This window comes from Nuphar pumila, chromosome 3 (assembly GCF_984573655.1).
Source record: "Nuphar pumila chromosome 3, dmNupPumi1.hap1.1, whole genome shotgun sequence".
NCBI classification, from domain to species: Eukaryota; Viridiplantae; Streptophyta; class Magnoliopsida; order Nymphaeales; family Nymphaeaceae; genus Nuphar; species Nuphar pumila.
The window spans coordinates 76,338,429-76,410,517 of NC_143251.1; the positions used below are offsets into that span (position 1 = coordinate 76,338,429).

At 36.4% G+C, this 72,089-nt stretch overlaps 2 protein-coding genes across 2 annotated transcripts; one reads left to right on the top strand and one right to left on the bottom strand.

The window, feature by feature from the left end:
- Nucleotides 1-25,855: 25,855 nt before the first annotated feature.
- LOC149843042 (uncharacterized) lies at nt 25,856-39,564 on the top strand. Its single transcript, XM_089999559.1, has 2 exons — nt 25,856-26,705; nt 38,590-39,564. The coding sequence occupies exons 1-2, from the start codon at nt 25,957-25,959 to the stop codon at nt 39,230-39,232; spliced, it is 1,392 nt and encodes a 463-aa protein (XP_089855685.1). The 5' UTR covers nt 25,856-25,956; the 3' UTR covers nt 39,233-39,564.
- A 1,659-nt stretch (nt 39,565-41,223) lies between these two features.
- On the bottom strand, nt 41,224-46,033 carry LOC149843043 (trihelix transcription factor GT-4-like). The gene is made up of 5 exons (XM_090001675.1): nt 45,189-46,033; nt 42,707-42,745; nt 42,303-42,431; nt 41,825-42,052; nt 41,224-41,620 (listed from the first exon to the last, which is right to left on the bottom strand). The coding sequence occupies exons 1-5, from the start codon at nt 45,829-45,831 to the stop codon at nt 41,406-41,408; spliced, it is 1,254 nt and encodes a 417-aa protein (XP_089857801.1). The 5' UTR covers nt 45,832-46,033; the 3' UTR covers nt 41,224-41,405.
- Nucleotides 46,034-72,089: the final 26,056 nt, after the last annotated feature.

Sequence of the window (72,089 nt, forward strand, 5' to 3'; positions counted from 1 at the left end):
GTCTCTTTCATTCTTTAAGTTCTTGTTTCATATTTGATTTCATGTCTCTTTAATTCTTTAAGTTCTTGTTTTTATATTACATTCATTTCCTGTTTGTTTTTACATTCTGAATTTCTTGCTTTTCATTACATGAATCTCCTATTTTGTTCATCCCTTGTTTTTACTAAATAGTCATTTTCTAATTGCATATTCATTCTCTAATTTCCTGTTTTGATTTCATATGCTTTCGTAATTAGATTACTTTACTGTTAGATATTAGTTAATTGAGTATTAGTTAGTTGTTAGTTAAGTAAGATAATTAGCATTTGTAATTAGTTTATAATTAGTAATTAGTTAGTTAGATTTAATTAGAAATCAATTTCATTTTGTCATTTAGATTTCTTGCATAATTTTCTTCGTATTTTTAGCATCTAGTTAGTATATTTTGTTTAGTATAATTTCTACTTCTCTCTCTTGTATTGCTCGTGTTCTTTTGATTTGTGCAGGATCACACAGGAGTGGAGCGGAAGTGATCACACAGAAGCACAAGAGTAGAAGATTTTTGCTTTTATTTTAGAATTAGGAATTTAATTCTGGGTTTGTAAATAAAGTCTTTTAAGCCCTCTGTGTAGGGTATTCCTTCATTGTAATAGCTAAGTAGTTTACTTTTCTTCGTACTTTTCATTTTTTGCAATAAAGAATAGTTTAGTTGTTTGTTTGAATACGAAGTTTTCTCGTTCTCTGAGTTCGACCCAGTCTCTACCACTAGTGAGAACCGGTTTTTATTATTTGATGTCTGGTTTTCACATACTTTTCATTTAAAACTCTTTTCAAAACTACAATTTCATCAAAAGGACATCAATAACCCTAATCTCCAAAACCCTACGAGTGAGTAAAGACAAGTGGGACACTTCGCTCTAAAAAATCAGAACAGGATCACTTGTGGTTGTACCATTTACCTTCTTCAAAGTAACAAAACAGAATGAGTCTAAAGTTTTCTTTATTATTGAGATTATTTTATGTGGCTTACATTGTGTGGGCTAGAAAGGGGTTTAGTAACTCAAGTACTCATTTTTAGGGTAATGAACGTATTCGTGTGTACCCAACCCAATCAGTAGTTTCCCTATATATATATATATATATATATATATGAGCACTTCGCATGTGAGGAAGATCCAGATCTTAGGTTTGTGTGTCTACATATTTTATTTATCAGATAGTACCTTATTCTGCACTACAAGGGTGTATGTTATTTTGGGCTCGTACCTGAGCCAATCCCAATATGAAAATATGCCCTACACACTAGTGTGCTTGTAACACCAGAACTGTTTCTTCAAACCTTGTTCTCTTTTAGGCCATAAGCTATCTCTTGTATTCAGTGGTAGACTATTTTATTTAAAGTTTAATGCATGCATAGATATGTATATTAATTTATTCAAAGTATGATGCATGCAAAACCATCCTTTCATTTGAAGTACAATGCATATATATTATTTTACATGGAGAATGAGGCATGCAAAACTATTATTTTTATTCAAAGTACAAATTATGAATATATATTATTTCATTTGATGTATGTGAAACTATTATATTTAAAGTACAATTCATGCATAAATATATATTATTGGATACATGTAAAATTATTTTATTTGAAGTACAATGCATGTATAATATATATATATATATATATATATATTATTAGATGCATGCAAACAATATTTTATTTGAAGTACAATACACAAATATATATATTATTGGATAAGTACAAAACTATTATATCCGAAGTATAATGCATTCATAAACATATATATTATTTTTATTCAAAGTACAACACATGCATATATAATATTCATTTAATGCATATGAAACTATTTTATTTGAAGTACAATGCATGCATAAATATATATTATTTTATTTGTGAGATAAATACAATATCATTTCATGTGTAATGAATCCAACATAAGCGAATAAGTGCATCGACACAAAACATATTTAAACATTTAGAATCTACATGCATTTGGTGTGAGGAACCTACCTTGTAAAGCGTGTTGATAAGAGAGAAAAAATTCAAAAGCCCTGGGGGAATTTTTCCTTCAAATAAATCTTTGACATGTGAAGATTAAGTGAGCCACATTGTGGACAAAGGTGGAACCAGGTCGTATTGAGGTGGTGTTGATAGCGACCGAACCAAACAGAGTTACTTGAAGGCTGGTGTGTATTGTGGAGATCCAAGGAGAGTAGTGAATGTTGCTGGGGAGTACTCAGGGATGCTGATGTTTAGATGGGTATGTCCGATCCCACTTTCCAAATCATTGGATTTAGATCCTCTACCACTAGAGGTACTGACACTAGACTGACTTGGGATATCACATCCTCATGTATACCTGCATTTTCTTGCCACCTTTCATGTTCAGTATTCAATTGGAATTTATCTATTATGTGTTCTCTGATACCATAATAGATATATTCGCTCAATTCATGCCGACAGATTTGTCCCACATGGTTCATATGGCGCCTTCTACAGGATTGTGCTTCCTATGGGAGCATCTGGATGCTGTATGAAATCGTTTGGATGACCTAATTTAAATGTTCAACACCTTAAGCTAGGTCTTGCAATGCCTCTAACATAATGTTGCATCGCTCTTCTCAAGACATCTAAACACAAGTCAATGTACTAAGTTCATCATAAGTAAATCACAATCATTTAACATATAACAAAGTAATAAACCCAAAGTTTGTGATACTTACAGTGTGATTGCCGATGTTTGACGAGCCTTGAGCCATTTTTTTTCTAATCTTGTTATGATACCAAAGTTATAACACACCAACTTAGAAAATGTAAAATTTTAACCATTTTTTTAAAAATAAAGATAGCACAAGGTATATAATTGTGTTTGAAAAAGTCAGACAATTTTGGTGGGTTACAGAAATAAAATAATGGAATGTAGCTAGACATGATTCTTATTAGAATCAAATCCATCCCTAACTCACAAAATGAAATAAACCAAATTCATTCCATTATCATAACATAGTTCTCATATGACAATAAAAGATTTGCAATAAAAGTTAAAATGTCACAATTGGATTGAGACACCCAAGAGTCATCCTAAGATCGCCAAAACTATTAAGAAATGATGATTCTTGGCCTCGCTGCCACATCGTGCTTTCATACTGTTTCCTCATTCATCACTTGCACCCCATGAAACAGGGTAAAAACTCTTACGAGCTGATACACAAATCCACATAATATGCATAATGATAAATATCAAGCATCTATCATGGATATCATAACATGCTTTCTAACAATCATATAAAAGCAAATAATTCAACATGTGAGCTTAAACATCATAACATGAAATCTCAAGTAAATAAGCATCATGGATAACATGAATAAGCAATAACCAAGTTAGACAGTTAGCAATGTTAGTAACTTTTGTTTCTTTATGATTACACATTCGGCTATGCAGAGGTAATTGTCATCGTACCTGCTAGAGTATACTATGGTATTCATTATGTCAATTGTATTTCTATTATAGTACCTACAGACTAAAAAAATACACTCAAGCGAGTGGTCTGTGATCGAAAGACTTTCTGCATAAGGGCAAACTGAATTGTAATTCCTACTACTGCAGTAGCTGAGGTATACCACTTTTGAGCAACTCCGACCTTCCTAAATCAGAGTAAATAGAGGTTCAAGGACATCTTTGCTCCTTAATTCAAGTCGGTATAACATGTAGCTCAAACCTACATGTGAAATCATCACTTGGGGCTGTATTGTTCCACCCTCTCTAAGGTAGACAACATTGTGAATGGGTTACATTGACGATATCATCTTTATTAGGGTAGTTAGTACTTCATGCCCTTGTTTCATGAGGCAAATAGGCTCAATGGCCATCATACTCTCAGGGCAGTATACATGTCATGACATAATTTTTGCCCAACCCAATTCACGCGCTCTAGTGCCTTTAGTCCATATGAGAACCTCACCGGTGAAGGCGATGACAAGGATTTTTAATGTGTAGATGTATTCATGTGAAGTGAGACTTTCTCTCACAATTGTGGGTTCACAACCCATCAAAACTCACAAGAGAGCATTATCATTTATGCATTTCAACATTTAGTTTATGTTTCAAAAAATATCCACACACAAGTCCATGATGTTCACTTATGTCTCAATATTTCATATCATAGTACAAAGAAACATAACTTTTAGATGCATATAGATGTATTTCTACAACATGTTATGTACTTCATTCATATGTGGGCTTCATGGCCAATTCATGAGGCAACACATTACATGAACAATTCATGTTAGTAATAAGGAACATCATTATCATATGCTTTTATGCATCATATGCCATTTATGCAAGTTTTTCAAGGAAAACTTAGCCTTATTTTCTATGCACATTCTCTTATTGCATTTTAGCACAAACATACACATTTCACATAAAAATTCCTCATGTTGCATTTGGCATAAACATAGTCATTTTATGTCATATTGCATTCATCATAAGCATAAGCATTCCATAAGCAATTGTCATAGTTGTATTTGGCATAGACAATTTATAAGCAATTGTCATAAATGCATTTGGCATAACATATTTCATAAGCATAGACTATTCATAAGAATTTGTCATAATTGCATTTGGCATATCATAATTCATAAGCAATTGCATAAGCATAGACAATTCATAAGCAATTATCATAATTGCATTTGGCATAAGCATAAATAATTCATATGCAATTATCATATTTTCGTTTGGCATAAGCAAAATTCATGTGCATCAGCATTCATTCACATAGCTCACTATATGTCCGATATGAGAATGTATTTATGCACAACTTATTTCTATGTGGTTCACGCAGGTCAGGCTCAATAGTTCACATATGCATCATAATTTTGCACCCATGCATAAATTTACAAGTATTTTCAGAAATTGGCCTTATTGAGATACTTGAGCATATTACGTATATACTTACGTATGATTGTAAACACCCCACATTTTCCTCATTCATTTTCAAACACCCCATTCAAGCGGATGCCAATCTCCTTAGCACAGTGTAGGAGTCTAACCCTAAGTCTGTTCTAGTTTAGGTGTCATTTCATCCCTTTTGTTAGAAAAAATATTACTTTACCCTTAGATCTCTGTCAGTCAGAGTTAACTAAGCTCATTTTGAGTTCAAATTAGTTAGAATGTCAATCATTTCTAGCTCCTCTGAGCTCATGATGAGCGAATCCTGTTCATGTTTAACCATTTCAGCTAAAATTAGTTTATTTCCCAAGAAATGAGCTCATTTCTATCTTGAATCCTAGCCAATTATTCCTGAGTCTGTCAATTCTAGTTGATCCTGTCCCCTTGAGTCTAACTTGAGCTCACCTGAAGTCAAGTGATCCAATTTCAGTTCAAATCCATTTCCCATACTGTGGGAGTTCACTTTAGTCCATTCTAGCCCATTTTAGCTTATTTTAGCTAAAATTGAGCTAATCCCAGTCAGTCTAGCTAATGTTTGAGCTCTAGATTTAGTTTATCTCAGTATAACTGATCTTCATTTCAGCTCAAACACAGTACAATCTTGTTACCCACTTCATTTCGATGTTTATTTCACACCATTTGTAAGACCCACAATTTTTCAGTTCAAACTCTGAATAAATTTTTGAGGCATTTTCCAGTGAAAAATAGCATTTTTATCGTAAAGCGAATCAAACTGATTCCTAGGACCCAAATATACTTAGGATATTTGTATCTTCACGAATATATGCTCAAACACTCTGGAAGCCATAACTTCCTACCTGAACAAAATCAAGAGATTTGTACGAGCCAACTTTCTTAGTTACGTCAATACGAAGATAATGGCCTACTCAGAATTTTTCAGAAAAAATTGTCAAAAACTCGACTTTTTTGTGAGACCCGCGAAAATATTTGTGGGACCTACAGAAATATTTCTCAGAAAATATTCTAGAATATTCTAGAATATTCTAGAATATTTCAGAGCCTTCCAGCACCTTCCAGAGAATATTTCATGGAATATTCTTTCTGGATAAGATCAAACAGTCAGATGGATAAGATCAGTGACTCATCTGGATAAAATCAAAGAGAATTTTTGAAAAAGCTATGGACTAAAATGGAAATTCTGAAACTTGGGGCTCAAGTTTCAGAATCTATAAATAGAGGAGCCCCCCTCCTTTGAAAAATCGTTTAGCCCTCTTTCTCTCCTCCTTTTCCAAACCTCCTCTACCTAGCCTAGCCCACCTGAGCCTGCCTGACTGTGATCATCACAAAATTTTTCCTCTCTAGGTATTATTCTTTCTCTTCCTTTCTCTTTTCCTTTCTAACCTCTATTTCCTCCTTTTTGAAGGGAGAAAACAAAAGATAGAAAAGAAGAGAGAAGAGAAAAGGAAGAAGAGAGAGAGGAGCTCTTTTGCAAAGGTCTCACATGACCTTGATTTAAAAATATTTAGCAAATAACTCGCCTCCATTTTGAAAATATTTGTGGGAAAATGGGAGACGAGATTCGCTCGTCGGTACGAGGTTCGACCGTTCCTGGCGCCTTTACTAGGGGTAATCGAACCAAGGATCAAATTTATGCCTCTTGGCTTTGCTAAAATATCATCTAAGGATTTATCCTAAATCTAAATGCACAAAGAATCAAGCTTGTGCAATACAAGGATGTATGCTCTTTTTGAAAAATGATTTTGAAATCTCCAAGTGTTTCTGAGATGAATTTGATAATAGAGTGAAGAAATGGTTGAATCTAACCTAGAACTTGAGATAGATCAGGGAAAAGATATTTGAAGTTCTAAGTCTTGGAAATAATCCAAGTTGGGAAAATAAATCTTGACTTTTGAAAGGAATGATTTTGAAGCTGAGATAAAAGGGAAAGAAGGGAAGTTTCAAAATTAGAAATGGATTTTGAATTAGGATTTTGAACCCGAATTTTAGGAGAGAGAATGAAATTTAAAGGGAAATTGAATTCCGATATTTAAAGTTTTGAAATCAGGATGGATTTTGGATCTAAGAAATTAAAAAATGGAATTTAAAAATGGAAATGGATGTAAGAAGTCCATATGGGATCTGAAAATGGATTTGGTTTTGAAATCTGGAAATCCAGAATTGGATTTGAAATCTGGAATTGGGAATGGAATTGGATCCAAAGTGAAGTTGAATTCTGGAACTTAAATGGAATTGGATCCAAGATCTGGAATCAAAGATATAATTTGGATCTAAAGTCTGTGATCCAAGATGGAATTGGATTTTGGATCTTCAATGGAATTGGATCCAAGATCTGGAATCCAAGATGGAATTGAATTCTAGATCCTAAATGGATTTTGGATCTGAAGTCTGGGATCCAAAAAAAATGAAGTTGAATTCTAGGATCCTAAATGAGATTTGGATCTGAAGTCTGAGATCCCTAAGTGGAGATTGCCTTTGGAAATTTGGATCCAAGTTGGGATTGGGTTCTAACTTAGGATTTAGATTTTTGAAAGTCCAAAATGGGACTTTTGAAGATGGGTCTGGGTTTTGAAAACCCAGATTGAATTTAAATTTAGGAAGAGTCAAATTTTGAGATTCAGAATCGATCTCAAACTTTGATTTCGAAGATAAGAAAATAAACTTTGATTTTGAATCAGAAGATGAATGAGAAAACTTCAAAGTTAAATTGAACTTTCGAAGTTTGAATTTTGATTAAGAAATTGAAATTTTGAATATAAGATGATTTTGAAATTTCAAAGTCAAATTGGACTTTGAAATTGAATTTTTGAATCTTGAAATAAGATAAAATTGAATTTGAATCTATGAATAAGATTTGATCTGAGAAATAAAGAAAATATTTAAAATCACTTAGAGTTTTTAAAAGAGAATTTTGAAAATATGATGCAATTCTATCCTAAATGATGAATGAAAAGTATTTTGAAATTGGATTTGGAAAACCTATTTCATTCTTTACATGAATTAGAAATAAGATTAAAGATATAATACATCCCTGACTATGGTCATTGAATGTATTATATAATAATCACATTTAAATTCAAGTGAAGAATAAAATACATTTTGGTGCTTTTATAGAGTTTAAAATGAAATGAACTCTCAATATATCATGACTACGACCATTGATATATATGTTGAATTAATTTTAAACTAAACTCTGATAAAAGAGAAAAAAGAAAAACATTATTTAAAGAAAATATGATGAATTTTGAAAAGGATCCAGTGTGGATCCAGTGTTATTTCATAAAAGATAAAAATCCTAAGTTTTGTTTACATCCTGACTATGACCATTGATGCAAATCATCAACTTAGGACTTAATCACCTCTTATTAAAATGGTGCATGTGCCATTCATGTTCCCATTCGTGAGGATTTGAAATAAAGAGAAGAATGATATAACAATGGATAATGATATTTACATGCTCATTCATTCTAATCTAATACAGGAAAGATAAAATTCTCATTAATATTTGATTATTACAACCTTGAAATTGAATTTAAAATCCTAATCTGAGAAGGAAATCAATATTTTTGGAGATTCCTGCAAGAAAGAAGAATTAGCACAAAGCCAAGGTAAAAGGAAATGGAAGAAATTAATTCTATCTTAAGATGCCACATCATGCTAAAAGGGGCATATGGCATATTCTGTATTTATGAGAAAATGTGCATACATACCTGTACATATTTACATGTATGTATATGTATGTGTGTGTATATAAATATATATGTATATATGTACACACACATATATATATATAAGCAATACCATAGCCAAACGAAAATCCACATGCAAGAAGGCATATACAAGGTTTTTAGATTTAATGAAGGATATATACAATGGATGGTGGACTGTACATTTTGTACAAAAATTTACTAAAAGAGTGACTGTTAGTCACAACTATAACTTAGAGCATTACTTGGGATACTCACCATTAAGACCAACTGCCGATATACAGGGAAGTATTATGAGGTGAATATATGAGGGGACCTGCAATGCATCGGCATTGCTGTAGGTATGCAGGAAGATGCTGCTAATATGAGTGATGTGGTTGTGTAATGTCACGAAGAAGGTGCTGGGGTGCAACATTCAGTGACAGGGTGGGTAGAGGTAATTGTGTGTGTACACAATGCATGTGCATCCTAGCCACTGGGTGAGATGATTGCTGCCGGTGAGGTTGCAATAATGGGCTGCTGGAAGGTAGGTGCTGCTGAAGTAGCAATGCAGTAGTGGATGTCAAGGTTGGTGACGCATGTGGGTATTGTAATGAATGGTAATGGTGGTTTGATAGAGACTGGTTCAGCAGTGAACCGTCTCCTGCTAATGGGAGGTGGTGTTGGTTTGTAGCAACGGATACAGTGAGATGCTGCTGGGAAAAGTGAATTTGCTGTAATAGTTGTAAGTAGCACATGGTGGAAATGGACATGGTGAATGCATTGATTATGCAGCAAGATGAAGGGTGTTGTGCTAATATGATGACAACACTGTGTGTCGCTGCCAGTGCAGTGGTAGTGAAAGGGGGTACACCAAACGATGTTGGTGGGGGTAGGTCTATGACAGTAGGTAGCGGGGACTGATTGGAGCTACAGTAAGGTGGTAGGTATGATGCCGCATCAGAAATGATGAGGTCCTAATAACATTGATTTTAACAGTAAATTTTTACCAACAGACCTAACAACAAGCAAATCCATTAAGCATATTAACAATTAAAACAGGTGAATGGGTTGGCAACCTGTTGGGAATTAGCTACTAACAATGAATATTTCTAATGATCAACAACATTTCTATTGTTATTCTCTAAGGTGATGTTTAAAAGGACATGAAACTCAGTGAAAGGGCATAACAACATTTATTTGAAGGAACTCAATAAAACTCACAGATTAAGCTTTAGATATGAAATCCAGTAGACCACAACCAACCGAAAAACAAAACTTGATGGATTAGCCTGGAGCTTTGTCACTGATGAAAATACCTTAGTGATTGTTCCATCAACATCTGAGATGACTATGCTTGTGTTCCATTTCCACCAATAAATTATGGCATCAACTTGCTCAATAGAAAACTATATGCAGACATACCAGGACACAGAAACTCAACAGACTAGTTAAAGAGATATTCTTAAGTAAAACAGAGACCTACTGCCTCCCAATCATCACAGTTGAAAAGGTAAAAGTTACTATGTTTTGTTCTTCTTTTAGATTCAGTGATGCCAACTGTTCAAACATTTTTTCATTTCCGAATGAAACCATGCCCAGAACAATAGGTGTTGCAACATTTTTGCTCACGAAGGTGGGATGCTTGAGAATGGAATACAGAGAAAGATGCATGAACAATATCAGGGAATACACCTGTGAAAGCCTTCAACAGTATCCTGTGCAAATGATTTGATATGCCATTATATGCTATATGCAGGAAAACGAGATTTAACAACATTCATGATCCTGAAGTTGCATGGATCAAAGAAATGATATTCAATCATCTTACATCAAATGATGGTGAATTTATATTCAATCATCTCACCTCAGGTGGGTGCTGATAAGTTCATTGCCTTGAAGTATATCCAGTTGGAGTACGACATCACCAAAAATTAGGTAAAAGTATAAAAAAAATGCACCTCAACATGGCTTACCTTTTATCACTGTCCATGAATCTGACTGTTACACCTCAGCAACAAGGTGAATCTTGTATTTGCATCCTAACCTGCAAACAACATCCCATCATTTTGCTGAACATCTACACTTGCAAATTATTTTTGGCAGCTTCAATGGGTGAGCTATGCTGCAGTCAAAAAGTTCTCGGAGAATCCAGCAAGAAATCTAATTTTGGATCTTACGGTACATGCTGGGCTTAAACCTGGGCCATTTGGAGCATGACCACTGATCATGACAGTCCATATAACCATGAACCTGTCCAACGAAGAGCTAGAAATCCCTGTTGAGGCGAACAAAATTTCTGCATACCCCATATGCTATACATGTTGATAAGAGCATTGTTCAACATGTCATTTCTTGGTTGGCTACCATTAATTGGATAACATTTGACACTATGACCGTGCACTTCCTTCCCTTGAACCAATACTCCAACAAAAGCACATGCTGAAAGAAGTGGTATGAGTGTGATATTATTGGCTTTTGCACCTGAAACCTCTTTTATTATTCTTCTGCAGCCTTGAGAACATTAACATACCAGTCTCTGGATTGCCAACTTTTGAACATAAGGTGCTACAATCGGGTTCCATGAGACAATATCCCTCTGATTAGCTGGTATTTTACTGAACACATCATAAACATCCTTGATGCCTCCCCATTTTGTGCACATGACAATCAGAGCATTATAGACAACTGTATTTGCTATGAAGTCATCACCAGGAATGCAACGGTGAATATCTTTTCCATCATCTAAGGCAGATAATTTACCACACAACATCCAGAATGCTACTCAATTAAAGAAAACAGGAGGATTGTTGTAGATTAGAAATCAGTATAAGCATGAGAAATCAAGAAGGGAAGATGAGAAATTACATAGAAACAAATAAAGACGACAAAGACGGGGGATGACAATATAAAAGCTGGAACTATAGGTTAGAGAATGAAATATATATGACGAGAATGAATATCATTAGCATATATAACAGACTTATGAAAGGAAAGGAGGCAATTCATGACATACTCACCCCAGAACAAGAAAAAAAAATGAATTCAATAAAACTCTAAATGAATTTATTCCCATCTAATGCTAAAACATAAATCAAAACTTAGTGAAAGTATTACCTTCCCCTTTTCCCTTTCCTTAACAAACGGTGCGGCTTCACCTATTTTTCTTTTTTATTTTATATTTTTTTACAGGGTTCATTATTCTAGCTGGTGACGATATAGCAATTTTAGATCCACACAGCAAGGTAATTATAGGCGGAGAATCTTTGGATCGCTATCACCAGTGTCCTCAAAGATGCCCTCATTGATCATCAACGAGATAGATCCTACGCTGGGCTCCAAGATACACAGGGGATATAAAATGAAACAGGATATGGTAGACGTATACCAATGATAGAGCAAAGTTCTCATAAGCTACAAAACATTGTTAGCAGGACACTAAAGATAAAATGATTCACAAAAAAAAACTACCGGAAACATGAACAACGGCTAAATGATCCAAAGAGGTGAAACACGCACACTCATGCTACCAGAAAGGCATGTTCACATATTGTAATCGAGAAGTTAGGGTAAATTTAAAGAAAACAAGATCGAGATGACGATGCTCAATGAAAATAAGAAATCAGAAACTAACGAGAATTTATATATATAAAAAAAAGGTGTTGGAATCCGAGGATTCCTATGGATATTGCATAGGGGAAGATCGAGGTTACTATAAGTAATACGATGCTACCAACAGTGCTCTAATGGGCCACGAACAAGAAAATTAATGAAATCAGAAACAATCGAGAAGACAAGAAAATGGGAATGGAATAGACATGCCAGATCAATTAATCCTCCAAATTGCTTGAACTAAGGAGAATTTTAAAGGAAGTTAAAACAAATGTGGAAATCGGAGATTCCATCCTTGTAGCAACAGGTGGGTCGACGCTGCTATATGCAGGTCGGCCCTACCTTCTATGACTTATAAAACATAAAAAAAAGAATGAAGAATCAAATTTAAAGTGAATAAGCATTGTAAAGAAAGGAAGAATTCACAGAGAATCAGAAAAGGGAGAAAGACTTACCTCTGTAGAGTAGGGTCGACTTACCTCAGTTGATGGAGGAAAACCAGGAGAAGAAACAAGAAGAGGACGATGAAGAAAAAAAAGAATCGTGAAAAGGGGGAAGGGTGAAGACGGATGGAAGAAATCCTTGAAGGAAAGAGAGGGGTGCGGGGGTGAAGAGGCAGTGGATTGAGAGGAGAAGGTAATGGATGGGTGATAACGGTTGGGCGAGAGTGAAGTAAGGTGCGGGGGTGAAGAGGCGATCCGTAAAGGAGGAAATGGGGAGGTGAAACGCGATGCTGGAGGTTTCCCCTTCGTGCCCCTCTTAAAGAGGGGGACAAAGGTTCGGAAAGGGGAGGAGTCGTTGAAGATGAGTGGCTAATGGAGAGGAAGAGGATCGGAGGGCTGATGAGGGGAATCAAGGTTTCCAGATGGTTCGGTGATGGCGGGATGAAGGGGGAAGGTGCAATGGATGGTCTGCAAGAGGGAGAAGGTCCTGGCCATTCAACCTCTTGCGAAGGGTCCTCAAAGAGAAACCCTAAAAAAGTTTTTAACGAGGTCCTTTAGGCTTTTCACGCATTTTTCAAAAAGGAGGCTCCTTTACCAGGTTTTCTAAAAAAGGGGTTTTTCTTAAAAAGGATATTTTCAGAAAGAGGTTTTCAAAAACCGTTTTTTGTTATATATATATATTTTTCTTTTTCTTTGCATTTTCCATTTTTTTGGTATTTTTGAAATAAAACTATGAAACTAAGAAAAATAAGGGATTTAAAACCATTTTATAATTTTTTGAGAAATATTTATAAAAGAAGGTTTTTTTAGGATTCAAGGTTATTTTTGGGAAATTTCTTTAGAAAATGGGTTTGGATCCAGTTTTTGAGAAAATATTCAAGTTTTGAACCTCGAATCGAGGAATATAACATGATGGATCCAAACGGATACCGGATGAACTGTCTGAGCCTTTTAAAAGGTTATTTTTGATAATTTTGAGAATTTGATTTAAAATTGGATAACGAAGCTCAGATTTTAGATTTTGACAATGGATCCGGATCCAAAATTGAGTCAGATATATAAAATGGATTTAATTTCAGTAAAACCTGAGAAATAAACTGGTATTTAGATTTAAAACTGACTCAATTACCCAGAAAATAGGGGCAAAGGGTAAAAAGAGAATATTTACAAACTTTTGAAAAATTTGGGGTGTTCACAAATGCCCCTCTTTGCTACTAAGCTGGTTAAAGGCCGAGCTTAGAGGCAAAGAAAACACTCCAAATTTTGAAAAATGCCCTAGTTAGTCAACCTAAACTGGGTGTGGAAGAATTATTTTGAAAACATGGCTTCTCAGGCTTAATACCTTATCCTGAATGGTTCTTGAGGGACAAAATCCTCAAAATGATATAACTGAATAATAAAAAATGAGGAAATCGCGATGGGACTTTGGGTAAAGATCCTAAAATGGTGAAAGATAAGAATTTTGATCAAGTCTCGTGGGTGAGACAAGATCAGCCTTTTGAAATGACTTAGGTTTAGCCCTTAACCTGGATGGGACGAAGATAGATCAAGATAATTTGGATGGGGAAAGGAATATAAGCGGACCTCGACGGGACATTTTTGAGAGAAATGCCTCGTGAGATGAAACTCAAGTATGATCCTTTTCTGGATAGATGTACAGAGCATGGATTCCTTTGTGGGAAGAAACCATGACGGGACTGAGAGGATTACCTCGTCGAAATGAGGCTCAGATTTAACCCAAACCTGAAAAAGGAAGATGCCTCGATGGGCGAGGTTCAGGCTTAACCCTTAACCTGAAGGGGACAACCATACATAATCCTCGAACGAAGAAACCATGATGGGACCTTCGAAATTTGGCCGAACAAATCCGAAAGAGGTTTGCGAAAGGAGAAAAATGGGGTTCCCTAAAGCTTGGAAAAAATGATGATATGGGCGTCTCATTGCTGAGACTGAAATAGCTTTTAAAATGGATGGCCTTTCACAGAAAGTACAGGTTTGACCCTTAATCTGAGTGGGTACGACCATACAAATTTCTTGAATGAAGAAACTGTGATGGGACAAGAAGGGATATCTCGCCTGAATGAGGCAATTCTTTCGACAAGATGAACGATGAATAAGGTAACATGAGGTGAATCTTTCGATGGTGTGAAAGATGAATAAGGCAATCCTTTTAACAAGAGCAAGGTGATCTTTCGACAAAGCGAAATGTGAGTAAGGCGACCATTTAACAAGGAGAAGGAGAATCTTTTAGGAGAAGACAAATCTTTCGATCAAAGCAAAGATGAGGAGGGCAATCCTTTCAGAAAAGAGAAGGTGAATCTCTGACAAATTGAAAAAGGAATAAGGTGATCCTTTTAGTAAGGAGAAAGCAAGTCTTTCAATCGAAGCGAAAGATGAGGAGGGCAATTCTTTTTAGAAAGGAGAAGGTGAATCTCTCGATAAATCGAAAGAGGAAGAGGGCAATCCTTTTGACAGGAGAAGGCGAATCTTTTGATCAAAGCGAAAGATGAGGAGGGTGATCCTTTTGACAGGAGAAGGCGAATCTTTCGATCAAAGCGAAAGATAAAGAGAGCAATTCTTTTAGAAAGGAGAAGGCAAATCTCTCGACGATGCGAAAGATGAGGAGGGCGATCCTTTTGACAGAAGAAGGCGAATCTTTCGATCAAAGCGAAAGATAAAAAGGGCAATCCTTTTAGAAAAGGAGAAGGCAAATTTTTCGATCAAAGTGAAAGATGAGGAAAGCAATCCTTTTAGAAAGGAGAAGGAAAATCTTTCGATCAAAGTGAGAGATGAGGAGGGCAATCCTTTTAGAAAGGAGAAGGTGAATCTCTTGACAAAGCGAAAGAGGAATAATGCGATTCTTTTAGTAAGGAGAAGGCAAGTCTTTCGATCAAAGCGAAAGATGAGGAGGGCAATCCTTTTGGAAAGGAGAAGGCGAATCTCTCGACGATGTGAAAGATGAAGAGGGCAATCCTTTGGACAGAAGAAGGCGAATCTTTCGATCAAAGTGAAAAATGAAGAGGGCAATCCTTTTGACAGGAGAAGGCGAATCTTTCAATCAAAGTGAAAGATGAAGAGGGCAATCCTTTTAGCAAGGAGAAGGCAAATTTTTCGATTAAAGCGAAAGATGAATAAGGCAATCCTTTTAGCAATGAGAAGGTGAATCTTTCGATCAAAGCGAAAGACAAAGAAGGCAACACCAAGATGTATCAAAACAAACACCAAGTTATTATTTATTATCAGGAAAGCTGGAAAATATTACCAAAATGATAAAAATTGTAGTTGATTCAAGGTAATTGAAAGCAAGCACTTTTGAAAGACGTTCCTTTTCTCACCTAGAGTATTACCTCCAACTAGGTTAACTCTATAGAATCCAGAATCAAAGTCAAATTATTGTTGTTGATTTTCTTCAAGGAAGCTATCAATTTTCTTGATATGAAAATAGAGGAAATATTTTTAGCCTCATAAAAGCATTTGAATAAAAAGATATTGATAGAAGACTTTTACATAGATAAAGAAGATTCTTAACAGTTTGGGCAGTTTGATATCCTGGGCATTTTCCCATGATGATCTTTTCGCACTCTTTTGAGTCATGGAGTTTTCTTGGGCTTTTACATCATCCTTCATTTTGGAGATGTCTTGATTTTTCTCTCTTTTTAGGGGAAGGGTATGTCACAAACTCCTTCATCTCAGAGATGTCCCGATCCTTTCTTTTCTTTCTCTGGAATTAGACTTGATGATATTGGTTCATTGGTCAAAACTCTCTATATGATAGCAGGAATCAAATATCTTTTAGGGTTTGTCGGAAAGTTCATCGCAATCGCCTTTATCTTGACGGCGCTCAAAACGTTCCTTGGAAGGATCCATCACAAACTCCTTAATCTCGGAGATGATCCAAATCTTCTTTGTCCCCAGAGATCTAACTCGCATATTCGCCTTCATCTTGACGACAATTGAGAGATCCCTTTTGCGGATATTTGAATGCAGCTCAAATGACTGATGAGATATGGATTGGGTAGGTTCTTTTTTTACTGCCCAGGATATTTCCATTGCCTTACTGCCAGAAGAATGGTCTTTAAGAATGTGCCATAGCTATGATCAATATCAGCTCACTTATGGCTTTTCAATGTCATTGAATTTTCCTTCGCCAGTCATATCGAAGATTTTTCTTCATCCTCTTGGTTGACCAACAGAAAATTTGAGGTTTGAGTCTTTCTTCATGAAAGCTTCACCCTTTTGGAAGGAATACTAAGGAGATTTGAGGAATTTCTTTATGTAATAAAAGTTTGAGATCAACAACTATTTTATGGCAATTTGGCAAGATATTCTTGAAATCCTTGATGACGAAAACTTTGCTTAACATCAAGTTTTGCCACATCAGTGGGATTCTGTAAAAAAATCCAACACGAGGCTGAATTCTGAAGGTAAATACAAATTCAGAGTTCTGAAGGCAAGCTTGGCATAAAACTGGATTTTGAAGGTAAGCCCTTGAAAGAACATCTGTATTAGGACTCGCATTCTATAAGGAAAACAGGGAAAATTCAAGTCGAAACTCGAGCCTTTGAAGGAAAGCTAGGAAGTTTGGTTGTTAAGGAGAGGAAATTCAGGTCGAAACCCAGATCTTCAAAGGAGAATTCGAGTCGAAACTCAAATCTTCAAAGGAAAACTAGAAGGTTTAGATTTTTTGAAGGAAAAAAAGACTTGAGTTAAAACTCAAATCTTCAAAGGAAAGCTGAAAAATTTGAGTCAGGGCTCGAATCTCAAAGGAAAACTAGAAAGTTCAGATTTTTAAGGAAAAGAAAACTCGAGTTAAAAACTCAAATTTTCGAAAGAAAGCTGGAAAGTTCGAGCCAGGGCTCGAATCTCAAAGGAAAATTGAAAGGTTTTATTGAAGGAAAGAAAACTCGAGTTAAAACTCAAATCTTCAAAGGGGAGCCGGAAGGTTCGAGTCGGGGTGCGAATCTCAAAGGAAAATGGAAATTTCAGATTTTTAAGGAAAAGAAAACTCGAGTTAAAAACTCAAATTTTCGAAGAAAAGCTGGAAAGTTCGAGTTAGGGCTCAAATCTCAAAGGAAAATTGAAAGGTTTAGTTTATTGAAGGAAAGAAAACTCGAGATGAAACTTAAATCTTCAAATGGGAGCCGGAAGGTTCGAGTCAGAGCTCGAATCTCAAAGGAAAACTTGAAAGTTCAGATTTTTAAGGAAAAGAAAATTTGAGTTAAAAACTCAAATTTTCGAAGAAAAGCTGGAAAGTTCGAGCCAGGGTTCGAATATGGAAAGTTTGGATCAAAAATTTGAATCTCAAAGGAGAATCAGAAGTTCGAGTCGAAACTCGAATCTCAAAGGAAAATCTTCAATCAGAAGATTGAATTTTGAAAATCGCTAGTACAAGGACTGGGATTGAAAGCTTTGGGAATGACCAGTTCGAGGACTGGATTATCTGTCTTGCAATGAGGAAGACCATCATGGTTGATTGTGTGTGGTCTGATTTCAGGATTATTCCCTTATCCTGAATAGGGAACAAATAAAATTAAGGTGAATTGATGAAAGATTAACAGAAATTGAGGAAAATTGAGGAAAATTGAGGAAAGATTGATGAAGATTGTAACCTGAAGGCTTGAAATTGAGATTTGAATAACTTGAAGGTCAAAATTGGATTTAGAGCTTTGATTTTTGATGAATGGTTAGTGCAAAGACTGAAACTGAGAGGCTAACTGATCAGTCAGCCAGACACTAGCACGAGCGCTAGATGTACCAGTGCGAGCACTGGGTTTTTGCAAACATTCTAGTATGAGCCCTGGATTTTTGATGATGCATCAGTACGAGTACTAGTTTTTTTGAAAAAAAAAATGCCCCAGTATGAGCACTGGATTGTGAAAAATGCACCCGCACGAGCTCTGACTTTTCTGACCGAGAGTCGGAAGAGGAGACCGGCATCTTCAAGACACTTGGAAATTGAAATGAGAATGATTGCCGGAGTTTTCAGGATTATCCCTTGTTCTGAAGAGGAAGAAGGAAATAAATTTGACAAAAGTGATAAGAGTTGGTGAAGAATAAAATTGATAAAAAATTAATAAAGAAAAGATTGATAAAGATTGACAAAGCATCAATAAAATTGATAAAAATTGATAACGAATCAATAAAATTGACAAAAATTGACAAAGAATAAAAATTGATAAAGACTGACGAAAGTCTGGTAAAAATTTGGTAAAAATTGGTGGAAAATTTGATGATAAAAGACTTCAGGATTATCCCTTATCCTGAAGGAAGAAGGAGAAATGCCTCGATAAACGAGGTTCAGGTTTATCTTAACCTGAAAGGGAAAAAGAAGATACCTCGAGGGCCGAGGTTCAGGTTTCCTTAAAGGAAGAAAGAAAATACCTCGAAGGCCGAGGTTCAGGTTTATCCCTTAACCTGAAAGAGAAAAAAAAAGGAGGAAAGGAAATACCTCATGGAAAAGAGGCATCAGGTTTATCCCTTAACCTGAAAGGGTAAAAGATAAAGGAATACCTCATTGAAAAGAGGCATCAAGTTTATTCCTTAACCTGAAAGGGTATAAGATTTGATAAAATTTAATAGAATTTGAGGAGAAATGGATAAAACTTGATAAAATCTGATAAAATTGATGTAAACTTGATAAAAATATGAATGAACTGAATGATATTAATAAAAATAACAAGGTTAATTGAAAATTTACAAGGTTTGAGAAAAATGAGTTTGGTTGATCTTGCCTGCATATGGGATCTTTAAAGTGAGAGAGAGAATGTTTATTTGAAAAGACAGGTGAAAATTTATTTTTTGGAAGGAAATCAATCGCAAGGTGAAATTGGGAGAATGATTGACGTGGGAGCTGATCTTCGAAGAAGAATCAACACGAGGGTCGATTTCTAAAGAGAGATCATCATGAGGGTCGATTTTTGAAAATGGTTTGAACCTATTTTGAAGAAGGAGATCAATAGCAAGGTTGATTTTTGAAAACAATTATCCGAAACTAGCTTTGTAAAATAAGATCAACACAAGGGTTGATCCTATTGAAGATAATGGTTCGAATAACCAAATTTGAAAATAGAAGATCAACACGAGGGTTGATCTTTGAAGACAATGGTTTAAAACCAATTTTAGAAAAGAAAATCAACATAAGAGTTGATTTTTTGGAGATGATGACTCAAAAACCAGTTTTGGAAAAGAAAATCAACACAAGGGTTGATTTTTGAAGATAATGATTTGAAACCAAATTTGAAAAGAAAATCCACACAAGGGTTGATTTTTGAAGATAATGGTTCGAAACCAATTTTGGAAAAGAAAATCAACACAAGGGTTGATTTTTGAAGATAATGGTTCAAAACCAATTTTGGAAAAGAAAATCAACACAAGGGTTGATTTTTGAAGATAATGATTTGAAACCAATTTTGAAAAAGAAAATCAACACAAGGGTTGATTTTTGAAGATAATGATTCGAAACCAATTTTGGAAAAGAAAATCAATACAAGGGTTGGTTTTCTAAAAAGATTGGACCAAAATTTTGAACCCTTGGCAATCGTAACGAAGACTTTGCAGAAAATTTTCAAAATTTCATGATTTTGAAAAACCCTCATAGGTAATATCATTTCTCTCATGAAGGAGAAAAATGAATTTTGAAAATAGATGACAAGGATTTAAAATTTTGAAAAATAGCAGGCATGATCAAAAGAATTGAATAAATCAGAAAAAGAAAAGGAAAAAAATACCCCTGGGTTCTTGAAAACAAATAAGAAATTTTGAATAATATATACCCAGGGTTTTGGAAAATATAAGGAAGATATAAAATATCACACAATCACAGATGTACAAACAAAGATGCACAAACAACATCCCCTAAAGGTTGACTCTAAATGCAATATTTGAAATAGCTTGTAGGACCTTAAATCCTAACTCTATGGTTCATATCATCTGATTCCAATCAAGGTATGCCGATATACTCAAGCCGAAGCTCGAAGTGCGTGGCATAAAAATATCTCTCCGGTTCTAAAAGGGAGGATGATCTTAGAACTGGTTGCAAGGCAATCAGAATCAAGCAAATTGCGATAGTATGTAGTTTTTATACATATAAATCATTTCAACCTTTTATCAATGTTTGTGTCAATCACGATATGAAGACAACTTGTAAAAGCAAATCATAATTTGCACAGTACACAATGCTAAACGCTTCTTCAATTTTTTTTATGAAGGTTGAACATTACAAAGATTTATTCAGTGGCACTTGTGCGTTACGCTTATTAAAAAAAAATGATACATTTATATAATGTCACAATAAAAAAAAGAATTATAGAATTACAATAAATAATTATCGGGATAAAAAAATCACATAATGTTTATTCAGTGGCACTTGACTACTCAGATGGATTATGACATACAAATCGTCTCTTTCTTTTTCTTGGTGGACTCTCTTTCCTCGGTGGCCTCTTGGTTCCCTCGATCTTATTATAAACACTAGTCATCATCTTTACCAATGTATCATATTGTGACTGCATTTATCTCTCCAAATTTCTCACATGCTTTTGTAACTCTTTATTCTCCTTCTCTAACATCTCTAACATTTTTTTTGTGAGTTGTGTTTGCTCCTCATCGTGTACTGTAATTGAGGGAATCATTATTGTAGCCGGAGGGACACGATGAACGTGTTTTCTATGCTGGGAGACGACATGATGGGGGACAGGAGAGACACATGGGTTCCCAACATTTCCATATTGCTTATTCTCAATCTTCAGATTTCGACGCATGAGTTTCAAATATTTTTTGAAATAGTTGGGGGTCATATTGTCATTCTTTATAATTATATGCTATGGCATAAACACCTACTTTGTTCCAGCTATCCAATTAGTCCCTGAAGCATTCATGCCAATTCACGTTTCTAGCCCCACCACTATTCATCTTCCTTCTCACTTCTACAGGTTGCTTTGGGGTAGACTGTCCTAAGTCAGCTTGTAGGAGAATTCGACTACCATGCTGCAACTCGGCTTCATAATTGCTAAACAACCAATTATTCTAGCCAGACAGTTTCATAGCCTAAGCAACAACCTCTTTGTCCCCTCCTCCCCATCTCCATACGATCTCCACACAACCTGTATATTGGAGATTATGGTTTAGGTATAGACATAATTATTTATGCTAATGAATGATAAATATTAAAATAGTTTATAATAACGAGTGCTAATATTACAATGATTGTTACTAATGAGAGATTTATATTAAAATGATTTACACTAGAAATACATTGACTTATCCTTGACATTTATTTAATACCTCTAGAAAGAGCTTTGTATTAAATACCTCTTTGTCCTTTCCTCCCCATCTAAAATAAACTTAGCATTATCTTCCTTGACATTTATTCTAGCCCACCGGCTGATCTTTGAAAAACCACAAATCGCAGGGCCATACTGAGGACGCAAGGCGACAATATACTCCCACAACCAGGCCTACAAAATTCATATATTAGTAAGACTATAACCTTCAACGGTCTTATTCTACATCTACAAAATATGTAATAAACAATTACCTGGACAAATGGCTAAAACCCTGCGATAGTTTTTATACCTTTACTCGCATGGTAAAGTTGACTATACAAGTGTGCAAGCATAACAGTATCTCATGCATAGTTGTTGACTTTATCTAAGTCTTCCAAGAATTGCAGCTACAGGTAACTTATTCTTGAACCAGACAAATCAAAAAATAAAGTAAGTGCAAAAAAATAAAGAAGGAAGTCGCGCAACTCTTGGTCAACTCTTTCAGATGCACATGTAGCGCATTGGCCTTCCCATTTATTATGGAAAGAAAAATCTTTCATCGATGTGGAATTGCTTCCACCAGAAATACATTGACTTCATTCCTCCATCGACATTCCTAGAAGGGTCGTGCACTTGTCCCTTGCATTATAGTTTGAATCCCGTAATAAGACAACACTTTCATGACACTTAAGGACCGTAATTCATGCCACATCTTCTAGGGTTATGGTGATCTCAAAAGAATCAAACTGGAATATGTTCATCTTATGATTCTACTTATTTACTAGATGGGTCATGGTGTTCCAGTACGTTTCAAAGTAATGCTGGTCTAGAAGGCCGCCGAAGTGCATATTTCGTAATCGATCCTTTTAATATTCACTCAGTTGTTCATACCATGATAGAACTACAGACCACTGACATCGCCCTCTGAGCTTTTCACCTAGTGCTCTACTTCTCTTCTGACCTCCCTGTAACACACAATAACATATTATTCATATCAAATCAATATTAGTCTCATTTATACTTCTACACGTCATTATACACAGTAATCGCTATAAATAATAATTGTTTCATACTCGTTATCATAGTAATCGCTATTACATTAATCGTTATACATAATAATACCTATAACAATAAATTGTTCACAGTAATCACTATCATAGTAATCACTATACATAGTAATCACTATCACAGTAATCGTTATACATAATAATACCTATAACAGTAAATCGTTCACAGTAATCACTATCACAATAATCACTATCATATTAATTGCTACACATAGTAATCACTATCACAGTAATCGTTATACATAATAATACCTATCATAGTAAATCGTGACAGACATGATCGATTTATGTACCTTGGTCACACTTTTCTCTTCTTCATCCCCTCCCTCCATCCTCTGCCTTTCTTTTTCCTTCCTTGGCTCCTTCGCCTCCATCCTCTACTTTTCAATTTCTTCCTTCATTTCCCTTTCCTTCTCTTCCTCCTCTTGCTTTTTCCTTTTTTTCTCTTCCTCCTCCTGCTTCTTCTTTTCACTTTTCTTATCTTCCCCGTCCTCCTTCTCCTTCATTTGCCTTTCCTTCTCTTTCTCGTCCCCATTCTCCTTCCTTTGCCTTTCACTCTCTTCCTCGTCCTCCTTCTCATTCCTTGTCTTTCCTTCTCTTCCTCGTCCTTATTCTCCTTCCTCTGCCTTTCCTTCTCTTCCTCGTCCTCCTTTTCCTTCATTTGCCTTTCCTTCTCTTTCTCGTCCTCCTTCTTCATCATTTGCCTTTCCTTCTCTTCCTCCTCCTCCTTATTCTTTCTTTGTCTTTCCCTCTCCTCCTCCTCTTTCTTCTTCTTCAATTGCCTTTTCTTCTCTTCCTCCTTCTCCTTATTCTTTATTTACCTTTCCCTCTCCTCCTCCTTCATCTTCATTTGCTTTTCCTTCTCTTCATCATCCTTCTTCTTCTTCGACATCTTTAGTTCTTCCTCATGCTTCCTTTGCTCTTCACCTCAATATCTAATGGATAATGCTCTGCATTATACAATTTCAACTCTTTGTCCTTGTCTTTATCATTCTCAGTCTTCATTAAATTTTGGAATATTTCATAATGCTCATATAGATGAGACTGACGAATAATTTCTCTAATAGTCATCCCATCGAATGATGATGAATTTCTTGTCTGACGAGCTTTAGACATTGCTAACCTGCACAACACATAAATTTAACTACATCACTATTTGTTATAACCGCCTCCCCAAGTATATAATATACAAATTATCCAATTCGTTAAACAATCACTAACATTACAAATCGTTGTAATATTTGGCTTTATAAGTAAACATCGTTGTAAGATTTAGTAAACTTAAGTACAAATCAAGGTAACTTCATAAATACACATTGCTACTGCTTTAAATGTATAAATCGTTGCTGCTTTAAACTTACGAATCATTGTAGAAATCACAACTTTCATAAGTACATATCGTTGTAACGTTTGAGCTTCATACATAAACATTGGTGTACAATTTATCAAACTTAAGTACAAATCATGGTAATTTCATTAAATCGTTACTACTTCAAACGTATAAATCGTTGCTACATCGAATGTACAAATCACTACTGCATTAAATGTATAAATCATTGTTGCATTCCAACGTACAAATCGTTATAGAAATTTAACCTTCATAAGTACATATCGTTGAAATGTTTGGCCTTCATAAGAACAAATCGTGATAACTATTTTTCGACGCCCAGAAGGTGGATGAATACAAATCGATTTATTTCAATATGAAAATAGGTGTTATTTAACATGAATAGTACAATCAATTGTAAGATTTAACATTCTGATTTATAAATCTATTTGTTTGCATAACAAAACCTTACACGAAATTCATCGAAATGATACGAGTTTTGGTAATCCGACAGTGGAGGAGAAACACCCAGAAGGTAGACGCAGTCGATGGTGCCAACGATGTTGTCACTGCGTAGACGACGGTAAAAGATGCTCTGACGGTTGCAGACGATGACAAAGGGTGCTCTGACGGTAGCAGACGATGACAAATGATGCTTCAGTGACAACAAATGACGATAAAGGGTGCTCTGGTGGCAGCAAACGACGATAAATGGTGCGTAGTCAAAATGAACTTCTGTTATAGCAGATGGTGCAAAAAGAACGTTTGTACTTTGAAGAGTCAACATCATCCTCCACTTTCTAGATGAAGGACATTTTTATCCTTTTCTCGAACTGTCATTTTCCTTTTTTGGATAAAAGACATTTTTATCCTTTTCTCGAACCATCATTTTATAACAAGAATGACAAGAAATGATACTTAAGTCTTTACAATCACACCAAACTCCGAAGCTAAGTGATGCTAACACACGGGGATACGAGCTCCACGTGCTTATATACCTAGGACCCGTAAACACACACAATGCGTCTTCAGGAGAAACATATGACCAGCTTCGGATGAATAGAGCCTAAATTTTTACTTGAATCTAATCTAACACATGCTTTCAATTAGGCAAAGTAAAAAAACTACATTTATAGGGTTTGCTTATAATATAACATGTAATAGCTAATCCAAATGCAATGACCTTCCATTCTACTTGATATAATCCTTTCCCAAACCCTTATGCAGGGATAGTGCAAACAAATGTTCTCTGGTTTTTCCCTCCTAAAGAAAAAAACGGTTTTCGAGCGAAAGCAATATTTTTTAAAAACAAGTTCCATCATCATTTCGCAGCCACGTTGGCCTCAATGGCGATCATACTAAAATGACGAGAGCTCTGTGTATTTAATCCCAAAAAAAAGCCCGGTACGACCGAGGCAAAAACTTGCAGTCTGGGTTTCTTTCGAGTCCACACGTCCCTGCTCAGAAGGGCCTCCCTCTGACTCGTAGTGTTTTATCTAAAAAATCCTGCGTTTCTCCTTAAGGAGAGGGGTTTAAGGGCTCTCTCTCTCTCTCTCTCCCTCCCTCCAAGGACCAACCAACCAAGGGCAAGGGCAAGGGCAAGGGCAAGGGCCGGGCGTGTTTAGCAATGGCGGAGCTGAAGCTGTCGGAGATGAGGGACCTGACGCGGGTGGAGCGCATCGGAGCGCACTCGCACATAAGGGGGCTGGGGCTGGACGACGCCCTGGAACCCCGCAACGTCTCGGAGGGAATGGTGGGCCAGCACTCCGCCCGCAAGGCCGCCGGCGTCATCGTCCAGATGATCCGCGACGGCAAGATCGCCGGCCGCGGCGTCCTCCTCGCGGGGCAGCCCGGGACGGGAAAGACGGCCATCGCCATGGGCATGGCCAAGGCCCTCGGCCAGGAGACCCCCTTCGCCATGCTCGCTGGCAGCGAGCTCTTCTCCCTAGAGATGAGCAAGACCGAGGCCCTCATGCAGTCCTTCCGCAAGGCCATCGGCGTCCGCATCAAGGAGGAGACCGAGATCATCGAGGGCGAGGTCGTCGAGCTCCAGATCGACCGCCCCGCAGTCACCGGCGCCGCCTCCAAGACCGGAAAGCTCACCCTCAAGACCACCGAGATGGAGACCGTCTACGACCTCGGCGCCAAGATGATCGAGGCCCTCAACAGGGATAAGGTCCAGAGCGGAGACGTCATCGTCATCGACAAGTCGTCCGGGAAGATCACGAAGCTCGGGAGGTCGTTCACGAGGTCGAAGGACTACGACGCCATGGGCCCGCACACGAAGTTCTTGCAGTGCCCCGACGGGGAGCTCCAGAAGCGGAAGGAGGTGGTGCATTGCGTCACGCTCCATGAGATCGATGTCATCAACAGCAGGTCGGGTTTATCGTTCCGATGCCTTATCTCTCACTCTCTTTCTGCTTGCTTGCTCGCTCTACTTATGATTACTGTGATAATTCTCACTTCCTTTACTTCTTTTTGTATCATAGTTTTGCTTGAGATAAGTTTGGTAGATACTAGTTTGTTGCGGTGAAACTAACACGACCAGAATCATTTAGTTCATAATGTGGCGCTCTGCTTGAGTGGCCACCAGCATGAGTTTGTAAACCTTGACAAGAGTTTAAGTACAACAAAAATTCCGTCATTCCATGTTGCTGTTGTTTACTTGATCTATTGGCCAACAAAGCGCCTTCTTAATGGAGAAGCTTGGCTTCACTCTTTTGGAGATGGGTTGGTACCACAGAAAATATGTTTTCTTTCCATCTTTGATAAGACTTATGAAGCTGAAACAAATGAATTATGGGATACCATTGGATCACTATAACAGATTTACAGGGGCTGTGGTCTCAGATTTTTAAGCCCCCTTCTTGCTTTAGAACAGTAAGATGTTTACAAGAAAGCTCATATGCATGCCTCAACTCTATGGGAGGGAGGGTAGGTTATGTTAAAGAGATGGGCAAAGTCTACTCAAGAACCTTTTCACATATCAATTGTATAGCCAACAAAGAGGTTCAAAGTCTTGACTGACCTTTTAAAATGATTAAGTTGAAGAGATCTTTTTAGCATATTTTGCTTTTTAATAGGGTACCTGAGAATGTTTTCTTCATGGAAGAGCCTTCATGGTTATTTGAATTCTGAGGCCTTAAGTTTAAGATGACTGATTATGTGACTCTACTGGATGTAGATACAATGCACAGAGGAATGCGTAGTAGTTATTTAACAGTAAGAACTGTAGAGGCCATGTGGATTTTTTTTTTTGACCTAGCCGCATTGTCTCTGCCTGCCGTACTTACGGTCACTGTCAAATTTTTGTTCAGTTGTTCACTGGTTTGACACAAACCATAGGACAGGGAATTAGGGAACAGTTATTTCTCTTTGCCTTTATGATGGGTTCCAGTGTGTTCCAATTATGACATAATCCACTGTCAATTTGTAAGTTTCTCTTTCCCTTATTGATTTTCTCAGTTCATTTGTATTCTGTTTGCTAACGGTAAGCAATTATGTTTTTTTCTAAAAAATTTTATGCCTAACATCTAGGACATTTACTGCCTTTGAAGGTGGTTTAAAAATAATTATTTTCGAAGGCAAGAAGACTGAGATGAAATGCTTCAGGCAAATGAAAATGTGGCATTCAATTTGGGTAATGCAAGGGAAACAGAAAGCTACTTGGTAATTAACAAAATTGGGAAAGTCTAGAGACTAGAAAGCGTTTTAAATTACATATCCAATGAGAAGAAGGCCAGTCTTGAAAGCATGCTTAAAGCAACTCCATATGGGATTTTCTTTTTTTCTTTTTCTTTTTTCTGTTTTTCCAATGGTCAAGCTGGGGGACAACTGCCATGGGATTCAAACCTGAGACCCTTCATTATGATTGTGCAGCCTAACCATCCAGCTATCACATTCTCCCCTATTCCATGTGAGCTACTAGGATATAGAAATGAATTATTTCTGGAGTGGTCTGGTCAAAAGTATGAAATGTAACCCAACTATAGACTATTAGAAATTAATAACTTAAAATAAATATGTATAATGAAAAAAGGGAGAAAAACAGTCTTGAATGATGCTACAAAAGCAAAAGGAAGCTAAAATGAAAGTTGCATTATTGCAAGTAATAAAAAAATAATAAGTAAGAAGCATGTAAAAAATGGTAAAGAACAGGTATATTACTGAAAAATTACTTTCTATAAATTTTTTTGATGCTTGAATAAGTAAATATCCAAAAATATTGGAATTGATTCTGAGTTATAGTTTTTCTTTCCCTGATATAGTACCACAGGTGATGAGGTAAAAAACAATTAAGAACACTAAACCAACAAGCAAAAGGAGAGTAGGTTGCACTTTTTTGGCATGTTTATGGCAGAAGCTTTGATGGATTAAACTTGAAAAGGGTCTGGAAGCATTTTATAACTTTTAAGGTGTAAGGCTCAAGAATGAGATGTGTGATATTCAATATTTCTTTATGTGCTTTTATTGCCAAAGGCTTGGTTCCTTGCAATGTTAAAAGGGCTGTGATATTGTATCACTAAGCCTGGCAAGTTTTCTGTTATCTATATGGTTAGTCAGTGGTTAGTTAATGTGGCAACCTTTAGATAAGTAATTTCAATTACCCTTTTTGTGTTTCCCACTAAGCTTTGCTAGGCTAGATTGTCTAAAGATATTTGGTATTTGGAGGCATAAAGAAAGTTTATGATGATTTATGGTGGATGTAACTAAGTATAGTTAGTATCGATTGGTAATAAGGTTTCAGTTCAATGTCAGTTTGATGATAGCTGATACATACCATAGTCACAGATATCGTCAATATTTTGAAAATATCACGATATTATCGCATTATATTCATCAAACGATATTATAGGTAAAATATCGCAGTATTTTGAAAATATCGCCAATTTGATAATATCGCTATATTATCAACAATTGTTACTGTTTTTACCTATGTCACATGGGTGCGGGTGGTGCGGGTGCGGGGATGCGGCACTTCCGAAAAACCCGGGTGCGGGGATGCGGCAAAAATATATATAAATATATATAATCCTAGGACTTATAACGGGACAAAATTGTTGTGTACTTTGGCGCAATGAGACAAAATTGATGAACCGAAAGGATTGGCAATCTGATTGACCCAGCCTGCTGCGTTCTGCTGACTGTCATGATTCAATCATGTCTGAAACTCCCTGGCCTTCACGAAAAAAAATATAAGCGAAAGGTTTGATGTGGTTTGTTGGAGAGAGAGTCTTCACGAGGCCTACGGCTCCACCGTCACTGCCTAGGGTTCTTCAAATTTCATTTTATATACAGTTGCACCCAGATCTCCGATCTGGACTCTGGATGACAGCTAAAAGAAATTTATTGGATTTGACATGTGGAAAAGAGAGGTCTACACCAGGCTATGGCTAGAGCACCCATCTCGTCAGGAGAAAAGTGAATACTAATAGCCACCAAGGCTACCACCACCATTATCATTTATTATGGAGAGAGAAAATTCTTGACGAAGAAAGATCTGAATGGTTGAAGGATAAAGACTTCAAAAGGCTCTTGAATTTTGGTTTTAATTTTTGAGGAAGATGGATCATCATTTCCAAGTTAACAATATGTTTTTCAACGCTGTGAATTCATTGTTTGGAGGCAGGAATAGCATGGGATGCCAACAAAGCTCGTCAGATGTTGTGGACACAAGTGCCCCTTTATAAAACAAGAGCAGCAACAACAAGCAGGCATCCATGCTTCGGCTGTTCCGTCCTTTCATTCTCTCATCACTACCTGCAGGGATCCAGCAAGGGGTGGGGAGAGGTGAGGAATCTGGAAGTCCTCGTCAGGGAATGGGCAACTCTAAAGAGACAGAAGCTATCAAGGCCAAAATCAAAATCAAAATCCAGCAAGGGGCGGGTCCCACTACGCGGTCAGCTTTCAGCAGATTTTTTTTTTTAAATTCCGCAGTCCATTTCATAGGGCAAATTAAAAAAAAAAATCAAAAAATTGGACCAAAATGACCCTAGGTGTGGTCAATGCACCCAGTGTCGGGTTGACCGCACCCGCATCGCGTCACGTCGATGCAGGTGCGGCACCTGTTTGGCCGAATCCCTGTGACATAGGTTTTTACTTATTTTGTACATCTTAAAGGTGTTTTTCTTGTTACTTATTTCTTTTAGTGTTTATATATTTTATTATCTAAAAATGAATCGTGAGAAATAGCCTCGCCAAGATATAGCCGATACTGATATTTGCAACTATGATACATACTACATATTACAAAAAATGTATCTATCCAATATGTAGATTCTGGCTGATTCCTTTTGGAGCGTGAAACTATAACTTGCACATATGCTAATGCACAACCATATCATATGTGTTCTAGTCTGTCACGGGGACTCGGCAAAAGGGCCCTTGCACCCGCCTTGACGCAATGCAATGTGGGTGCTGGTGCCACACCCAGTGCAACAAACACGTATATATATATATATATATATATATATATATATATATATATATATATATATATAGAGAGAGAGAGAGAGAGAGAGAGAGAGAGAGAGAGAGAGAGTTGCCTGGGGCGGTCCTCTAGAGAGGGAGAGAGAGAAGGTTGCCTACCCAGAGAGAGAGGGTTGGGGTGGTCCTCCTTCATTTCGCTCTCTTGTTACACCTCTTCCTCTGAGATTTTGCCCTCTCGATTTCAAATCACGATCGACCCAAATAAACAGATATTTTAAATATCATAAAAAAGTAAAGAAAATCGATCAACAGAGAGAGAGGGTCAAACCCCAAAGAACGAGAGCAATGTTCAGGGATTGCAGGAATGATGAAGCCGTGATTTCAAGAATATATATATATATATATATATAGATAGAGAGAGAGAGAGAGAGAGAGAGAGAGAGAGAGAGAGAGAGAGAGAGAGAGAGAGAGAGAGAGAGAGAGAGAGAGAGGGCTGGGGTCCTCCTCCTCCTTCTCGCTCTCCTCTTGTTTTGCCTCCCCCTCCTCCTACTTCATTTCTTCCTCCTCTCTTGCTCTCTTTTGTGTCTCCTTTTTTTTCGTCCCATCCTCTATCTCCTCCTTTTACTTCCAGTCTTGCATCAGTAATGTTTTGAACACCATCGATTGGTTCGGGTTGGATCTGACCCAGCCCATGCCCTAACCTGATATTTTACTAGGTGTCACATGAAGCCCAATGGCTGCCCTAGAACCCACAGACAGAATGCAGACATGTGAAATACATATGCAAGGTGGACGGATCCATTCTTCTACTAAGGTTCAAACAGTAGGATATGGGCTAGGTCATAGCATATCCAAATCTGAATCATCGTAGATCCAAATATGAACTATAGCAGCATCAAGTAGATTAATCTGGATCTGAAATTTATACTGCAATAATGTATACATTAAAAATGGTTGAAAACAAAAAGCTTTACATGTAAAACGTGCATAAGATCCAGAGACAAATGCAAAAGGAATTATGATCCGAAATAAAACCTTGGATTAAGGAAAAGTTCAATTATATAAGCCCAGAATTTGTTCCATATACATATTTGGATCTTACTTTAAGATCCATATCCGAACGATGCAGCAGATTTTGATAAAAGGCCTTGGATTAAATTCAATCCATTTGCCCCAGTGGTTGGTAGGTCATGGTCTGTAAAGATGTCAACGGTTTGAATTAAACTCGGGTATGACTGAATCCAAATCCATCGGATTCAATTGAAACAACACTATTTGATTAATATTTGGATTCAGATTCGGTACAAGTATGACATTCGAATATGAAGCCAAACTAAATTTGGCTGATATGCATAGAACACTTGTAAAAAGAAAGTTATCAAAGTGAGTTCCAGATCAGGTGTTAGCATTGCTCATACGAATATGAATCTGAGTCCAAATCCAATCAGGTAGGATTCATTAGTGTCCACACCCAAACGCAATGCAGCCTTTTACACACCTGGCCATCAGTCCTAGTCCTTGAAGTCCTACTTAGGTCAGTCTGGGTATACAGAGCCTGGGTCAAAGTAAACCCAGGTTTGAATAAGTCCGGGCATACAGAGCCAGGTCTGTCTGAGATTATATATATATACACACCCTTCTATACCCCCGCACTCATGTTTTTTTAAAGTGCCATATCGCCGCAACCACACCCGCACCTATGTGACATAGGTTCTAGTCGAGGTTGTAAGTAGTGTATCATTACCCGTATCGGTCGGGCCAATAGTAATACCGTATTGTATCGTATCGTAAATGTATCATAAATTTTTAATAAAAAAATTCAAATAATCAAGAAAAAACAGAAAATTTAGTAAAAATTAAAAAAAAACACTTCACATCAAATAATGATGAATCACACAAAATACAACCGTAAAATCACATATGAATCATTTATGTCTCTATGAGCTGTATAAGACATCATCAAACATCAACTATCTCACAAGAACAGCAAAATATTAAATATCTTGCAATTAATAACATACCACAAGACTCATACTTTCATACTACATAAACAAATATATTATGGAATTAGTTGCACTCTATTTTCAATCGGTTTTCACTCATTGCTTGAGTGTCCCATTGCTATATCGGATCATCTAATGCCATCTTTGTCGGAGGAGTGTGGAACCTGATTTCTACCTTGATATAAATCTTTAATTTTCGTATATCTAACTTTGTGGCAAGTTGGCGGGGGTAGCACCATTCGAGGCAAATTTTTTTGGAGAGTAGCTTTGTAATTTTACTCATAATAAAGATTTTTTTTACCTTAACCCATTTTTTTGAGTGAAAAAATGATGAAAATGCATTTTTTTAATCTTAACCCATTTCTTTGGGTGAAAAAATAGTGGAAATGCACTTTTAATGGTCTCTAGACAAATGAAGAAGTTGGTCCTCAAAAGGTATTTAAGACTCAAAATGAAAAAAAATATATTTTTTGGCCTTTTTAAAGTGCGCCGAAGGTGTATCTTACGATACACCCTGTATCGTACGATACAAGGATATATTGTACGATACACTCGATATGGGTACAGTGCACACTCGTATCACGATACGAGTGTGTATTGTATTGTAAACCCCAAAAGTAACGATACGTATCGATACAGCATGATGCAGACAACCTTTGTTCTAGTGTCTGATTTCATGATAGACTCTTGTTTAGGTGGAAGAATTAATACTCACATTTATCAAGGTAAACAACTCTTAGTTGTATGCAACTTCTTCAAGGACTACTCTGCTATTTATTTAGTAGAATGCGAGCATTCAATGTGAGTAGATGACCACTTGGATAAGTAGGTCTTGTAGATGTCTTAGTCAACCAAGTTGCCAATGACTGATGGGGATAAAATAGGCCCTAGGATTAATTTATAAGGCACGGCTTCTATTGTTTCTTGCAGTTTTGTCATTATTGTTTGCCACTAGGTATGGAAACAATGCTAAGGTTAATTCACAAAAGGAAGCTGTACTATTCCTTGTGTTTTTATTGGTTAATACATTTAGTGTTGAAAGTAACCCCTGTTTGTGTCACATCTACATTTTGGTTTTTAATGGTTAAATGCTAGTCCAAAGGTCCTTTTTTTCCCCTGAAAAAGGTCAAAATAAGAAACCACTTTCATTTCATTTGTTTCCATCTAGTTTTGAGTCTTTAGAAGGTTATTTTAGAGGCACAAAGTATGCTTAAAGGTTATTCAAATTTATACCTTGCGCTTCCAATTATCAGTCACATCATATAGCAGGAGAACACAGATTTAGAGATTATTGTATGAGAATCTTTCTTTTTTATTTTTTGGAATACTATAAATCTCTCTCTCTCATTTCGAGTCCGTACTTATAGTTTGTTGTTGGACTGTTAGATTTTTATGTAAAATATTTCAGGAGTATGATTGTTACATGATTTGAAATGTGCTTTTAACATTTTATGTTGGTAGGAACTAGGAAGTATTAGTTGCATTTAATTGTTTATGTTTCTTTTTCCTACTTGTAAAACTTTTACTTATTCCATTCCTAGAGAGCCTTAACCTTACTCCACAACTGATTAATTTCTACCAGATAGATCTTCAGGCTTGAGGGGGATCTTGATTAAAATGATGTAGCGCTTCAGCACCCTCTATTTATGAGGCTAGTTGATTTGGTAGGTGTGTAACAGCACTCTTTTTAGTGGATTCAACTCCGATGGCTATGGTTCAATTATCTTGATTGACCCACATCGTTTGTGTGATCTAGTTAGTGTACAGTTAGGCATCTTAAACTGCACCCCATTTCATCCTGCCTTGAATTGCTTAGAGGAGATGTAAGGTTGAGCCAAGAAAAAATTGCATATTGATTGTGTGAATGTTAATGAAAAATAAAAGGATAACCAATCTTATTTTTTAATGAATGATTTCATGTACAATTTCCGTTTTTTTTAATATCTGCAAATATACACCTTTTTTTGTTTTTTTTTAGAAGAACCACATGTTCTTTCTTTTTTTTTCCACTATAGTTTCTCTTGTTAGAATAATGGTCGATGATTTATTGTTTCCATGGTTGGTGCATCTATTATAATTATTTTCTCCTTGTGCTATTTATTTATATTTTCCATTCTCTCAGTTTTATGTTTTTTCTTTTAAAGTACAATAGGGTAATAAAAATTGTTAGAGATCTTGCAAAATTTTGATTTACATCTATATATGATATTTACTCTATTGGCTATAAACTATGTCACACAGACTCTTCTAACAGGGCACCACACCCGCACCCAGGTGGGTGTGACAATTTGGACACAGCTTCCTTTGTATTAGGTGAAGTCAACCACACTGAGGTCCATTTCTATCCAAAAGTAGATTCAGTTAACCCTAATCAAGTCCATTTTTATCTATATTATATATATATAAATACATAAATGCACACAAATACACATAGTGTTAACTTAAAACTGTTAATATATATATATATATATATATATATATATATATATATATATATATATATATATATATACTCCCCGCACCCCCGCACCCAAGTTTTTTTAAAGTGCTGCATCCACACCCGCACCTATGTGACATAGGCTATAAATGATGCTTGTCGTATTTGCGATAACCTTCTCCTTTGGGCAGTGCTTCTTGGGCCCTACGAATACTCCCACTACTTCGAAATCTATGTTGTTGCTTGCTTACTGGCCATGGGATGCATTGTACAAGTGATTTTAATTTTCCCAACAAATGTGTCTTTTACAACACTTTGGGAGGATATGTTTCTGTTCATTTGTATTCTACTGCTTCTTTAGCTCAAGTAAAGATGTACCATTTGTCTGTTTCTTAATAAATCTGCTTATTAATATCCCTTCTGGTCAACGTTGTATGGATGAACTTGGCCCTGACCAAGCTTGGTTCTTGCTGGATCCACGATACCTTGTAGGGCTTGGGGAGGAATTAGGTCCAAGCGTAGTCTAAATTACTAGACTATCTAGCTGGACTAGGTTTGAGTTGGTTGTCCTTCAGGTCAAGAATGTTGTTAAACCCATATAAGCTGGCTGGATTGTATTGTTCCTTTTGAAAAAAGTTTGGTCCCTGATCTGGGCTCGGCCCAGTTAGCAAGTTTTCCGAGCCTGGGCTCATGCTCCAACTTCTGGCCAAAACCTGTCTCATTCTGTGTGGCTTATCTGATGCTCATTGGCCTTGTCCAATGTTCACAATCCACTCCCACGATAAGGTTTTAAATAGGTTGTTTTTGGGTCGAGCTATCCTCATGGCTGGAAATGGCCATATGTTGGACAAGGCAACTAGAAAGGAATTCATATTTGAGTTAGTCAGAATTCTGTTGACATCACATTAAGATAATGCATGTAATAATGCAGTCCACATTGTGGCCAACAATCTATGTGGAATTATTCAAATTGTACATGTGTCAGATAGAAACATATGGTTAGTGTTAAAGTACTACTTGCATTCTAAAATATGAATGCACATTATGTGCACAGTACTAAGATTGAATGATGACTATAATGCAAGCTATTTTACCTGATCCAAATAAAGACGAGAATCCAACCACAAGATGGTAGGGTTAGATAATGATTGATTACTGACCTCAATTTCATACGTGGCTGTCTTAACTGCTGTACATAAATGAGCTAAACTGCTCATTAGTAGCTTGGGATTGGTCAGATTCTCACAAGTTACAATCGTCAGGTCTTTTGATGTTCCCAAGCCTAAGTTGGCTGCCATGCATAGGTGCACTGAGAGCTTAAGTGTATGCTCAGTTTGATAGTGATTAGTGTTCATAATATAAATGCTTAGTGTATACAGCGTACTGCCACTTTTCTTTCTATAGTAAAAAGTATATGTTGGTGCATGTTCTACAATTTCTGATCCAGTATTACATTGAGTTAAGTACATCGATTAGTTTTTAGTATTAGAGTACATTATTGTTTGTTGTGGGCCATCTATCTCTATTACATTAGTGGTCTAGAAAATGACTTGCCTATCTTTCACATAATGAAAGAACAGCCCCAACACAACTCAGAAACCACTCTTCTTCATGGCCTTCTGTGATTGTTATCTCTACGGTCCAAATTAGAGATTAAAGAGTTATTTGTTTCATATATTTCCATGTAGTAAGACCCTTCATCAGAACACTACAGTTTTATCTGAAAACTGTAAATACTAAATACACTAGTTGCCTGTTTTCTTTCTTTTTTTTTGGGAGGGGGGGGGGTAGGGTTTAGATTTTTTCTTTTTTTGTTGTGAATCTATTCTCTTTATCCTTTTTCTGTCTTTAATTTTCTGTCGTCGTAGATTTCTTAGATGTTCAGCTTAATGGCAAACACAAATCTTTGCTGCTGAAATCAGAAGTTTACTTTATTGATGAAAGAAATTATTTGTTTCAAAAGGTTCCATATATGGTGGATAACATTTTCCAGAAGGCTTGTGTTTGAGCTCTAACTTGATGTTTGGTTGAGCCTGAGCGAAGGGTTTAGATTTTTTCTTCTTTTGTTGTGAATCTGTTCTCTTTATCCTTTTTCTGTCTTTAATTTTCTGTCGCTAAAGACAATATAGATAACATAGATTTCTTAGATGTTCAGCTTAATGGCAAACACAAATCTTTGCTGCTGAAATCAGAAGTTGACTTTATTGATGAAAGAACTTAATTGTTTCAAAAGGTTCCATATATGGTGGATACAATTTTCCAGAAAGCTTGTGCTTGAGCTCTAACTTGATGTTTGGTTGAGCCTGAGCGACTTGGCCTTCAATTCCTTGATTGAACTTAAGCTTGGGTTGTTTGAGCTGATGTATTTGTTGGAGTGCCACTCAAGCTAAGCTGTGTAGTAGTGGCCTAAGCTTGAGCTCTAGCTAGGTCAAACTATGTTTTTGGTTTGGCTACTCGAAAGTGACTATCCAAGCCTGAAAAATGACGTGCTTGAGGCAAGCTAGGACAAGCTTGAGCAAGGTTTAAATCTTCTTGAGCCAAGTGTATGCAATTGATGCTTGAGTCGGTCAGTGGTATACCCCTAAATGATGGTCTTCAGTGCATGTTGGATAGCAACAGTTATCTTGTGGTGGCACGTGGCATGTCTGGACTGTAACAATTCATGTGTATCTTCTTTTCATCGCTAACTATTGATTCATGTATATACCTCAGATCATGGACAACTAAAAATAATGGATCAATGGTGCACTCATTTGAAATAGGGTATAAAGAGACATGGCGGTTTAATTTATGATTAGTGGTACTGAGAGCTTTAATGAATTTGTTGTTAGCTATACTAGTTAGGTATCTCTAGATAGTCTGCATTCTCCTGTCGATGCTGGTGTCACACACACACACACATATCATGCATGTCTGCTGCATTGTCCAACTCGAGGTATTGTAACTTCCTGGCTACACATTGCCTGTGATATAGTTTGTAGCAATGTTATCAGGCATTTTGGTTTTACTTGCCGTCTTGCCCCCATTCAGATCTTAGTAACATTATGCATGGTGTCTATACATGCCTAAATAATTTAGATTTCCGTTCTTGATAAAATGTATCCTAGTAAAAGCTTTAGCCATAATATATGAACATTTTCATAACTGTTATGTGTTGGATCTCCATGGATAGCAGCTCTAAATAACTTTGCAATTGAAGACAAGCTTGTCATGTATATCCTGCTTGTGTATTAATTTCTCATCTCTTCAGTGCTAAATTGATATGGATTATCACGACTGTTGGTATGTCTTTCAACTTTTTCTACTGAGAATTAGATTGCCTACTGAAATACAAATTTGTTTCCCTAATCAAGTTTTATTTTGTTACTGACAATCAAGGTTTTGATTTCAGAACGCAGGGATTTCTTGCCCTATTCACTGGTGACACTGGTGAAATCCGTACTGAGGTAAGGGAGCAGATTGATACAAAGGTTGCAGAATGGAGAGAGGAAGGCAAGGCTGAAATTATCCCTGGTGTTCTGTTCATTGATGAGGTTCACATGCTCGATATCGAATGTTTTTCCTTTCTAAACCGAGCATTGGAAAATGAAATGGCACCCATATTGGTCGTTGCTACCAATAGAGGCATTACAACGATCAGGGGTACAAATTACAAGTCACCGCATGGCATTCCCATTGATTTTCTTGATCGCTTGCTGATCATTACAACACAGCCATATTCGGAGGATGAGATCCGAAAGATTCTTGACATTCGAAGTCAAGAGGAGGATGTTGACATGTCTGAGGATGCCAAAGTTCTGTTGACAAAAATCGGTGTTGAGACATCTTTGAGGTATGCAATTCACTTGATCACTGCTGCTTCTTTGGCCTGCCAGAAGCGCAAAGGGAAAATTGTGGAGATGGAAGATATTAGCAGGGTGTATCAATTGTTTCTTGATGTCAAAAGGTCAACCCAGTACCTGATGGAATATCAGAGTGAATACATGTTCAATGAAGTTCCAAGAGAGGCAGAGGAGGATGCAATGCAGGCATGATTGATTATCATCTATAGGCTCGACAATGATTTTGGGCATCTGATTGCTGAGAAAATGTCATCTTAATCAGTTTCCTGCAAAAGTTCAGTTCGCCGAGTCATCTTCAGCTGTCAGTGTGATGATGGCTGGCTTCAACATTGTCTGATCCCCATCTGAAACCCGATGTTATAGCATGGTGCTTGACAAATGAAACAATGTCTTTGTTTGACGGAATTGCATTTGGAAGAACAGAAAACAGGAAAACGATTAGTGCTTATGTATTTGATTAAGGTAGGTCTAGCAGTATAGAATATGTTAAAAAGTTGTGACAACTAAAGAGGTTTTTGACCAAATTTCCCTTGCGGTGAGATTGAAAAACTTGTTTGGTTGCTTGTGACCAAGAAATTTTTGTTTAAAGCAAGAGTTAGTTGATTTATTAGCTGTCACTGATTGAAGACCCAAAAGGAGTCTGTGTTTGATAGTAGCAAACCGCATCAAATCAGGTTGTTCACAAGGGCGTCACACACCTGGCTAGGTGGGTTGGCTTAGGGGGGTCAAGCCGAAGGATGTCAAGATCTTATACTCATGGTGTGCATCCTGCTGCAAGGGCGAAGCAATAGGCTCCCTGGTGAGTGAATAAAGTGGCTCAGGGGATTTAACCGCTTGGAAGTGGGCTTTACTACATGGTGTCATTCTCTTTCAGGCCCCACCGCTTGGAATAGGGCTCTCATTGTGAAACCACTTCAATTAATTCGTGTTCTATAAGGAGATTAGATCTATGTGATCAAATCCACAAAACAACCAACTCATTGCATTCGGTGCGGCAATTTTGAGAATGCAACAGGCAAAAAAATTGGTGCGTCATTTAGTCAATCTTTGCTGTGCTTTGAGAGGATTCAAATGAATGATCAATTACATTTCTTTGGTTCCTTCTCTTTCGTTCGGTTGTTGTTGGGTTTAATTCTTATTATTAGGAAGACTTGGAAGATGTTGAATTTGTATGTTGATTATTTCCCAAATGGCCATTAAATTTTACTTATTCTGCAGAAACTTACACTAGGCCAGTTTGGATAAACTATGATTTTGGGATAATTATTTCTTCCAAAAGTTACAGTTTCTCCTGTGGGACAGCAAAATCATGTTGACACTGAAATGGTTTTTAGCTGAAATTTTATGTCTGAAAGTTCTAATTTCTAAAAGGGTAGGACAAAAATGAACATTTTAATGGTGCCAAAACTTAGCCACTTTTACAAATGGTAAATTGATTGCGTAGAAATCATTACAATTCTCTCGTATCCGACCTCCACGAACCCTCAATAAATGGGTTCTCTCGTACTGCTAACGTACCTCGTATCCAAGTGCACCAAAAGTCACTGACGTTGAGAAAATTATATACATAAAAGTAGACAACTAAATTTGGTATCACGAAAAAAATTCAGATTAATTGCTTTACCCCAAAAAATATAAAGAATTCTTTCCATAGTTTTGCTGGACACAAGTAGGCTCGAGGAAATTGCTCCAGGAGAATGCGTGAGTTCTACAATGTAGTATCATCAGACGGTTTTCAATCTTCCACAGTTTCATTAGAGACAGGAAGGGAAGTGGCATTATATTTTGAGACAAAACAAAGACAGAAATATCCTCATGCCAGTTGATGGTGAAATATGAAAATATTTCATCCTAGGAATGCCATGCCAAACAGCATAAAATGGAATCTAATTTCCATGCCTTGGGCAATTCCCTAAACCAAAATACTTCGAACATGTACAAGAATGCATTTTTGGTTCATTCAGCTGTGTCAAGATAGGTGCTTTCAGACACAAACTCCTTTGACAAAAAGAAAGGTTTTAGCAACTTTTAACATAAATTATGGCATGTCATGTGGATGTAGAAGCACCCTGGAGAGGCTTCTGCTTGAAACTGAGAGACTTTATCTTTTGGCATATTATGCACAATGGGCACGAACATACAAGTAAATGATGCCATTTAGATGTAAAGAAAGGGGAAGCAATTGAAGTAATCATGCTGGAAATGAGCCATCCTCAACAATAACATAAAGTGAAGCACATTTTGAACTCAAAATGTGGAAACAGGAAGAGGATATTATACAATGACGTGCAAATAACATGAGATAACTTCCAATTGACAACAGCACCTTCACATTTCAACATCCCAATCGTGCTGCAATAAAGCTCTACTCACTCAATAATCTCACACTCTGATACATGGAACCAGGACGAAGTTCATCAAGTGTATCAACAGTTCTGAAACCAGCAAACTCTCTCAGACCAGCCCACCCACGTCGAGTAAGAAAGTCACGAAAGTCATCTTCTGTGTACAGAGTCTTCTCTACAGTACGAACAGCTATGTGGTCGGAGTCATCATAAACGCAAACTTTTATTGTCAGCCCTAAAGAAAAGCAAAATAAAATTAGATTAGTGGCATCTTTCCTGCCCGATATCTAACACACACACACACACACACACAGAGAGAGAGAGAGAGAGAGAGAGAGAGAGAGAGAGAGAGAGAGAGAGAGAGAGAGAGAGAGAGAGAGAGAGAGAGAGAGAGAGAGAGAGATCACCGCCTGTTCTGACTCATGCATGTACTACTTACCCTCGTCAAGATGGAGGGAGTATGTCCCTAGTGGCATGTCTCTATCTAGGCTACGGACTATCCCGTCTTCATCCTCTAACCAGAATGCACGCTTTGTTCTTAACCCAAAAGAACATTTGATTGCTTCCTTTATAGCCTCAGCAGTGCCATCAACACCTATTCTTCGGGTGTAGTCGCCCCATTTGACCAATATGACCCTTCCACCAAATGGGGACTGACCATCCCCACCTCAAAATCCAAAAAAATTAATCAAATAAGACTACAGAATGGTTATAAGCTTAAACAAGAAATACAAACAATTGCACTGAAAACAATAATAAAGTATGACAAGAAAATAAGCGAAACAAAGTTTAAATAAAGCCTCATGACAAGTCTAAATTGACAATTCAAAAAAGTCCATTTCCCAATCCCAATCCCAATCCAAACATGATAATAACCCATGGAATCTTCAATATACTAGCTTAAAAAGTTAAATTACCATTTGCAGGAGTATCCCTCCAGTTCCATGGAGGAACATTTGCTGCAACCGCATCAGCAGCTGTTATGGCAAGAGGATGACCATCATGATCCAGACGACGCTCCAGATTAAGTGATGACCTACCACCACCTGCATGGAGAAATATGTCAAGAGGATGCCAGTCATGATCCAAAATTCCAAACTGTCTTTGCTTTCCAACAGTCTCATATTTTATCATATTTCATCCTAATTTTTGCAAAATTTATATTTTATAAATATTTTCATTGTTGTCCAATTCACACATCATATGGCTACACTAGAAAGTTTTCCTGGCTGCTGCTGTCAAAAGCAACACTGGAAGTATGAAAGGATGACTAACATAGTTGAAAATAAAGACCATGTATTATTGGATAAGAATAAAGTACCTTCCACAGATCCAAAAGGAATGCTAGCATCTTCAAGACCTACACAGGCAAGAAAATAAGAAACACCAATCAGCATTACACAATTCAATGAGTTCATTACATATCAGGAAATTTCAAACCCTCCCATCTTATAAAATAATTCCTTAAACCCAACTTCCATTCCATGATTGCCAAAACTCCACCTTAATTTTGCATCCAAAAAGCAACTTGCCATTTCTGACAATTAAACCACGGTTAAATTCAGAAGCCATCATTAACAATCTCATGTAACAAATTTATCCCTTATTCTCATATTCAAGTTGACACTTCAATCTGATATTTATGGATAGAGGAAGAGTAAGGGTTGTTTGAAAGCTTCCCAAGGGTTTCTGTATATGATCATGATTGAAGTTAATCCAAGTAGCTTTCTGGGATAACAAAGAAAAATTACAATATGTTCTTGGAATTTTAAAGAGGATGGATTCTGGAATTATGTGAATAGAAAGGGCGACTGTTTGAAAATATCACATCAAATGAAGCTCAAAACAAAGATGAAAATGCTGTTATTACATCAGATGGAGCACATATTAAAGACAAACTTGAAAGACACATAAATCCCAAACGATGATGAGTGTTGATGAATGTGTACTGTTATTGTGTGAGGCAAAGGTTGAATAATCAAGTCATGTTAACAGATTTGTGTAAAATGACTTTCATCCTCTCTATGATGAAGCTCTTCTTCATGCCTATCTATCATGCTCCACGCCTACACTTTGCAAATTTCAATTCCCATTTTACCCTTTTCCCTTGGCATATTACTTGTTGCTAACATTATCTAGCCACGGCTTGACCACATCTCTAGTTGAATAATTCCAGGCTCGGATTTATTTGAAACTAGCTAATTCGCTTGTGGATTCCCTTGCTTCCCAAACAACCTCTCCAGATTGCACTCATCAATGCACAATCCATTTAGTGATGATATTGTGATTCCATTGTCGATTTCACCAATTGAAACTGGAGTCAATCTCATATTTGGGAAAAACCTACCACCACCCCTATTCTCCAGAATTCAGGAAAACAATCAAACTGCACCTCCATCCAAACCCCATTATCCAATATAAAACAGGCTACAAATAGGTTTATGGATAAAAAAAGTTAGAAAAAGCAGGCTAACAGGCATTGGTCGAAAGGCTCACTATGGAAAAAAAGCAATGCAGGATGGCCAGTAATGCCTCTAGATTAATGAAAAAACTAGAAATGATACTAAATGCCCACTAAAGAAGAATTATGAGATGAAACAATTCATTCCTATTAGGTTGGAAAGTAGACCACAGGGAACTCAGCAAAATACTAACCAAGAATAATTGATGAGGAGAATAAAAGAAAGTTTTAAGTGACTATCTTTATCATTATGATCCTCAAAAAATTACACCGTGTAATGTACTGAATGAGGAACCAAAGTTTCACCATTTTTTTCATGTATGAAACTAAGTTATGTCCCAATTATCCACATTCATCTAGTCACGAATCCAGATTTAATGCTCACAACAATAACAAATATGCATGATGCTCTAGACATGAAAATATAGGTTGATTACAAAGTCCACACAACCAAACGGAGTAAGTCATCAATAGGTGATGAAGTCCACCACGGTTTATCTGGATACCAGCAGCAACTAATCCACCGAGTATCTCCATCGACTAGTAAACCTCACAGGGCTCTGTGGTTATTTCCAGCTCTTTTATGGGGGAGAAAAATACTTCCATTTATCAAGACATAGACCCAACCTATTATACATGAATATATGTTGGATTAATCTTCTTACCATCATGAAATCGATATTTCTCAAGCTTCTTTTCAAAATATTCAAACCTAGAAAATCTCTTACTTTTGTTTTTCTTTCTATCAATTTAGAAGGATAAATGGGAGTTCCAGGACGTGCATGATGGATGGTTAGAATAAAGTGATTCTCACAGTCTATCATGAAATATCTGGAGAACAAGAATGATCACCCAATCTTTAATCAATCCATGACCATTCTTATATCCTTTGTCACCCCATCCTTTCTCCACCATTATTGTCAAATAGTGTCCAAGAAAAACTAAACCAGAGCAATAAGTAAAAGTCACAATGAAACCCCTCACAATGGCTGAAGTAACAATGTAGATGAAACCACAATATTCTGAAATTCATTCTTAATAGGTTATGAACTAGGTAGCATAATCTCAGTAGTCACTTACATCGAAGTGCCCAATTCCAAACAAGAATCTGAAACAGATAGAAAAATTCATAATTTGGAGGCCAACTCTTAATCGAGTATTCAAGTCCACCAACTCGAAACAGCACATTATGAAATTCAAAGCCGATAAATCGATCAATTACAATCTAATAAAAAATTATCCAAAATTGAATTGTAACACCTGCATGCAATACAACCACCAACAGCAAAAAAAAAAAAGCTGAAAAAGTTGAAATTGGGGTTATCATGAGCGAGAGAATTACCTTGTAAATAGGGTTCGACCTTGGAAGGGGGGCTCTTGTAAGGAGCGTTCTTCGACCTCTCCCTGAGCAAGTCCTCAAGCTCCTTGTAATACGACGACTTGGCGGATCCTCCTCCTCCCCCCCCACCACCACCACCACTTACGCACACGCCGCCTCCGCCGCCACTCCTATCATGGTGCCTCGCCTTCTTATACTCCTTGAGGAGGTTCCTCCACTTATCGGTGCACATCGTCGAGGAGCGGTCGAACCCCTTTTCCCTCATCTTGGCTGAAATCAGCCCCCAGAGGTGCTTGTTGGACTTGGAGGTGTTGAACATGCCGTCCATCTCGCGGCGGAGGGCGATGAGGGTCCGAATCTCCTCCAGAATCCACGTCTCCGCTCGCTTCTTCGGCTGCTTGATTTCGTGGTCCTCGCCGCTGCTCTCAGCCAGGATGAGCTGCTGCTGCTGCTGCTGTTGAAGTGGGGAGGGCTGTATGCCGTTGGCCACCACCTCCATCATCATCTCCCTGCCTTCCTCCTTGTAGAAATCGACCGGTGGCCGCTTATCTGCTAGATACATGGTGGTTGGTAATGTTGGTTTGCTGGGGTTTGAAGAAGAAGAGGCCTTGGATTTGTGGGGGATGGAAGTCTTCACAGAAACCATGGCTTGTCATCCATAGAGGGCAAGGTGGGAGATTTTCCTTCTTTGTTATTGTGTTTAATTAATTGGGTGGTGGGGGCTCTTTGCTCTTTGGGGGGAGCTGATTCAGGGGAAGGAGCTGGTTCAGCTAGCAGGGGTTTTTCATTTTGGGGGGGGTTTGCTTTGTTTTTCAGGAAAAGGGTTTCTTTGATGTTATGTTATTCATACGGGAAAAAAGAAAAGCTTGACTCTCCCATATTCTTGAGGGATCGGTGGTATTCATGGTTTTAGTTTTCCCACCTTGTTTTTTAAGAGGGAAGAAGGGAACCAAGATTTTCCTGAATTTCTTAATAAAATGGGAAACAAATAAAGGATAATTTCTGTTTTTGTAAGCATACGACCACGACGGCTCGCTTGTCTTGTCTGGTAGGGGCGTGAATATCACGGAGCTGAACGGGCTCCGGGAGTTCAAAACCCCATCCATTGTTGCCATAATCGGGTTTTTTTCAGCTAGGAAAATTTTGGGATAAATGAAAATAATTTATTTTTTTGGGAAATTATATAAAAATATAAAAGATAAAAAATATCAAATTAATAACAACATGATGTTATCATGATAAAAACATGATATTTTTCGAAACAAGCAATGCTTTTAAAATATCACTTTTTTTTAAGGATTATATCAATTTTAAAAAATAAAGAGATTTTTAAAAAATAGCCGATATTTGTGACAATGGTTACTACAAAGTCTGACCTAAGTGTACTTTTTGGTAAGCAAAGGGAAGCTCGGGGTTTTTACATGTACTCGGTGACTCGACTTTTTACATAAATGAGTTCATAAGGTGGTTTTTTTAGTTACTAAAAAGTTGTGCTTTTCAACGCTAAAATCCAAGAGTATCATTCCTCCCTTGGGTTCTTATTTTTTTAATGTATTGCAAGTTTTAAATAAGTCAGGGTGTGCAAAGATGCTTGTGAACTTTGTCACATTCACGGCGACCGGCGCTTCACATCGGTTGCTAAAAAGTTTGTCATTGACTCATTGTGGGTAGGGGTGTCAACGGGTCGGGTTTCGTTCAGACCCAAGTAGAATCAGATTTTTGGGTATGGTATTGGGTCCAGATACAAGCCTAATCGGGTCTACTATAAGAGAAACCATACCTGGAGCCGATAAGAACTACATGAACCATACCCAGTAAAATAATATTTTTTTATCATTTTTACATTGAAAATTTGCGGGTCTTAATTGGAACTTGGGTCAGGTCTCGTTCTGGTATAAAATTTTATAAACACTACAAGAAAATTGTCAATTAACGACGGATATTGGCGATGGATTTTTTCTGTCGCAACATTGTGGCAGATTAACAAGAGGAACTAATCCGTCGCTAAGTCGCAACACATGCGACAGTTAGCGACGAATTTGCCGACAGAAGTTTTTTCGTCACTACGTAGCGACGATGTTAGCGAAAAAAATCTTTCGTTGCTAATTGGTCATGTAAATTTACGATGGTGTTGCGACGGAATTAAGCCGTCGCCAAATTCGTCGCTAATTTTTTCGTAAATCCCTGATCAGAGCCCTTTTTTCTCTTTCCTGTTTCGTCTCTCCCGCCCGCCCGACGCACTCCTTCGCTGCCCGACGCACTCCTCGGCCCGCCGCCCGTCGCTCCCCGGTCCGCCGCACAGCCCGTCGCCCTCTGGTACGCCGGCCCTCGCCCGACGTCTCCCAGGTAAATCCCTCTTTTTATTTTCGGCAGGGGGGGGGCTGCCCTTTTTATTTTTTCCGGCAGGGGGTCACCCCCTGCCTCGTTTGTTTTTTTCGGCAGGGGGGCGACCCCCTGCTGCATTTTGTTTGTTCCGGTAGGGGGGCGACCCCTGCCTCATTGTTTTATTCGGGTAGGGGGTCGCCCCCCTGGCACTTTTTTTTTTCGACAGGGGGGCGACCCCCTGCCTCGTTTTATTCGGGCAGGGGGTCGCCCCCCTGCCTCGTTTGTTTTTTTCGGCAGGGGGGTGACCCCCTGCCGCATTTTGTTTTTTTTTGGAGGGGGGCGACCCCCCTGCCTCGTTGTTTTATTCGGGTAGGGGGTCGCCCCCTTGCCTAGTTTTTTTTTTTTCGGTAGGGGGTCGCCTCCTGCCTCATTTTTTTATTCGGGCAGGGGGTCGCCCCCCTGCTTTTCCAGCAGGGGTCACCCCCGTGCCTCTTTTTTTTCAGCAGGGGGGGCGACCCCTACCTCGTTTGTTTTTTCCGGCAGGGGTCGCCCCCCTGCCTCATTTTTTTATTCGGGCAGGGGCGACCCTACCTCGTTTTTGTTTTGGCAGGGGGTCGCCCCTCTTTCCTTATTTTTTTTTCGGTAGGGGGGGGGGGGGGGGGGGCGACGGGCCAGGTGGCGCCCGACGATCGCCGGGTTCATGAACCATGACATCACTCTGTGCCTGCCGCTCCGAGGGACGATCACTGCCTCCGGAGACCTCATGCTGTTGTCGTACATCGCTAGCCTATTGACTGGCCGACCAAACTCGAGGGCGGTCGGGCCGAACAGAGAGGTGCCGATCAAGGCACTTGACAGATCGAGAGCAAGACACAACACACATCTATATTCTTTTTAATTGCTCAGCGATCGACCCATACATCGAGTAAGTATATGTAGACGCAACACAATTCTAAATCCTTTTATGTTCTATACGTGCATACATGGTTCAGTAAAATAAGTATTTGTGGTTTGCAAACGATTTGATCTGGAGTTGCGAAGAGAAGTTTCACATCTCACTGATGCAAAAGTACAAAAAGAATGTGAAACTAAGTTTGTAGAGTGGTTCAAACAGTTGGTAAGGACGCTCATATAAATTGTATACTTGTAAACAACACTAAGTTACTTAATTGGTCGTGATCACAATCATTATTTATGTTTGTGTGTAGGTCCGCCATGGTGATGTTAAAGATCAAGGAATATGTGATTTACAAAATGGTCCGACCAAAGTTGTGCAATGTTACAACGGGTACATCGTAAATGGTTATTGATTTCATACAAAAGATTACGATATAAATAAATCAACGATGAATAGTGGCGTGTGTGTCAAGGGTAACAACTACGATGAAAATGAACATGATTACTACAGTGTTATAGAGGAAATAATGAAGTTGACTTACTTAGGCATAAATAATAGGGTAACTTTATTCAAGTGTCATTGGTTTGATCCAACTGCAACAAGAGTCGACAAAGCCTCATACATTGTGGAGGTGAATCATAAATCAAGGTTTGAAATATATGAACCATTCATATTAGCCTCGCAAGCTCAACAAGTTTATTATACTTCGTATCCGAGTACAAAAAAGTCAGATAGAAATGAATGGTGGGCAGTTTGCAAGGTGAAGTCCAAACTATACCCTGAGTATGATCAGTTACAGGAAGACAAGTTAACTGAAGAAAGTGATTACTATCAATCAGATGATATCTATGACTTCTCTTATGGTCACGATATTGCGCATGATATGCATATCATATCTCCATTGGTCGATGAAACATTCATAGAAGAATGTGATCCAAATGATATACCAAGTGGATGGGCAAAGAATGAAGAAGAATATGAAAGTCAAACAAGTGATGATGAAGAATTCTCAAGCTAGTGAGCAAAATCTTGTAATACAAACATCTATTTGAATGCATTGCAATACTTGATGTGAATGATTTGAATTATTTGAATGTATTGCAATACATGATGTGAATGATTTAAATATATTGCAATACTTGATGTGAATGATTTGAATGAATTGCAATGATGTGAATGATTTGCAGGTATTCCAATGATTTGAATGATTTGAATATATTGCAATACTTGATGTGAATGATTTGAATGTATTGCAATACTTGATGTGAATGATTTGAATGTATTGCAATACTTGATGTGAATGATTTGAATGTATTGCAAAGATGTGAATGATTTGTAGGTATTCCAATGATTTGAATGTATTGCAATACATGATTTGAATTATTTGAATGTATTGAAATGTATTGCATTGATGTGAATGATTTAAAACAATTTGAATGTATTGCATGACATTTTTTATTTGTTAGAATATGATTCGTGGAGCTTACAGTGGTCGTTCATCCAGTAGTAGCTAGGCTCAACCTTCATCTTCACGGGCTCCTTTGATAGGTATATCATTTAACTAATTGGATGCTTGATTAGTTGAAATGCGCATTCTGAGAATTTTTAACGTATTTTTTTACAGATGATGTTTCGCCTGTACATGACCCACCTACAACAGTTGATCATACAAGTCAGGAGCCAACACAGGATGCAGAGTCTTCTCAGTCTGGCACAAGAAGACTCATTCGAATATTGTATATCGATAATCAACCGTAAGTATTTCGTTTTCACTTATTGCATATCTTATAAATATTGTATATTGATATTTACTGTGTATCAATTCATATGCAGCATGAGGTTTGAGCCACAAGAAGTAGTATGCAATATTAGGAATTTACTTCTTCAACATTTACCAGGACTGATTGCTTAATGAAAAGAGGTGATAGACAGATTGTGGTCCTCATTCACGATATATAGTTGTTTGTCATAGTTAATGTGTTTCATATTTAATTTTTTATTATAGTCATGTCTACTAACTTTATGAAAATATATATAGGCTTCGAATCGCTTCGCAACTACGATGGAGGAACATGATACAAGGAAGGTGTGGCAGAAGGTGGCTGCCAATCGATTTACAGACATGTTGTACAATATGAAGACTGCAACAAAAAAAGCATCTGACAGAATAGATGATCCACTACAGTGGAAGGGCCATGACCCTATTATTATCAGAAGAGATTATTGGGAGGGAATATGCGACAAGTGGGCGATGGATGCATTTCGAAATCGCTCAGCGAAGGCTGTACAAAATTGAGCGAAAATGCCCGAAGCCCATCTACACACAGGTGGATCTAGGACTTTTGGGAACCACCTGAAGAAAATGGTAACTCATCAATATATATATTGTCAATTTTATAAGTATTATTGCAAACCTGTTAACTAAATCTTTTATCATTTCACTTCGCAGAAAGTAGAAAAAGGAGACATTGTGCCATACAAGGATGTGTTTGTTGAAACACATAAACGTAAGACCACGAGAGAGTTCGTATCAGAGAAAGCAAGTACGACAACGGTATGTATTTATTGTATTAATAATAATTGTAATATATAAGTTATCAAAAACATTGTAATTCTTAATTATTAATGCATATTGTAAATATTATGTTGTAGGAGGCATATGAGCAACAGATGGTAGAGCGATATGGCGATGACTCTACTCAGTATCCATCATTTGATCCTGTAACATGGGTGACTGCAGTAGGTGAACCCAAAAAGGGCCGTGTGTTCGGGTTTGAGAGTAATATGAACACCTCACCAGTCGTTGCTTCCTCCAGTCACGACTCATAGAATTCTCCCGTCGACATCAGCTCCAAGCATCCTATTTTTTTCGGTGATGATGTACGCCAGATCGTTAAGGACACAATGCGTGACTACTTCCATGAAACAATTACTGACGTTCTTCGAGATGAGTTCAACAATTTTTTTGCAGAATAGGAGAACTTCAATTGCAAGTGCCTCTCAGGTATGAAAGTTTTATGTGATATATTGCATGTCGTTAGATTTCATATAACTTTGATTACCTTAACTTAGGTGCATTGGATATAATTTATTTCAGTATATTTTGTTTATCAATACTGACCTTTTATATAATATTTTTACTGCCTTTGAACACATATGAGCATGATAGAATCACATATACAGTTTTTTTACTGCCTTAGAACACATATGAGCATGATAGAATCACATATACAGTTTTTTTACTGCCTTTGAACATATATGAGCATGATAGAATCACAAAAACAATTTTTATACTGCCTTTAGAATACATATGAGCATGATTGAATCACATATAAAGTTTTTTAACTACCGTTGAACACATATGAGCATGGTAGAATCACATATACATTTTTTTGCCTGCCTTAGAACACATATGAGCATGATAGAATCATATATACATTTTTTGACTGCCTTAGAGCACATATGAGCATGATAAAATCACATATACAGTTTTTTGACTGCCTTAAAACACATATGAGCATGATAGAATCACATATACAATTTTTTTGACTATCTTAGAGCACATATGAGCATGATATAATCACATATACAGTTTTTTGCCTGCCTTAAAACACATATGAGCATGATAGAATCGCATATATAGTTTTTTTGACTGCCTTAGAACACATATGAGCATGATATAATCACATATACAAATTTTTGTCTGCCTTAGAACACATATGAGCATGATAGAATCACATATAAAGTTTTTTTGACTGCCTTAGAACACATATGAGCATGATATAATCACATATTCAGTTTTTTGCCTACCTTAGAACACATATGAGCATGATGGAATCACATATATAGTTTTTTGACTGCCTTAGAGCACATATGAGCATGGTAGAATCACATATAGAGTTTTTTTGACTGCCTTAGAACACATATGAACATGATATAATCATATATATAGTTTTTTGTCTGCCTTAGAACACATATGAGCATGATAGAATCACATATAAAGTTTTTTTGCTGCCTTAGAGCACATATGAGCATGATAGAATCACATATACAATTTTTTTGACTGCCTTACAACACATATGAGCATGGTATAATCACATATACAGTTTTTTGCCTGCCTTAGAACACATATGAGCATGATAGAATCATATATAAAGTTTTTTTACTGCCTTAGGACACATATGAGCATGGTTGAATCGCATATAAAGTTTTTTTAACTGCCTTAGAACACATATGAGCATGATATAATCACATATATAGTTTTTTGTCTGCCTTAGAACACATGAGCATGATAGAATCACATATAAAGTTTTTTGACTACCTTATAGCATATATGAGCATGATAAAATCATATATATAATTTTTTTGACTGCCTTAGAGCACATATGAGCATGATTGAATCACATATAAGTTTTTTTTTACTGCCTTAAGAACACATATGAGCATGATAGAATCACATATATAATTTTTTTACTGCCTTAGAACACATATGAGCATGAATGAATCACATATAAAGTTTTTTTACTGTCTTAGAACACATATGAGCATGGTAGAATCACATTTACATTTTTTTTGACTGCCTTAGAGCACATATGAGCATGATTAAATCACATATAAGTTTTTTTTACTGCCTTAAGAACACATATGAGCATGATAGATTCACATATAGAGTATAATTTATTTCAATATATTTTGTTTATCAATACTGACCTTTCTTTTTTTGTGTAGGTTGCTGGCGATAATCAGCGTAGTGGAGCTGAAGGGACAGATCAAGACAATGAACAAGAGGAAGCATAAAATCTTGGCGATGATTAGATTCATGTGTTGAATTTGTTCTACCTTCTTTTTGTTTAAAAAATATAAATGTTGAATTGCAAATAATTAGGACTTGCGAATTTTAAAGTGGATCGATTAATTGTTTTACTTTCCTTTTATATGTATTTTGATGTGTACTTTATTTTTTATTCACAGAAAATATAAATTGTACAAGAAATATAAATTGTATCACAAGAATTTTTTTCTTGATATTTAATTTTCAAATATTTTGTTTATTTTTTTCTTATTTGCGACAGATTAGCGACGTATATATTCGTCGCTAATTAATATTAGCGCTGAATATAATGACGGATTAGCGACGACTATAAATCTGTCGCCAAACCAAAGTCGTTGTATAGTAACGACAACCTTACGACGGATGTTGGCATTCGTTATTCCGTCGCAACTTAGCGACGAAACTGGCAACAAATACAGTTCGTCGCTAATTAGCAATTGAATGGGCGACAAATATATTTTGTCACGATTTAGCGTTGAAAAATTTGCGATGAAAGATATCCGTCGCTAATCCATCGCTAAGTTATCGCTAAGCTGTTTAGCAACAGATTAGCGGTGGATTTAGGTCATCGCTAATCCACAGGTTTCTTGTAGTGAAACTATACCCGAGTCCATGTATTAATTGGACCTTTGAGTATGGACTCGGGTCTTCTTATTTGTCACCATACACAGGCTCTATAGGGCTTGGTCAGGCTCGGGTCTGGGTAAACCAAACCCGTTGACAATTATGGGTAATGGATACATCCCATTATGTACAAACTTCTACGGGCTTTCATTGTCAAGTTTTGTTTTTCTTTTTTTTTGCTTGTTCTTTTAGAGAGGGTGTTGTGTGTTCTCTCTGGAACACAAATTTGTGTGTTTCGGTGTGTACGTAAGAATATCTTGGGACCCACAATAATTCATATGTCAATGTCGCCTGCGATGACTTTATAATAAAATAATATATAAAAAAGGTAGATATGCTTTTGAGGGAAATATCCTCCCGTAAGATAGATATGAGTTGGATGAAAATGTCCTCTCGCTCCACGTATATAGATTTGCACGTTCCGCCTTTGTTTTTAGCTTGTGTTACAACACATGGCCGCCTTCTCATTTCTGCCTTGTGTTAGATAGAAAACTTTTATGGGTTCGTTCCTACCTCGTGAAGATAACTATAAATTGAATGACTGGTTCGATCATTAGTGGGCGTCATAGAGGGATTTGTCGACCATCTCTTTTTATAGTCTTCTCTTCTTCTTCATTTTCATTAGGCAGTATAGAAAAAAACAATGATGCACAAACATTTCAACAAGTGCCATTAAAGCATGGTGAATACCTTTCCATGTCATCATGCTATTGTTGAAGAACGTATGTCATCGTCAGTGTCATTAAGGCATTGCTTTGTTATTGCATGTAGATTTTATCGTTTCGACAGTTGGAAACTTGAAGATATTTGTAAGGTGGTGGGATTTGTTGACAAGAATGCTTGGTTACAGATGCGAGCAAGGGCCTCTACCCCATTCGGTATCGTTCATTCACTCAGTATATGCAATGTAACGTAAATCGCGGTTGTAGTAACATGTATATCGATTTGTAAGATATTGTTTTGTTTGTTAATATCAATTTGTAATATATTATGCTGAATTATCGTATATCGATTTGTAAGATATTATGTGTTTTCTAGTGTCGATTTGTGATATATTGTTTTGTTTGTTAATATCGATTTATAATATATTATGCTGAATTGCCGTATATCGATTTGTAAGATATTATGTGCTTTCTAGTGTCAATTTGTGAGATATTGTTTTGATTGTGAATATCGATTTGTAATATATTATGCTGAATTGTTGTATATTGATTTGGAAGATATTATGTGTTTTCTAGTGTCGATTTGTGGGATATTATTTTGTTTGTTAATATCGATTTGTAATATATTTTGCTGAATTGCCATATATCAATTTGTAAGATATTATGTATTTTCTAGTATCGATTTATGAGATATTGTTTTGGTTGTTAATCTCGATTTGTAATATATTATGTTGAATTTTTGTATATCGATTTGTAAGATGTTATTTATTTTCCATTGTCGATTTGGGAGATATTATTTTGTTTGTTAATATCGATTTGTAATATATTATGTTGAATTGTCGTATATCAATCTGTAAGATATTATGTGTTTTCTAGTGTCGATTTGTGAGATATTGTTTTGTTTGTTAATTTCGGTTTGTAATATATTATGCTGAATTACTGTATATCGATTTATAAGATATTATGTGTTTTCTAGTATCAATTTGTGAGATGTTTTGTTTGTTAATATTGATTTGTAATATATTATGTTGAATTGTCTTATATCGATTTGTAAGATATTATGTGTTTTCTACTGTCGATTGGTGATATATTATTTTGTTTGTTAATATCGATTTGTAATATATTTTGCTGAATTGCCATATATCAATTTTGTAAGATATTATGTATTTTTTAGTGTCGATTTATTAGATATTGTTTTAGTTGTTAATCTCGATTTGTAATATATTATGTTGAATTTTCGTATATCGATTTGTAAGATGTTACTTATTTTTCAGTGTCGATTTGTGAGATATTGTTTTGTTTGTTAATATCGATTTGTAATATATTATGCTGAATTGCTGTAAACGTATGCGCTGGCTAACACAAATTGATATTTTGCTTATGACAGTGTTGAGCATATCAACTAGTTGCAGTGAAGATGATGTGTCTCAATCACTGAAAAGTCATGGAGCAATGGACATCCGTACTATCGACGCACCTGAAAAAGTGAATATGTGCACTAATGATGCACATGATAAGAAGGGTGCAAGCATTGAATTCACTCTAGACTTGAATATTCTAGCAGACGAAATACAATTCGATAATGATATTCCATCAGACGAAATGCAATTCGATAATGAGGTAGACAATCATGATAGTGCACTTGACAAAGGTGTAGGCACCTTAAGTCTACATGATAGTACACTTGACTATGTTCCCGTAGAGGGAATGCAATTTAATAATGAGGAAGCTGCATACAAATTTTACAATGATTATGCCTTAAAACTTGGCTTTAGTGTTAGAAGGTATTCTCGGACAAAAAATGCACAGGGTGTCGTGGTGAGAAAGACATATGTTTGTTCTAAGCAAGGTTGGAAGAAGTCAAGTGAAAATCCAACAGGAGCAAGCCAGATTCAAGATGTGAATGTCTAGCGAGAATAGTGTTAAAAATACTTTCGAATGAAAAATATGTAGTTTGTACTTTAATCAATGATCATAACCATGAATTAGCCCCTTCATTTATGACTCCTATATTAAAGTCACATCGTAAAGTAATCGAAGTGCATGCTACAAATGCTGAAATAGCCGATAGCGCTAACATTGCACCAAAAAAGACATACAATTTGTGCACACACATAGATAGTAGTCGCAAGAATGTACCATTCACACCTATGGATCTAAGAAACCATTTGAGAAGGAAGAGGTCAAAGAATATGAAGAATGGAGAAATATGTTCTTTGGTTGATTACCTACAAAAGAATTCAAGTAATAACCCTGGCTTCTTTAGTGCAATGCAACTGGATGGAGATGAGTATGCTGTGAATATGTTTTGGGCAGATTCAAAGTCAAGAGTAGATTATGAATGCTTCAATGATGTGCTTATTTTTTATATGATAGTGAAGATTAATACAGAACAATGACCATTTGCGCATTTTGTCAGAGTAAACCATCACTTACAGAGTTGCATATTAGGCGACACTTTTTTGTATGACCAGACCAAGGAAACCTTTGAGTGATTTTTCAGAGTATTTACACAGACAATGAATGAGAAGTACCCTAGAGTTTTACTCACAGATAGTGATCATGCAATTGTGGCTGCAGTGTCTCATGTATGGTCATATGCACATAATCGCCTATGTTTGTGGTATATCTTTCAAAATACAACAAAAAATATAGGACACATTTTTAATCAGAAGACATGGTTTGATAAAATATTTAGAAAGGGTGTACTTGAGTGCATGGACGAGGTCACTTTTTTGTCTGATTGGGAGCAAATGATTCAGATATACGACCTTGAAGACTGTGTGTGGTTACAAAATTTATATGCAGACTAAGAGAAGTGGGCATTGGCATATAGAAGACAATACTTTTATGCAGGTATGATAAGCACACAAAGAGTTGAATCTATGCATGCCACACTGAAAAAAATCTTGTATTCATGTTTAACAATGTTTCACTTCATGAAACAATCTGAATTATTTGTAGACAGTCTTAAACCAAATGAGCTTGAACAAGATGTGAAATGCTTCAACAGCCGCCCTGTAACTTTGGGCATGAAAATATTGATGTGACCTGCATATCTGTATACAATAACTATATTTGAATGGACTAAGAAGGAAGTTATACAGGTTATGAATTGCAACATAGAAGGACGTATGCAATATAAGAATATGCACAAATACCATGTTGTATGAGAGGGCGAAGAGCAACCAAAAAGGAAAGAAGCACATGTTACATACAATGTTGACAACGAAACAGTTGAATGTACGCGTAAAATGTTTGAATTCAACGGTATTTTATGTTCTCATGCATTAAAGACACTTAATCAAGAGAAGATACAAGAAATACCTGAGTCATATATAATGCGAAGATGAACGAGACAAACAAAGATTGAACTGCTGGATAGAAATAAGCCAGTCCATCTGGTGTTGATGAGAAGTGCCACATAGCCTCCCGTTACCAACAACTATGTAAGTCACTTATGCAGGTTGCAGATTTGACATCGAAAAGCGAAGAAGCCTATGTATGTATGAGAAAAGTGTCAAGAGAATTACTTGAAAAAGTGCAGTTAATTCACCATGAGTCTGTTGCAGCTCATGAAGACCAATCTAAGAAAATGAGATCGAACAACGTAGGTAAAATTCACATTTCCCCTGACCCTTATGATAAGTTGCGCGAAAGTGTCAACATCATCTTCGACAAGTCAAGAGTAAACCTTATAGATTATGATGAAAATATTCATCTATCGAAGGGTATCAAAAGGAAACTTGCTTCTGATCGCAGTCGTTGGAGGACAAAGGGTGCATTGGAATTGGTTTGCAAGAAAATATGTAAGAAACAACCAACCCTTAAGCAACCAAGCCCTTCACATGAACAAATATGTAATACAGTATATTGCTTCTCATGTAAATTGTATTACGTGCAACTTATTAATATCTAACTTGTGTAATTTTCAACATGCAGCAATACCCTACATACGTGCATTACAACGTTGGAACCTGCAATCCCCCTGACCTGTTTGAGTGGAACGATGGCATGAGTTTGACAAGTCTTTTGGTATGTAACAATTTTGAGAGGATATTTGCATTTCTTGTTGAACTTAATGTAGTGCCTGATATTGTTCCGTTTAATGACATACTCAGTTCAATTCAAAAGTGAGCAACGCAATACATGAATCACGTGTGGATTCTTCAGCTATAAAATAGTTGTAGAATTTAACTTTCATTAGTGTAAATCATTGTAATGTTTAGCATTCTGTAATTCTTTGTTGTAATTCTATAATTCTGTATTGTAAATCGATAAATTTTTTTTGTAATTCTATAAATCTTTGTTGTAATGTTATAATTCTTTGTTGTAATTCTACAATAGAAATCATACTACAAATATCATAAAACTCATTCCTAGAAAACACAATATCTTACATGAAACCTCCACAGGTCAATGTCGACACTCAATATGTCTCTCAAAAATCCAACCTGTGGCTTATGCAAAAGCAAGTAAATTTTGGGTCACGGTAGAAGATACAGTAATCTTATAGATAGAAATTTACCAAATGCACAACGTTACAGTCTACACCAATGTTATAGTCCAAGGAGTTGTATAACCATATTTTTTGTTTTCATACATTCAACACGTATAAGACCCAATGCTTTTCCGATTGCCACAATATAGGAATCAATATCTGAAAATCGATGTTAAGAATTAACATATAAATCAATATTAAGAATCAAAACAATATCTTAAATCAATATTAGGATTCAACATATAAATCAATATTAAGAATAAGAAAAATATCTTAAATCGATATATAAATTCCTATTGATAGATTAAAATAGATATTAAGAATCAACATAGAAATCGATATTAAGAATCAAAACAATATCTTAAATCAATATTAGGAATCAACATATAAATCAATATTAAGAATCAAAACAATATTTTAAATCGATATTAGGAATCAACATATAAATTGATATTAAGAATCAGAACAATATCTTAAATCGATATTAGGAATCAACATATAAATCAATATTAAGAATCAGAACACTATCTTAAATCAATATGCAAATTCCTATTGATAGCTTAAAATCGATATTAAGAATCAACATAGAAAGCGATATTAAGAATCAAAACAATATCTTAAATCAATATTAGGAATCAACATATAAATCAATATTAAGAATCAAAACAATATCTTAAATTGATATGTAAATTCATATTGATAGCTTAAAATAGATATTAAGAATCAACGTAGAAATCAATATTAAGAATCAAAATAATATCTTAAATCGATTTAACATCTTACAAATTGATATGGTCGTAAACCTTTTCACTTGACGAAAAGTCTGCCATTTGGTCATCGTCACCCCAGTATCGATTTACGTCCATATGACTTTTCGTCAAGTGAAAAGGTTTACGACCATATCGAAATTCAGCCGCGTATGACATTCGGCGGACGATACTCCGTTGAACAAAACAATAATAATAGTAAGTTTTACACACACAGGTATATTAGTAAATAAAAAAAAAACATATAAGATAACCAATATACCATAAAATAAAGGGTGACGATGCGGATTGACATGGATAATCCCTTGCTTTGAATATATATGACGAAATCATGTATAGTCTGTTTACAACAAATATGCACTTGTTAATATACATGACCATGACATACATAAATGTATAACTGATAGTGGTTTCATACGTACAAAATTATTGATAGTGTGTCGTTCTGCAAATTCATCTTGCATCCGATCGATGTTCTCTTCGAGTACTTTGTTGAGTTTTCTGGCACCTTGTTTTGTGGATGTTGCACTGAAATTAGTTGAATATTCAATAAAGGAATTGTTGCATTATATTCAGTAAGCGAATTGTAAACGACATAAAAAATATGAAGCAAGTTAAAGGAACTGAAGGTATCATTTTTTATGGATGGTTGACTGAATCACAGCGTCCTTCTTCGACATCAATAGTGTTTGCGATGACGGTGGTTAACTAAAATGCCAGTTTTTCTGTTCATTGCTCACGAAGCAGGAAAATGAAACGTTGCCTGTGCAAGTCCTTGCTCTTAAAGAAAACGTCTTGTGTTCCTTGCGGAACACACTATCGAAGTTAAGTGACGTTTCAGTTCACGTCGTTTCACATCCTGCCTGTTTTAAAAAATCATGCCCAAAGATTATAATAAATAAATAAATTACATTTTACATTAATTAAAAGACAGTGTTTCATTTGCTAGTATCATCGAAATGATGTTAGTACGTGTAAATGAATGACATGTCGCATAACATCAGTAGTGTGTCAGATGATGTTTACCTAAACTCTAGACCCTAAACCCTAAACTAATCTTATGTGATGTTCCTTGCACTTAAAGAAAACACTACAAATAATAAACCCTAAACCAGAAACCGCTTAATGGTTGAGCAAACCTACGTACAAATTGTGGTAACTTCATAATCGCTATACCTAGTACTTACAGGAATCACTATACATGATAAACTCAAAACTAGTAATCACTATACAATTTAGCAAATATAAGTATAATTCGTGGTAATTTCATAATCGCTATACTTATTAATCGCTATACTAAGTAATCTCTAACACAGGAAACACTATAAATAATAAACCGTAAACCAGTAATCGCTATATGATTTAGCAAACGTAAGTATAAATTATGCTAACTGCATAATCGCTATACTAAGTAATCACTATCACAGGAAACACTATAAATAATAAACTCTAAACCAATAATCTCTATACAATTTAGCAAATATAAGTACTAATCATGCTAACTTCATAATCGCTATACTGAGTAATCGCTATTACAAGAATCACTATAAATAATAAACCCTAAATCAGTAATCGCTATACGATTTAGCAAACGTAAGTAGAAATCATGCTAACTTCATAATCGTGATACTGAGTAATCACTATTACAAGAATCACTAAAAATAATAAACTCAAAATTAGTAATCGCTATACGATTTAGCAAACATAAGTACAAATCATGGTAACTTCATAACCGCTATACATAGTAATCGCTATACAGAGTAATCACTATCACAAGAATCACGATATATAATAAACCCTAAGCTAGTGATTGCTATACGATTTAACAAACGTAAGTACAAATCATGAAAGAATTATATAATTACAAACCTAAGTTTATGTATTCTTGTCGATTTTTCAGTGGCACTTCTGTGTTACACTTATTAAGGAAAGAATGATATAATTACAACATAGAATTATCGAGATATATAAATCACATATGTTTATTCAGTGGCACTTGACGACTCAGATAGACATATAAATTGTCACTTTATTTGCCTTTGCGGAGTCTCTTTATTCGGTGGCCTCTTTGTTCTCTTGATCTTATTAAACACACTGGTAATCATCTCAACCAGTGACCGAATTTGTCTTCCCAAATTCTACACGTCCTTTCGTAACTCCTTGTTCTCCCTCTCCAGCATCACTAACCTTTTGTCGGACGATACATTCTCCTTTAGGAGTAATGTTTGCTTCTTATCGTGTACTGCAACAGAGGGAAACACAAGAAGTACCAAAGAGACACGAGGGATGTTACATCTATGCTGGAAGATGACATGATCGAGGATAAAAGTGTCCTTACTTTTAGGTTGCTTCTCCTCAATATGTCGATTTAGACGCATGGGTTGCCAATATTGTTTGAAATAGTTGGGGTCATATTGTCGTTATTTATAATCATATGGTATGACACAAACACTTCCTTTGTTCCAGCTATCCAATTGTTTCCTGAAGCGTTTGTGCCAATTCACATTCCTGGCCCAACCACTATTCATCTTCCTTCTCAATAGTACAACCACTTTTGGTACCGACTGTCCCAAGCTAGCTTGTAGGAGTACTTGACTAACATGATGCAATTCGGCTTCACATTTGCTAAAGAGCCAAATATCGTAGACATACAGTCTCGCAACCACAACAACAACCCCTTTGTCCTCGTCCTCCCCATCTCCATACAGTCTCTAAACAACCTGTACAATCAAGATTGTGGTTTAGATATAGACATAATTATTCATGCAAAATGCTGAATGCGATAACGATTTGTACTAAGAAAGACAAAATCCTAAAGCGATGATTGCTTAAGAATGCTAAACATTATAACGATTTACGTTAATAAAAGTTAGATGCTGAATGCGATAACGATTTGTACTAAGGAAGACAAAATCCTAAAGCGATGATTACTTGACATTATAACGATTTACGCTAATGAAAGTTAGATGCTAAGGAGATAACGATTTGCACTAAGAAAGACAACATCCTAAAGCAATGATTACTTAAGAATGCTAAACATTATAATGATTTACGCTAATGAAAGTTAGATGTTAAGGATATAACGATTTGTACTAAGGTAGACAAAATCCTAAAGCGATAATTACTTAAAAATGCTAAACATTATAATGATTTACGCTAATGAAAGTTAGATGCTAATGAGATAACGATTTGTACTAAGGTAGACAAAATCCTAAAGCGATGATTACTTAAGAATGCTAAACATTACAACGATTTTAAACCATTTACCTCATTTAATTGCAGTCCATCTAAAATGAACTGAGCATTTTCCTCCATGACATTTATTGAAGCCCACTGGCCGATCTTGGAATCACAAACCGCAGGGCCACACTGAGGACGCAAGGCGACAATATGCTCCCACGTCCAGGCTTACAAAAATAATATATTAGTAAGACTATAACCTTCAACGAGCTTAGTCTACAAGTCCAAAAAAATAAAGAAGGAAGTTGCGCAACTCTTGGTCAGCTGCTTTAGATGCACATGCAACAGACTGACCTTTCCATTTATTACAGAAAAAATGAACTTTCATCGTTGAGGAATTGCCTCCATCAGAAATACACTCACGCCATTCCTCTATTGACATTCCTAGAAGGGTCGTGCAATTGTCCCTTGGGTTATAGTTTGAATCCCTTGTTAGAACAACACTTCCATGGCACTTGAGAACCATAATCCATGCCACATCTTCTAGGGTCATGGTCATCTCAAAAACCCCAAACTGGAACGTGTTCGTCTTATGGTTCCACTTATTGACCAGGTGGGTCATGGTGTTCCAACAATTTTCAAAATAATGTTGGTCTAAAATGCCGTCAAAGTACATCCTTCGTAATCGGTCCTTCTGATATTTACTAAGCTTTCTGTACCACGACAGAACTACAGGCCACTGACACCGCCCTTTCAATTTTTCACCTGTTGCTCTGCTTCTCTTCTGACCTGCATGTAACACAAAATATCAAATCACAATGAATCACTATACATAATCGCTACCGTAGTAATTATTATCACAATAATCATTATACATAGTAATCACTATAACAGTAATCGATATACAAAGCAATCATTATTCATAGTAATCACTATGCAGAGTAATTGTTATACATAATAATACCTACAACAATACATCACGACATCCAATAGCGATTAATGTACTTTGGTCACACTTTTCTCCTCTTTATCCCCTCCCTTCCTCTGCTTTTGTACTTCTTCCTTCCTTCGCTCTTTCGCGTCCATCCTCTGCTTTTTCCTTTCCCTTTTCTTCTCTTTCTCCTCCTGCTTCTTCCTTTCTCTTTCCTTTTCTTCCTCGTCCTCCTTCTCCTTCCTTTGTCTTTCCTTCTCTTCCTCGTCCTCCTTCATTTCTCTTTCCTTATCTTCCTTGTCCTCCCCTTCCTTCATCTTTTTTTCTCTTCCTCATCCTCCTTCTCCTTCCTTGCCTTTCCTTTTCTTCCTCGTCCTCATTCTCCTTCCTTTGTCTTTCCTTCTCTTCCTCGTCTTCTTTTTCTTACCTTTGTCTTTCCTTCTCTTCCTCATCTTGAATCTGCTTCATTTGCCTTTCCTCTTCCTTCTTCTTTAATTGTCTTTGCTTCTCTTCCTCTTCCTCCTTTTTTTTCAACTGTCTTTACTTCTCTTCATCCTCCTTCCTCTTCTTCAATTGCCTTTGCTTCTCTTCCTCCTCCTCTTTATTCTTCCTTTGCTTTTCCTTCTCCTCCTCCTTTTGCCTTCGCTTCTCTTCCTCCTCCTTATTCTTTATTTGCTTTTCCCTCTCCTCCTCCTCCTTCTTCTGTCTTCACTTCTCTTCCTCCTCTTTATTCTTCCTTTGTATTTCCCTCTCCTCCTCCTCCTCATCCTTTTGCCTTCGCTTCTCTTCCTTCTCCTTATTCTTCCTTTGTTTTTCCCTATCGTCCACCTCCATCTTCTTTTTCCTCGATTTCCTTTACTTTTTTTTCATTATCCTCCTCATTTCTTTCCTTTTGCTTATCTTTGTCATCATTCTTCTTCTTTTTCATCTGTACTTCTTCCTCATCATTCTTCGTTGGATCATCATCTTCAATATCTGACGAATTAGGCTCTGCTCTATACTTTACCAGCAATTGCTCCCTTTCTTTATCATTCTCAATCATCATTATTTTGTAGTACTCTTCTAATTGCTCATACAAAACATACTATTCAATGATTTCGTCAAGAGATTTTTCCTCTAACGATGAAGTGTTTCTTCTCTTACGAATGTAAGCCATTGTTAACCTGCACAACACAAAAACTCATCGAGATGGCAAATGGTGCTCCGGCTAAAGAAGAGGAAGCGTTAGATTTTTTGTGAAACGTTTATGGGGTAATATTGCAAGGATCTCCTTTTATAGCAGAGGAGTTTAATGCTTATGGGACCCACCAAAGATTTTATAATAAAATAACATATACCTTTAAGCGGTTCACGTTTTAAGCGGTTTACGTAATGACGTCTTTGTCGACCATAAATCGATATAGAAATTCCTGTTGATAGCTTATAAATCGATATACAAAATCAGGATACAAATCAATATTTAGAATCAAAACAATATCTTAAATCGATATCAAGAATCTGCATAGAAATCGATATTAAGATTCAGAACAATATCTTAAATCGATTTAGAAATTCATAATGATATCTTAAAATCGATATTTAGAATCAAAACAATATCTTAAATCAATATAAAGAATCAAAATAATATCATAAATCGATATTAAGAATTAGCATAGAAATCGATACTAAGATTCATAACAATATCTTAAATCGATTTGAAAATTTGTATTGATATCTTAAACATCAATATTTAGAATCAAAACAATATCTTAAATCGATATTAAGAATCAAACCATTATCTTTAATTGATATGGCAATTTCTATTGATATCTTAAAAATCGTTGTAATGTTTAGTCGATTTGCCTTTGTTATAAAAATATTGTCATAGTATCATGCAAATCGATGATCAAATATCATACAAATCGATATGAAAATTTCTGTTGACAACTTATAAATCGATATACAAAATCAGCATATAAATTGAGGGTTTAGGGTTTAGTAATATATTAAGGGTTTAAGGTTTAACGTTACAGTTTAGTAAGATATTAAGGGTTTAGGGTTTAGCGTTATGGTTTAGTGAGATATTAAGGGTTTAAGGTTAGGGTTTAGGGTTAAGGGTATAGGGTTTAGGCATTAGAGTTTAGGGTTTAGAGTTTAGGGTTAGGGTTTAGGTTTTAGTGTTTAGGGTTTAAGGTTTAGTAATATATTAAGGGTTTAAGGTTTAAGGTTTAATAATATATTAAGGGTTTAAGGTTTAGGGTTAGGGTTTAAGCATTAGGGTTTATGGTTTAGTAATATATTATGGGTTTAGGATTAGGGTTTAGTAAGATATTAAGGGTTTAGGGTATAGGGTTAGGTATAGTAATATATTATGGGATATATGTACCGATTTGTAAAATATTAAGTGCTTTCTAGTGTCGATTTGTTACATATTGTAGTATGTAATTGAAAACTGTGCATGAGGAATTAACATTATAGCAACATGAGGTGGCCATTTGCGTGTTCCAATCGTTGCTCATTTAGCGATTTCTATAGAAATTGCTTCAAAGCTTTATACCTATAATTAAATAGCTGTTACATGAATCACTATCATCAACAAGTATAAATCGCTATTTGACCAAACATATAAATCATTTCTGCTTTAAACGTACAAATCGCTGCTTCAAATCGATGTAGAAATTGAACCCTTCATAAGTATATATCGTTGTAACGTTTGAGCTTCAACAGTAAACGTCGTTCCATATCCCGCTCGTTGTCAAAAACTGATATGCCTTGTGAGACTTGGATTCCGTTTGACGATTTATGCGATTTACGCAATGACGTATATGTTCGCCACAACAATTTGCCTTTGTATAGAAAATATTGGAATAGTATAACGCAAATCACAGTTGTAGTAGCATACTGTTGATTTGAGAAATATTGTTTTGTTTGTTAATATCGATTTGTAAGCTATTATGCTGATTTTTCGTATCGATTTGTAATATATTATGCGATATGTATATCGATTTGTAACATATTATATGTTTGCTAGTGTCGATTTGTAAGATATTTGTATTATGATATTGAAATGTGTGTGTATGGCATTTACATTGTTGCACAATTGCGGTGTCGATTTGCGTATTTAAATTGTTGTTCATTTAACGATTAAAATTGAAATTGCTTCACGTCGTTGCTGTCATCAAATCGCTGTCATGTGAATCGCTATCGTAAATAATGATAAGTCATTTCTTTTATTAGCAAAGTAAATAACAACTCGATGCATAGTATAGTGTGATGCAACTGACGATCATGACAGATAACATGAAGAATGATGTGCATGTATATTTAATTTTGCATGGTCGGCAGAAAGAATTTTTTTTGCCTTATAAGTGCGTATAGTTTTCATTTTCCTTTTCCTTCTTCCTTTGCTTTTCCTTCTCTTCGTCATCCTTCTTCTTCTTCATCTTTAATATCTGATGGATCAAGCTTCATATAATAAATATCCAACAATTTGTTTATATTTTTTTCATTCTCAATGTTCATTATATTTTGGTACTTTACCTAACCCTCATATATATCAGATTGGAGGATGATTTCTCCAAGAGTCATCCCCTCCAACGATGAAGGCTTTCTTGTCTTGCGAATTGTAGTCATTGCTAACCTGCATAACACATAAATTTAACCGCAAATCATTGTAGAAATCGAACCTTTCATAAGTACATATCATTGTAAATCATAAATCGCTACTGCATTAAATGTATAAATCGTGGCTGCTTTAAATGTATAAATCATAAATCATAAATCGGCTAAATCGCTACAAATCAATTTATTTCAGTATGAAAATATGTGTTATTTAGCAAGAATAGTATAACTAGTTGTAAGATTTAACATTCAGATTTATATAACGAAAATCAATTTGTTTACATAACGAAACCTTACACAAAACTGACCCAAATGACACAAGTTTTGCTAATCTGACAGTGGAGGAGAAACACCTAGAAGGTAGATGCAGTCGATGGTGGCAACGATGCTCCGACTATGCTCCGATGACAGTAGACGACGAAAAGAGGTGCTTTGACGATAACAAACGACATCAAAGACTGCATCGTCAAAGGGAGCTCCCGTTACAGCAGATGGTGCATCGTCAAAGGGTGAGCAAGAACGTTTAGGGTGACATATTGCGAGGAGCTCCTGTTAAAGCAGAATTGTTTACTCCTTAGGGCGAAAAAGATGACGATTTTAACCCTTTTTCTCTTTTGACGAGAGGACATTTTTGTCCTTTATTCAAAACATCATTTCATGACACTAATATCGGAAAAGGGTAATTAAGTCTTTGCAAATAAACCGGACTCTAATGCTAAGTGATGCCGACACACATAGGGAAATGCGCTCCATGTGCTTACATACGTGGTGCTCATTCAAACCCCGAGAACATATAACCTTCCGTTCTTTTATATGACTTTGTGAGGATTTGGAGAATTGGATTTTGGTTGTTGATTTGTGATGATCAAGAAATTAGCAGTGCTGGGTCACATTTGTCTAATGGGAAGATGGCCAAAATGATCGAAAAAGCAAGCCTGTTGGTGCAAATTGCTTGGACCCGTCATAAGTTGGTTCGAACCCAAGTCAATGTGCGTGCATTGCAAGCCTTTTTGGAGGATATACTTGACTATCGAGTCGGTCTGGGGCATTGAAATACTCTGGAGGATGGTCATAAGAGTTTGCGAGCCGATGTCAGAAGCAGAGACGTGGATTTTCGGAAGTCACTGGCATAATATGGATTCTAATATATCTCACATATGTATGAATCCAAATATGACTAGATTCAACTAAACCACTTTTTTGTAAGTTAAAAACAGTTGGAGACCCTATCATGTATTCAGCACTAACAGAACCCTGTCTGGAACTTTTTGAGGTAATCAGAAAACTCTAACCACTATTTTGTAATTTACATAAAACATATCACTGTTTTGTAATTTAGAAACAATATAAGCATTCATTCATAATTTCTTATAAACAGAACCAATTTTCTGATTTTTCATCAGAATAAGGACTGTTTCTCAATTTTTCACAAAAAGAACCGCTGAAAAGAAAAAATTGTAAAGGGTTGTAAATGGAATAACTAGTAAACTTATTGATTAAAACAACAATTATTATTTTAACATTTAGATACTAATAAAATTTGCTTAAAATGGAAAAACAAAGAGGAAGGGTTCTCGACCCTTCTTCTTCCCAAAGTCAAAATTCAAAAATTCAAAAAAAAAAACTTTCTGTTTTTTTCTTCGTTCATCTTTTCCAGTGATGGAACTCCACCGTGAAAGGGTGGTCCGGCAGCAGCGCGCTACCTCAGAGGTGGAGAAGGAGGTTCTCCCACCTCGGCCTGTGGCGATTAAGCCTCCATCACAAAATTCTCGGCCAATGAGGGTTTCCCTTTTCTTCCGACAAAGGGCCACGAAAATTTTTCGACCGTCTAACGATAGGATACACAGAGAGAGAAAAAGTTGAGTGAATCAAGGAACCGAGCCCTCACAACCTACTTCGATGAGGTATACCACCACCGACGTCAGATTCGTCCACCAGTGGCGTTAAATCTGGCCACCACCGGCGTCCCCACCGGCTTCAGATCTGGCGGGTGATGAGAGCAAGAACAGTACTAAAATTCCTCGATTTTCCCTTTACTTTTTTGCTCTTTTTTATCTCTAATATTTTCATAGATTTTTATTTTTTATATTTTCTTTTTAGAAATCGGACACGCTGGGTTCTGTGTTGCCAGATACAGCTTCAACAATTTCTGGTGACGAATCTGGATGAACGCTGGTCACAAGGAAAACCAGGGTACACAATTTTTTTATTCGTACCCTAAAACAACTCAGGGTTTCCACAGACAGCAATCCCTGGTTCACTATTTGCCAAAATAGAAATTGCTTTTCGCTAAATCCCTGTTTGTATTTTTCTGGTTTTTTATGGTGGCTGATTTTCACGACAACGCGTGCACACTGGGCACTGATACGAGTATCGACAGGGTTGAATGAACCAGTGCTCTATTACCACCGTTAGATTTGATACACTTGCGTAAGAGGAGACCTTAGAGCATGTTTGATGCGCAGTTCTCAGCGGGATTCGGACGAAAATCTTGCTGAGAACAGCGATTTCCATCAAACGTTGGACGCTGCTGATGGTGTTCATAATAATATATGATTTTTGATCCACCTCTCTCCTATTACAGAATCAACAGGAACGGATTGGACGGAAAAAAAATGCATCGACGAGGGCGCCGCCCGTCGATGCGTCTCTCTCTCTCCCTCCCGCTCCTCTCCCTTTCGCTCTCATTCTCCTTTCCTGCTTCAAACTCACCGTCGCCGAGCTCCTTCCCCAACCGCGTCTCGATGCATTCGAGATCCTTCGCCACCGTCGCTGTGTTCCTTTCCCTCTGCACCAGGTGCGTCCTTTCTCCTCTCTCTCTCTCTCGCCTTAAATCCTAACCGGGAAGGGTATGCTCTCTCTCTCTCTTTCCTCCATTGTATAAGAGACACCCAGAAGAGGAAAACCACGGTAAGGGTCTCCTCCTCTCTTTCCTCCATTGTTTTTCCTCAGGCTTGCCTTTAAGATCACCGCCCAAGGACTCGTATGAAGAGCACACCTATGAGTTCGTCAAGAGGTTGATAGAGAGCAATGATTTCTACTCCAAGGATTGCAATGCCCAGAGAAAAGACTGATGTGATTGCGATTGTTTGTAGTTGGGAATCGATGGTGTTCGATTTTTTCTGGATTTATGATGTTGGGTATTGGTTAATTCGACGATGGTAGTGGTTGGTTGATGCTTTTACCATATGGGAAGTGGAGAAACAATTGTTTTTTAAGGAAAAATAAAGATTGGAATGTTAATTAGTGTTAATTGATTGATTTGGTAAATGTTAGTTCTCAAAAATTTGATAGGGTTGAAGACAAGAGTCCTCAAAGAATGTTAATATTGATGACCAGAGAGGAACAAGGTTCATTTTCCGTCTCAAGGGAGGAGATTTTGCAACATATAGAATGAGATTGCTTCTGCAGTTACTGAATTGGCAAGAATTAGATTGAGGGTTAAAAAAAAATGGTTGGTACAAAATAAGAAGCAATTGATGACTCTAAAGTAGGGGAATAGAAGAGGATCAATGATTTTTTGTGTTTATTAGATGAGAGAAAATAAAAAACTGTGAAATTTTGGATGAATCGTCTATCTTGCATTATATGATCAAAGTATCAGAAAAAAAAAGAATTGCGGTTCTAACATTAGTGGCAAAGTTTCAAAACTTTTGTCTAAATAGTTTTTTGTTTATTAGAGCTTGTTTCTTTTTCTAATGTTGCTCATTTCATTTTGGTGCAATATGAGATTGTAACCATGTAACCAAGCAAAACGAAAATTCTATATTTTATTAGATAATTCAATGCAGTTGAACTAGGAAATACCTTGAATTGGTGACGAGTAGACATACAAAATGCAGTATTGCAGTCAAATGATGAAATTGTAAGATGACCAATGCTAAGCTTATCATATAAAGAATATGCAATGAGGACACAAACTTAAGGTGTTGTCACAAGTTATTTTTTGATGATCAATGCTAAACCATGTTATTTTTTCACGCTGATCAACCTATACAATGATTGCAACAAGTTATAACTACATTAAGTTGCACCTACAGAACCTAAAAACCTTTTCTTGTCACCCAATGAAACAGCACACACTAAGTGTTTCATTGGTTGAGTCATCGTATTTGCATATGATATTGGTTTTTAGCATGAAACATTGAATTCCTTTGTTTGTCTTGGTTGGTCCTTTTATTTCATTATCTACACCTACTAATGAGATCAGTTCCGGCTTGAATCGCTAGTTTGTGGGAAGAGTATTTATATTTTTCTATGTAGAATGTATATTGAGTCCTTGTTAGCTCTTTCTTGTGAAGGTATCAACATTTCAAGTTTCATACCGGTGTTTTTTTATCCCATTTATAATCTTATTGTTTTTCAACCATCTAATCTTAAATCTTTCAACCTTCTTTAGATTAGTTGAGATTGTTAAAATTCAATTAGATGCTAGATTCAGCTTTAAGACATGCACAGAATGATTTATTTTTGACCCACCTCTTAAAGTTATGGAAAAACTCGTGCATCAACAAGGTTTGAAAAGGTGTCTTCAACTCAACACCTTCACAAATCATAACCACACAGCTGGCCATGCGGCGAACCC

Coding starts and splice junctions, on each gene's coding strand:
- LOC149843042 (XM_089999559.1), top strand. CDS start 25,957: ATGGCGGAGCTGAAGCTGTCGGAGATGAGGGACCTGACGCGGGTGGAG. Junction 26,706..38,589: donor ATCGATGTCATCAACAGCAG/GTCGGGTTTATC, acceptor TTTTGATTTCAG/AACGCAGGGATTTCTTGCCC.
- LOC149843043 (XM_090001675.1), bottom strand. CDS start 45,831: ATGGTTTCTGTGAAGACTTCCATCCCCCACAAATCCAAGGCCTCTTCT. Junction 42,746..45,188: donor GGTCGAACCCTATTTACAAG/GTAATTCTCTCG, acceptor TTGCCTGTGTAG/GTCTTGAAGATGCTAGCATT. Junction 42,432..42,706: donor TCCTTTTGGATCTGTGGAAG/GTACTTTATTCT, acceptor TTCTCCATGCAG/GTGGTGGTAGGTCATCACTT.